At 38.9% G+C, this 67440-nt stretch overlaps 2 protein-coding genes, 1 long non-coding RNA gene and 1 other non-coding gene across 18 annotated transcripts; 3 read left to right on the top strand and 1 right to left on the bottom strand.

Moving 5' to 3' along the window:
* The first annotated feature begins 8530 nt into the window (after nucleotides 1–8530).
* TRNAR-UCU (transfer RNA arginine (anticodon UCU)) lies at nucleotides 8531–8603 on the top strand. The gene has a single exon. It is a non-coding gene; the product is annotated as a tRNA-Arg (tRNA).
* Nucleotides 8604–9882: 1279 nt separating this feature from the next.
* LOC103720426 (calmodulin-binding protein 60 B-like) lies at nucleotides 9883–36076 on the bottom strand. 14 transcript variants are annotated; one of them, XM_088707717.2, is made up of 12 exons: nucleotides 35246–36076; nucleotides 34128–35040; nucleotides 31009–31075; nucleotides 26115–26258; nucleotides 21270–21391; nucleotides 17976–18051; nucleotides 14507–14565; nucleotides 12925–13418; nucleotides 12669–12829; nucleotides 12379–12582; nucleotides 11217–11454; nucleotides 9883–10874 (listed from the first exon to the last, which is right to left on the bottom strand). In XM_088707717.2, exons 5-12 carry the CDS (start codon nucleotides 21356–21358, stop codon nucleotides 10270–10272), a joined length of 1926 nt encoding a protein of 641 aa, XP_088563843.2. In that variant the 5' UTR covers nucleotides 21359–21391; nucleotides 26115–26258; nucleotides 31009–31075; nucleotides 34128–35040; nucleotides 35246–36076; the 3' UTR covers nucleotides 9883–10269. The 14 variants fall into 14 exon arrangements, with proteins under 14 accessions (XP_088563843.2, XP_089782411.1, XP_089782412.1 ...); XM_089926285.1 differs by having other exon boundaries at nucleotides 34939–35040; nucleotides 35246–36061; XM_089926286.1 differs by lacking the exon at nucleotides 34128–35040 and having other exon boundaries at nucleotides 35662–36073.
* Nucleotides 36077–39612: 3536 nt separating this feature from the next.
* LOC103720427 (kinase superfamily with octicosapeptide/Phox/Bem1p domain-containing protein) lies at nucleotides 39613–48629 on the top strand. Of its 2 annotated transcripts, none has more exons than XM_008810117.6 (10): nucleotides 39613–39975; nucleotides 40311–42912; nucleotides 42995–43105; nucleotides 43192–43344; nucleotides 44474–44637; nucleotides 44784–44931; nucleotides 45242–45364; nucleotides 45541–45628; nucleotides 47819–48262; nucleotides 48361–48629. In XM_008810117.6, the coding sequence occupies exons 2-9, from the start codon at nucleotides 40459–40461 to the stop codon at nucleotides 47983–47985; spliced, it is 3408 nt and encodes a 1135-aa protein (XP_008808339.4). In that variant the 5' UTR covers nucleotides 39613–39975; nucleotides 40311–40458; the 3' UTR covers nucleotides 47986–48262; nucleotides 48361–48629. The 2 variants fall into 2 exon arrangements, with proteins under 2 accessions (XP_008808339.4, XP_026665544.4); XM_026809743.4 differs by having other exon boundaries at nucleotides 39671–39975; nucleotides 40471–42912.
* Nucleotides 48630–49378: 749 nt separating this feature from the next.
* LOC149751671 (uncharacterized) lies at nucleotides 49379–51620 on the top strand. The gene is made up of 2 exons (XR_016397861.1): nucleotides 49379–50932; nucleotides 51246–51620. It is a non-coding gene; the product is annotated as an uncharacterized LOC149751671 (long non-coding RNA).
* The last annotated feature ends 15820 nt before the right edge of the window (nucleotides 51621–67440 follow it).

The following is a 67440-nucleotide window of genomic DNA, read 5'->3' as shown; positions in this document are numbered from 1 at the left end:
ATAAGATTAGGGCTTGGCAATGAATCTCAACACTCCCCTTCATCGTAAAGTTTATGCTGACAATGTTAAATTTAATGATTTTGTGAAATGTTGTAGTAGCCATTGTCATTGTTATCGTAGTAACAGCAATATGTAATGATTTATCAAACCAACAATTAAATAATGCAACTTTTGTATAAGCTCGAACAATAATTCATTCATCGGCTCATTTCTATCGCTGCATATGTTGAAATTAATGATGTCCTCCAACCCTTTCTATCAGTATAGACTCCATGGTCACTATATCGAGATTCTATCAAGCATCCAGCTTATCCCATCGAACATCAAGTTTCCAATTGCAATTACTACTCACCAGAGCATTAGCTATTACCTGCAAATAAGTAAAATCAACAATAAAATTTTGATCACATTCACATGCCTCCAATTGAGTAGCTCCATTTATCTATAAATAGATAGTTTTTTACATAGAATCAAATCCTCATGTGCAAAGTTTTTTTACTGTTCGAATTTTGAAATAACTTCAAAATTTACTAGTGTACTAAAAACCTTGTCAAATACTAAGATGCAAAATGAATCATCTACACAAAGTATATTTTCTTGTTGCTTGATCTTCAAAGCTACTTCAGAATTAGTTAGTTATTCATCCTCATGTAGGGATGGCAAAATATGATCTGATCCGCCACCCCGACCCGTGTTCGACCTGCCATAAACAGATTTGGGTTTGGCCTAAACAGGTTCGGATCATAAATAGGTTGACCCGTTTAACCTGTTTGTTAATTGGGTCGGATACGGATTTTAGATGTCCGATCCGTATAACTCGTATAACCTGTTTAATTGTTGGGCTGATAGAAGACAAGGCCCAGGGCCTGCCCAACTCTTCGCCACATGCCCGCATGCCCACTGCCGCATCTCCACCTCGGGCCCTCGGCCCGATTTCATTTTCACCGTGAGGGCATGATCGCTGATTCGCTTCCCTCAGTGTCCCTCTCCTGTCTCCCCTCTCCTCTCCAGCTCTCCTCCAGATTCTTTGCTTGGCGCCGCCCAAGCTCTCTTCGCCTGGCTCATCATCATCGAGCCCCCCGATTCAAGACCCTCGCAGCCTCGCTCAGGTCCTCGTAAAGTTAGGGATGCATGTCAAGGGAGTGGAGAGAGGAAGAGATGGGAAAGAAGGCCATGGCTCCGACGGCGGTGGCAGCCGACCTTGCTCTCGAAACACTTTCTTGCCGAACTTGATCTTTCCATCTCCGATGTCGTCGATCTCGGCCTCACCCTCTCCACTGAGATCCAAGAATCGCCGCCCCTGACCTCGTCACCGTTGACTTCAGAGGTGCCCTCTCAATCGATATGCCTCACTCTCTTTATCCTTCCCCCACCCCACAAACCCAACCACCAAACCCTCCTCCGGCGTCGCCACCACCAGTCCATTCCCTTCAAGCCTTAAGCCCTGAGCCAGGCCTGATCTATCGAAGCAGGCACCTCTATCTCTCTCCATCGAACCCTCCCATCTTTCTCCCTCTCTCCATCGAACCCTCTAACCTCTCTCTCTCAGTTTCTCTCCGTCGAATCCCCCATCTTTCTCTCTCTCTCTCTCGCCAGAAGCAACCCCACGGCCACGGTCCCCACCCTCCCATCTCTCTCTCTCCGTTGAAGTCGAACCCCCTACCTCTCTCTCTCTCCGTCGAACCCCCCACCTCTCTCTCTCAGTCTCTCTCCGTCGAACCCCCCATCTCTCTCTCTCTCCAGAAGCAACCCCACGGCAACGGTCCCCACCCTCCCATCTCTCTCTCTCTCCATCGAAGTCGAACCCCCCACCTCTCTCTCTCTCTCTCTCGCCAGAAGCAACCCATGGCCACGGTCCCCACCCTCCCATCTCCCTCTCTCCATTTGGTTAAATGGGTCAGAAAAGCAAACCCGATCTGTTTAATCGACCTATTTATTAAACAGGTTAAATGGATCGGATCAGGTTACCGGTTTAATAAATAGGTCGGATTCAGGTTATAATTTCTGACCTATTTAATAAACAGGTTGGATTCAGATTTATACTTTTTTGACTTGTTTAACATCTGACCCGATCCGTTTATGTCCGACCCGATCCGATTGCCACCCTTATCCTCATGGCTAGCTAAGTCACTGCAAGAAACATCTACATCTTGGACAGTTTCAGCAAAAGGCTATTCTATATGATTTGACTTCTCAATGTAGATCTCTACAATCCGATCAACTATAACATTCTTTAACTCTTTTTGAGTAGTTTCAAAATCAATTGATTTTGCATTCACAATCTCTTCTAAACTTATACAGCAGCTATCCCAAATAGCTCCTCTTGCTCCAGATTTTCTTTTTGAACTGAGTGATCCTTGAGTTGATCAACCTTGCCATACTTTAGATTTTCTTTTAAACTTTATTCATCCTCCAACTGATTAAGCTCTTTTTTACTTCAAATCTTCATCTTTAAACCATTTTAGCTCTTTTTTTTGGATTTTTAGGAAAGTTTGAACCAAAACCCACTATTCAAGCAACTTTTATTTAAGATATCTTATCTTACTGGAACTTGAGTGGACGATTGCAAGAGTACGCATACTTTCTTCAGTTTTTCTATATCATGGATATAATGATAATTCTCTCTATCCATCAAAATTTGGAGAATCCACATCACCTTTCTAAATTTCATATTCTGTTTTCTTCTTGCAAGCTCATTGTTGATAGTATTTGTTGACATCATCTTTGACTCATTCAAAATATCCCACAAATCTTGTCCTATCTAATTAGCTTCCAAGTTAGATAATAAATGTCGTTCAACCTGCAGAGAAAAGCAGTAGCAGAAAAAACAACCATGTTGATGTTGGTGAAATAGGCCATCACGATCCTGATATCGAATTATAATAAAATCACGTACAACGAATTATTGAAAGGTCTAGAACCATGTTAAACAATTATCTTAAAAAAATAAACAATCAAGTTTCCACTCTAAAACTATGCTCCAAAAAATTTAATCGAAGCCGCACACAGTTTAACCATACTCCAACCTCGCTCTGACTCCTTGCTCTAATATTATTTAGAACTATGTACTTCTCTATGTAAATCAAACATGCTGGCTTAGGATTCAAAATAATCATCAATTAAATCGAGCAACGGTTGTGGAAGAAAAAAATTGGTAGGAAAAAATAAATTTATCCAAAAAAATAAAAACAAAAAATAATGAGTTTAGCTACCACTCTTAAAACACCTGGCATCACCAAAAAAAAAATATCACAATTTTTTTCACATCACCCTCTCTCCCTCTTAGTAAAACCGTACTCCTCTAACTAAAAGATAAAATATCACCATTTTCCACCAAAGGACAAAAACATCAATATCCCACTTTAATTAGAACATAAACTCAAATACATTAAGTCTAGGACTCAACTTAACTTACCGTGGAACTAAATCCTTTATTAGAACAAATTACTGGCTAAGCAAAAATCCTAATAAAATTAGGACTTTGCAATGAATCTCACCACTTTATGACCCGACTGAGAAAAATGTGGCTATGTTCTAGTCGGCAACCTTTCAATGCAAGAGAATCTCTGAGTGCCTTTGGACTTTTAATGTTTGCTAATATAATGAAATATTCTGATCTCATCATCTTCTAGACATCACTCTCAGTTTGCTCTTTTTAATGTCAAGACAAGAACCTCAGTGCCAGAGCTTGGATCTTGTACGGGTACCGGTGAAAGGTATTGGCTTAAATTTCAACATGGGAGTGCCTTGCTCGAGTAGGTGTCTTGCTTGTGTAGATGCTGATGAATCCCATGCATCCCGAACAAATCCACATGCATTGCATCTTTCCACAACGATTGAGATCGAAAGGAATCAAATTGAGATGGAAAAAAGCTTAGAGCTAGAAAGTTCCGAACAACGATTGAGGAGATTTTTATGACGTAGAGTCTTGGAATTTGATTTCTCCTTCCAAGCGACGACTAACTACATTTCTGTCCAGCTCAGAATCTAAGAGCTTACAAAGTGCTGAGGTCTTATTTTCACCTCAACTTTATCATGGTTAACATCGATCCAACACTAAAGAGAATCCCTTCCGAGATTATCAGAGCTCCGATGATCTAAATGTCAAAGTTCCGATCTAATCATGCTTTTGGATGACGAATCTTGCAGCTGCGTGTAGTCATGGCTTCCATATATGCTTGCATCCTGCCAAGATTTGACGGCATTAATAGCTTCCCTGGGCGTGGTTGGAGTGGAGACCTAGCTCGAGTGGAGATGCCATGAAAGGATTCTTGATGCCAACAGTTCATACGAGGGCAGGTAAGATGGACAAGTCCAAAACGGCATGAATATGGTCTGATCTTTCTGAAAAGGACCTGATGGAACCAGTGCTCTCATTACTAGAGAAAGATCATGCCAGCTAGAGGGATCTAGTCCTGTAAGCAAGCTACTAAAAGGCCAAACAAGATTAGAGTTATGGACTCGGATGTCTTGTCCTCCATTGCCTACCCAGGATTCGAGAGCACCTCAATCAAGACTTTCCATTACAACAATAAAAGCGGCCCACCCCTCGACATGACCCTAAAGCAAGGAAAGGTTGTTGACCTCAATGGCCTCGTTCGATCATCACCTTACGTTAGACACGAGTAATGCCTTCGCTCCTATTTCCGTTCGGGATGTAGTCTGAATCCTCTCCGGCTGTACTGCGGTCAATGATCGGCAGAACGAGACGATCGCCTCTGCGGTGCGAAATAGTCGGCATCGTCTGCGGTTCATGTTTCACACCACAAAGACCAGTGCATGTTTGAATGGACGACATGTCTGTCCATCTTGGAAATGGATGGATTGCTGTTGGATGTCTCAAACCACCTATGGATACGATGCCAAAACGTGCCTTCTAAAATGCATAAGAATGCACCACGGAGAATCCGAAAACTGGTATAGACTCAACCACAGAGAATCTAAGCATGGATTTCTCTCTTTCAATCCTCATCCAGAGAGAATCTTAAACTTCAAGAGAGGTAATAGGTGCATTATTTTATATATATGGCCCCCTAGAATCACAAGAGTTGGCACCAGACTCAGCGGCATGCATGATGCACCATCATCCCATTATATTAATTGAATTGCACTAGAACCATTATTGAGTACGTATTTAATGATTATAATAGTCATTATTTGTTGTTTTAAAGAAAAATGGCAGCTACTCGATCAACTTAAAAACTATTTTTTAAATGCTGATTTGATTTTTTTAAAAAAAACTTTGTTTTAAGCCATGATAAAAAAAAACAACAATTATTATTTCTTTTACATAATCTTGATTATTCACCACACTAAAATAACAATCAAATAATGATCATAATTACTTAAACACCAGTTAATAATATGTGTAACATAACCAATCCCCTGCAAAACTATTAATGTAATTGTTATAATTATAAACATGATCCAAATTGTGTGGTGTCGCAACATTTCCCATCATATGCTGCAAATCATGCAAATAGGGCATAGCCCCATGCAGCTCCCCCATTTTCAATCCAACGAGGCAGGAGTAAGGAAGAAGTTTAACTTTCAATAATAGCCCGTAACCCCCGCGCATGAACTGTACCTATACTATTGTGCCACGTCAGATGGACAACTGATGCGGAGTAAATGTAATCCCAGGGGTGGCATGCATATCAGTACTCGTCCTTTATGTACGTCGGATAGGTTACTGATGAGTTTGGATCTCGACACGTAGACAGACACTATGTGAATTATAACAAAATATGTAGAAATTAGAAGTTGATCGGTTTGTAACTTTATTCTAGGCAGCTTAGGTCGGATTTGGACGTTTCCCTGCTCCATTTGCACCTACATGCTATGCGATGGATCACGTAAGCTGAAGCCTGGTTTCGATTCCTCGACATTGCGTCACGTCTAGTCTATCATGTCTCCACTTGCAGCTCATGCCTGCGGATTGGGCTTCCATTTGTTTTTTAGTGGCTTCGCGAGCAGCTCAAGGTTTGCGTTAAAAACTTACAAGGTTGTACGAATTATTTAAGTTTGATTTCCAATTTGACCAGACTCGCTTGAAGTAAAATGTCGAGAGCCTCCTCTCCTTTATTATTATTTTTTTCTTTATCTTAAGGCATCCTTGGTCGAGTCTAGCCCAAATCTTTTTGGATTCTGAACGGAGATTAAGCCCGAAAAATTTATACTGGATCGGGCGAAGCTTGACCCGTACCTGAATCCAAGCCCGGCTTGAAGCCCAAATGGGCTCGACCAAAAAGCCTGACACCGAAGAGGTCAGCAAGGATGGTGGTGCCGTACCGCCATGGCGGAGGGCATGGAAGCTGAGGAGGAAGATGAAAGGAAGGCGGACTTATGAGAAAGGAGTGAAGGGAGGGGGAGGCGAGGGTTAGCGTAAGGATTCTGAGAGAGAGGAGGGCGGAGGTAGCGAAGGAAAGAAGAAGGCGAAGGAGACAGGGTGTAGACGAGAAAGGAAAAGGGAAATTTTTATATGGCTGGATGTACTCAAGTTAAAGTTATATGAACTGCCGTTTTTACCAAAAAAAAAAAAAAAAAACGGAAAAGGGAAAAGGGGAGAGCAGATGAAATAGAGAAGGAAGTAGAGGGAGCGTGGGGGAAGAGGAGGGAGGTTAGATACAAGTCTACAACCTTCCTACAGCCCATGGGTAGGGGTCGAGATCTTTGAGCTAGAGTGGGCTCCGGCTTTGGGTCAGGCATCAGACAGGCCACAGCTTGACAAAATCCAACCTGAAACTCATTCAAGCCTCAGATTTCACGTCCAAGACAGGCCGGATCTTTTGTGGCCCTAACCTTGTTTGAGACAACAAAAGCCGTAAAACCACAAACTACATGCAGAGGAGCATTAGAAAGCAGTAATGGAGGTTATGCGAGCAAATATGTTTGACAAGAAATAGATGTCATTCATTGGCTGTCATAAGAGGATCGTTCCATGGAACCTTAAATTTGTGATAATTATGTTGCATTGCTAATTCAAACCTTTGCTTACTACTCTGCTATCAATTTACACACACAAAAAAAAAGGAAACTACAATTATAAACTATCTTATTTACAGGGGGTTCACAATTTAAAACTCACAATACTTTCAATGCAATTCAAGAAGATCAAATCGATTTTAACAATGGATCTTTACGTTATGAACTTAGACAATTGTCCAAGGTTGTCACAAGCGGCAGCTTTGGTGCCTGGAGCTTTCATGGCCTTCAGCTGAGGAAGCCATCAAGTGTCTACATTGGCGCCTAGGAAGCAGCTGGCCATCAAGTGCCTACATTGAGGGCCACATTAGTCTCGAGCAAGCACCCTGTTCATTGATTTGTTGAAGCAGTAAATTCTTTTAACTGTTTCTCTCTTTAAGAACAAAGTATTTACTTATAAAGAGAAAAAGAAGTTGGGTCCATTTATAACATGTTCCCTTGGATACAAACTGATGTTCGAACATTTTATGTTTCTAAGAAGCCTTATAGACTTTCAAACACTTAATAGGAAAACTATAAGTAAAACTAAAGTAAATATCATGATTTCATTGGTGCATAACTTTGAGTACTTTACAACCTTACTGTCTATCAATATGATGTTCTTTGATGCCTTTTTTGTAAACGAGGTATGAATTATGAGAAGTTTATAATTCTACTTATTTATATGATTCTTTTACTCAGGTGCCTTCTTGGTCATCTAGTTGTTCCATCTAGGCCTTCAAAAAAGTAACATCCAAGGACCGCCAAGTCGATTTGACAACATTGCAACTGTTATGCTCTTTCCTATGTCAAATATTCGTCAAATTAAATAAACTAAACGCAAGTAAAGAACTCCATAATCATGTCCTTGTTCATACAAAATTCAAACTAGGACCAGAAGCTTCAAGATGGTTAAAGGATTTACACTTTTGTTGCACTAATGATGAAACCACATTGACAAGATCACCTTATGCAGCAGGCACTTGACCTTCCTAGTGCTTAGAAATGCACCATCCAAAATAATAAACATAGAAAATCTGGTCGCTAAACAGAAAGGTATTACTACCGGGATAAATGCATTCATAAATATAAATTCTCACATAACATGATATACTTTTAAGCACACGAAGATCCAAACGAAAGCATTGATCTATCCAAATAAACAATGAAAGTGGCAAATAACAATTATTATCTCTTTCCTTCAAAAAAAAAAAAAAAGAGAAGCAAATCATTATTTCTGTATTTAAGGTTTATTCTAATAGAGTAACAGATATTAAGATGTTCTAACTTTTGTTCTTTTAGAAATGGATATAGACGATCAAAAGAGGGGTTAAAGAACTGATTTTTATGCATAAAGGAACCCAGAATTTTTCATATTACAGATAAAAAGCTCGAAGGCCAAGAGCCATTGAAATAAGAGGCGAAAGGGTGGAGATGGAGACGGGAAGATACTCCAGCGTTCTCTCGGGGGACAAGAGGGGTATTGCAGGGGGAGGAATCTCGAGGGGAAAGGCGAGGAAGAGAGAAAAAGGATTTATTACAGTAATATTTCAACTTGCATCAACTGGCGCCCGTGGCCTAATGGATAAGGCGTCTGACTTCTAATCAGGCGATTGTGGGTTCGAGTCCCACCGGGCGTGCTTCATATGTTTTTACCATCTCCTTTCTTTGCTCTCCTTTTTTTTTCTTTTTTTTTTGTTTTTGTTTTTTGTTTTTTATTATTTTATTTTTGTTTTTCTATTATGATGTTCCTGTCTCATTTCACTTATCATTTTCATAATATGGCACTCGAGGGTTTTTTTATTAATTATATCTATTTTTGTTTTTCTCTTACGATCTTCATATCTCACTTCATTTATCAAGTTCATGATATGACTTGCTACCATTTTACTTGATAAAAAAAAATTACTCATGGCTTATAGCAGTTCAACAGGAAAACCAAAGAACCAAATTTAAGATCCAGCTTGATTTCCATAAGATTGAACTGCATTTGCCGCGAAGCGATCCACCGTAATGGATCTGCCAAGTTTAACTTTCTTAACCAATTAGTAGTATCTAACTTGTACAATTATTTTGATAAAATATATTTTCATTTTAGCATATATATAAAACTAATTTCATGTATTTTATTTTTAAAATGTTTTTGGTTTGACCAGCAACACTGTTAGACAAAGCTCCCTCAACATGATCACAGGGACTTGAAAATTGCAATCACAAAAGATGCCCTTTATCCGCTCTACAATTCTTTCACTCAAGTTACAGTGTTATTTTGATTAATAACCACGGACATACGCCGCCTGCGGACATTTAAAGTATCAAAATTTCATTTGCATTGTAATACAATAAGTATTTAAGTGTCACATAAAATGCATCATTTGCATCATAATGAAAGTCAAAAATTAATTAAAAAAAAAATCTAGCAAAATTTTGACTCTCCAGCTTTAGCATTTAATGGGCTACGACACTTGAAACATACAAGGTGCGACATACCGGTAGTCATTTAAGGTGATTCTTGAGAAAGGATGCTTTATGTCACTTACCAAGTGAACGATAATTATAACTTAAAATATGCAAACATCGGTAAAGAACAAATATCACTATTTAATAGAATGTGCATTGGAAAGCTTTGATGAGTCCCACAAACGCTTGGAACTTCTCCAACAAATTTTGCCAAGGCTGCAGGATAGGTCAAACAAGAAGTGCTCTTTCTTTTCCCCAGGATAAGTTGATGTACATGTTATATAACCTTCATAGACTTCTCCATTCACATTGTCTTCATAAACTTCTTAAGCATATTAAGGTCACCACAACGTTAAGTAACTCTTAGACCTGCTAGGAAATTACTGAAGGCTTCACCTGGTATCCCTGGAATTATGCAAGCAGCTGGATTTTCTACCATCAGGCTAAGCAGCACATGTATACTCCCCGAAAATTGTGCCATAGTTATTCAACACAATACAGAGTTACATTCTGAAGGTATTAAATCAAAACAATATTATGGTGAACATATATTGGTGGCATTACATAAGAGTCAACAGTCTTGAGTAAACTAGTGCACAGTTTCTAAAGATCTTTCAGAGCACATGGGCAGACATCATAATAACAGAAGAGCTAAACAAGAACCTTACTTTACTGTACAGCCAAGAATCATGTACAAGCACTCGCTGGCCGAGACAAGGAGTCACATAACCAGAGCTTGAGGTCTGCATCATCATTCCCTGGTATACAGTTAACCCATTTCATGTCGGTAGCTAATTCCGCAAGCTATGGCACAAGACCAAGACGACTATGTCATGACTCCATTTGCTAATCTTCCAGCTCAACAATCTGAGCTCTCCTTTCAGCTGCTTTCTTCCTGATGAAGATGCCCCATCTCATAGCTGCTTTGATCTTAAGCCACCCAACAACAGCTCTACCAGATGAACGGTTACGATCCTCGTCGAAGTTAAAGTTCGGGCAAGGAGAAGGAATGTAGGATGGAAAACCATATCCATCTTCTGGTACACTGGAGGATGCCCCACCCATGCTGAAAACACGAAGCAATTGTTGCATTTCTTCATTCTCTAGTATTTCATGGCTTCTCATGCGGATCTCTTCCTCCGAGAGATTAAAATCTTCAACAGCCTGGACATCCCGTTGACGAGACCAGTCATCATAAGAATTCAGGTTTGTTGACAGTATTGACTGGCCCAATGGCTGAAATCCGAGGGTTGCCTGTTGAGGTGGGCCCAGTGCTAGCCCAGTGCTATGATTTCTTGTAATTTGAGTTTGCTGAGAAGATCCATTGAGCAGACTTTGTGGGGCAAATGAACTGCTTTCATACTGCATATGGATATTTGAATCCACATGTTGGGGATGAGCAGAGTATCTGTTCACTTGGTTCCCATTGTACCCAGCAGAAGCAGCATCTCCTGGACAAAATATACAATAGTCAGCAAACTGAACCTTGGAGTAACATGCAGCGTTCTAACTCTGCAGAGTGGGTTAGTTTAACTTATGTCTTGGAATATCCAAAGCAAAAAGTTCTCCATTATATTTATTAGTGAAGCATGTGCGGAAGTCTGCATTAAGTTTCATTTTTCAGGCAAACATTTTATCAGCTGCAATTACAATTCAAACAATGATCATCATGGTTACCGCACAGACAAGGGGTTATTCTGAGGAATTAGGAAGTCACTCCCAACCTAAGTTAAAAGTTGAGCTAAGCAATTCACCTAATTGTTGGATTTATAAGTTTAAAAAAAATTCATTACCTCCAGCAACCACTCCCCTATCCACTGCAGGATGCTCAGCTGGAACTGTAGTTGACATATGCTGCTGACAAGCTTCTTGATCATATAAAGCAGTATGGGTTTTTGAAGCTGATGGCTGTCCGCTTCGTGTAGCAGTTGTCTTCTTGCTCTGCCTGAAGCTTAAAAGAGACTTGCCATCATATTCTATAACGTGCATCCAATTATCATATGCCTTCTTCACCAATGTATCTGCAAAGACCTGAAAGACAGTATAGAGTATTTACCACTTTTCTCAGCATTATTTTTTTGTTTATATCATTTGATAGCAGAATCTACTACACTTAACAAAAATAAAAACCAGTTAAACTAGATAGGTTTTTTTCTTATAAATGGACTGGATAAAGAATTTAACTGAGCACACAGCAGCTGACACTACGTAGTATATTCATGTTTGAGGATGGTCTAAAATTTTCATTGTTTCTTGATGTTGGTGTATGCATGCATGAATGCATGTATATGTGTGAGTATAATTATGTATATATATATATATATGCACTTTAAATCGGGTCTGTAATCTTCAAGAAATAAAATAAGGTATTTTAGCAGTGAAAAACAATGTTATCAAATCCTGGTGCCAACTACACCAGGATAAATGCACTTAACCATATTTGGCATTTATCCATACACAAAAACAAAGCAGCTAAACATACAAAGGACATAGTTATCTAATAGCCACTCAACTATGTTAATGCCTGTAGCTCCTATATAATGTTGATGCTTCTAGTTCCAATGCCTTGCTAGCAAAATCTATGAAGAATCTTGGAACTCTGCCAAGCAGTAATATGCTCATGCTATAACAATTTTACTAAATCTTAAGCAAATAAAGGAGTCACTTTGGAAAGTGAAATATTACAATTTTACAAGCACAGCATGCAGTATCTAAGCAAATAGTTACCCACTGTTTTTTGGCACATGGGCATGACATCATCGTATGCTTCATTCATTGCACGTATTTTTAGTATTTTAGTGGTACACCATAGCATAACTATCGGTTCAGCTGAGAGGTCATATGAATTACACTTCCATGTTAAAAACTTAAACTCATGAAAACGTATTATAGATAATCCATAAATAGTACCATGCAGGATCTGTTAAAAACAAAAGTATTGCAAATAAAACCGACCTTCTGGCTGTCAGTCAGACATTCAGCTGAATAAAACTGTCCTCCAGCAATCAGGCCACTAAATTCATAAATGTTATTGAAGACTGCACCAACATTCCTTGTTTCATCAGTATAGTATACATAATACTTTCCACTCAAGACACAAGTCTTGGCATGCTCCACAACGCTATCCCACATCTTATTTGACATGCTACTTCCAAGTATCTACAGTTGCAGAAAAAAAAAATCATTAAACAACAACCAATAACAAAGTAAGATTCTACTTCAACAACCCATGTACGAAATCTTACATTCCGTAATCTTTGTGGATCCCTTACAACAAGCCGGAGAAAATCTTCAACCGAAAAGATTCCGCTCTTATTTAACTTTTTGTGGAATGCCCCATCCTTTCCAATCTTTTCCAATCTCCAAACCTCATCTGTTAGTTCAGGTGGGTAGTGTTTCTTGTATACTGTAAAGAATGGAAAGTAATGACATTTTAAAATGGAATTCTGATATATGTACAGAGAAAAGATACTAAATTGCAAAGGTTTGCTGTAAACCTACATTCCCCTCGATGATCCTTAACAGTAAAAGCTTCTGTTTTTGCCTCACGAATACGAATACCTTCACAGAAGCCTGATGCAACCTTCAGACCGAGCCTAAATTTTCTACTTCGTATCCAGCTAGAATTATCAGTAAAGATAAGCTCCCCAAGAGTCCCCACACCTTCTTTCAAAGTTACCTGGAGCTCACCAGTCAAAAGTGGTCTCTTTCCTTCACGCTCTTTGACTATGTAATTTTCAAATTCTTCTTCAGTCCAGTTATCATCATCTTCAATGTTAAAATCACCCTCAAGCACAATCACATCCAGTTTTGCTGATGACTCGGGCCCTGACGTTACAACAAGGCCAGTATTTGCGTCAATCAACACAACATGAATTGCAGCTCCCTGCTCTCCTTCAACCTTTGCTCCCGTAAAAAGTGGTAGAGACAACCTTGATCTAAAATGCAGCCGCAGGTTTCTTCCATCAGGCCCTTCTATACGCTTTGGAGAATATCTGCATTTCTTAAAGAATTAGAATAATCCTCACAGGTAAAATTTCTATAACAGTAAATATTTTTTACATATATGTGTAATCAAATTAGCAAACTGAAATAGGATAGTTAAAAACCAGTGATTATAGCATGAGATAAGAATAGTGTAATAAACTACGGAGATTAAGTTGGCCCAAGATTGTTAAAGAAAAAAATGATGATGAAGAAAATACTTCACTTTGGTGTACTGTAAATGTGCACGGAAATTCATAGGTGCCACTTCACTAGGGGCTTCCTGGCCTCAAGTAGCAGGCTGTGATACTGTACTGGTGGACTATCTGACTGAATGATGCTGGGCTAAGGAACAGAGTATAAATAAAACTCCTATTCTCATATTTATCAAAGTAAAAAACCAATCCACATAAGCAGTCACCATGAAAGTAACACAGGATACAAAATGTATCCAAAAATTTCATTTTTGTCCCATTTGGCAAATTCTCCCCTCTCTCCTTCTATGAAGTAAGGGGAAATGGAAACTAAAATGGCAGGAGATGAAGGCTAAAGCAAAAGTTTATGCTATATGCACAACCCAAGAACCATGTTCCCCAAGGTTATCAACTAGATACAATGCATACTTGACAAGAAAGCAATGTTCATGGCATAATATCTTTTACAATTAACCTTTACATAGATATACACACAAACAGACACATGCTTATAAGAAGGCCATGATCATGACATAACATCTCTTATACTTACCTTCTCAATATACGTATGTCACAGACCAATACACAAATCTGCATGCAATTGCACATACATAGAGATTTAAAGTAAAATATGGTGATTGTAGATACTATCCAATTCAAATATTGAACAAATATATCTTGTAGTGAAATTTCACTTATCCTCTAGATTACAAGTAACCTCTGCCATTCCTCATATCACTGTTAATCATATTAATGGTATCATGAAATCCCTTCTCACAATTCTTCCAAATGGCAACAACACGAATTGCGAAATAGTATGGTCTAGAAAATAACACGTAAAAAAGCAAGTTCATGTTAACCACATATCAGAGAGACTGAAGCAAGTAATCATCATGATCTCGCACCTTCCCTCAAGCCTAGCAGGACCCAGCTTTGCTAATGCACGTTCCACTTCTTCACTAACCTAATTAAAGCACATAGTGGCAAAAAGAATCAATCAGGCAAGCAACCCAAACAATCAATACAAAAATCAATTGGAAGGCCAAAAAATTAACAACGCACTCGTTAAAATACTAAATTGTCCAAAAAAGGAAAAGAATTAGTCGATTCCAAGTGCAGCTCTCTAATTGAGCCTACTGAACTACAGTATCAGCTTATGATTAGCATGGAATGTAAATCAAGCAGGAATCAAAAGAAGTAATCTGCTTTTATCAAACATGGGTTTTCCAGTCCGATACACAACAAGAAGTATCGCCAAGGATAACACAATACACATCTAACATTTCTTCCAATATAAAAAATTAAGAAAAGGAATCTTCTGCCATGATATGTTAACTTAATAAAGAATGTAAAAAGATTAAGAATACAAAATACAGACCTCAACAATTAACAATATTAATAATGATTCTGCATTAAAAGGTTAAAAAGGATTCTTCTCAAACTTGGCAAGACAAATAACAAGTTCCATAAATGATATATCTACATCTAATATAGCAATGAAGAAAATTATCAGTTTACATGCGCATTCTTGGAATTCTAATATTTTGTTTGATTTTACATGAATTAGCTTCCTTGCTTCTCATGTTCCTACCTTTTCCACTATTCAATTATCAAGAATGTAAAGATGGTCATTCAATTTTCATACACTTGAGTTCTAGCAATTACACTTTCTTTATTTTGTGTCATCTCTCTAACTCCATCCCTCACCTTGACAGCCTCTCATCATTGGCAATCATAATCTCATTTGACCCCCTCCTCCCAAGGTTTCCATTAGCTATAGAAGATTTGGAGGTGAAAAGCCTAGAGGCCTTAGGTAGACTAGCAATGGCTTAGGTCAAGTTCAGGTGGACTCAATTTAGGACATAACATAGGAAACCTTGAAGCATACCTGACATGACTCCGCCTACAGACAAGCTCGGTCCAAGCTGAGTCTAGCATAACTTGGCCTCGACCCGATCTTCCAAGTCATGGTTTTAGACTCAGATCCAACACATTAGCTAACTAAGTAGGGCGAATCGAAAATATTTTAGACCCATCAAGTCATTTGATCCAAACCTGGGTCAAAACTCAACCCTCTGACTTTTCTTTCAGGTCATGGTTTTAAACTTGGATCAAGTCATTTTGGACCTATTTGAGATGCAGTTAGCGCATGGACTGGGCCGGGGCAGCTCAAATAGGAAAATATATTACTGAAACCCCACTCAATTTTCCAAATGCAATGCCAACACTTAGGTCCCAAAAAATTCAAACAAGGATGAGCCTAACCGAGTGAAATCATAGATTGACTTGATCAATTTGCAAAAATCGATTCAACCAAACATCACTTCAAGACCCTTCGCCCATACCTCGCCATAGGCTAACCAAAATGTCCTGAATCAACTAGCCCAGCACTTGCGACTTGCTTGTGTTAAACATATAACGGCGCCACTGAACCCATGACGACTAGTTGTAGCAGGAAACTTAAGTTTAAGTAGATGACTGCAAGATTGGTGTAAGCCCGCACTGGCTTGCCACGATGCAGAGCATTTCAACGAACGGTTGACCAGACACGTCCCTCCATTGGAACAGGAGCTACCCTACTCCCCCAAAAAAATGCTAAAACGGGGGCATGACGGCTGCAGTAGGATCAGCCGGAGATCAGCTTACGACTTTATTAACCATCTGCAACTCAATTATGGGTTGAACTAAACAAATAAAAAAGAAACCAACCTTTCTTAAATACTTTATCCAAGGTCATCATCCAGCCTAAACCAACTTGGCTTGACACAAATAAAACTAAACCTGCATGATCCAAAGAAATCCTTTAACCAAAGGCATATACCTAGAACAAAGCGAAGAAACCTTGATTCAATCCAAGTCCAAACAAGTTAGGTGTCACCCATAATTTTTGAGCACTGGGATGCTGATCAAGGAGATAACTAAGCAGCTTCCAAATTCCTTGAAACTTTTTTATATGTATCATCATGGTATTATTTCAACCATCCATTTATTCTAAAAATTTGACAAATCTCAACATTTTCACTTTAAAAATTATGGAATTTCTGGAGCTGCAATCAGAAAGTCTCTTGTTTGTCATCTTTAATTACATCTTTATTTTCATGCATTCCAATTAAAAAAGTAAAATATATAATTAAACTGCCATCTTCCTTTGATTATTGTCATGTATCATTAAAAGCCAAGGGCACTCAATGATATATTATATATCATTTTAGTTGCTAAATGTATACGCATACAGACATGAATGCATTTATGTTAGTGCATAATTATAACCACCAAAGAAAGCATATTCCAAAAAAAATCACAATGCCCATGCCACAAGCACATCTGAAAGCGGACCAAAAGTCAAAATTTGATATTCCAGAGTTTGAAAACAATGAACGTAGTAATAACAACATCCTCCCACTAAGTAGACCCTTAGTTTCCTTTTGTTGACCACTATAAGAAAACTTATAGCCATTAATGTGCAATCCATCTTAGAAATGCATCTTTTTGAATAACATAACAATGGAATTTTTTCATTGTGTCATTGTTCAAGATTAAATTGTTAATTTTACCAAATATAGAGATATGATTTCATTAACCATGCATGGGTGAACAGTGAAAATGTCATAGGACACCCATCATTCCCAATGTGAAATGGCTATTTACATAATAACAATTAATTAACAGCCATATATAGATGTTCATAGAATATATATATATATATATATATATATATATATATATATATATATATAACATAATAGGGGTCCTCTTAGACCATTATAATAGCCATTTAGTATTGGTAATACTCGTTAGTTTAAACATGTGTGCATGCAGTAAGATTATGACCCCTTTTTTCGAACTTGATGCAAAGTGAAGCATAAGATACACATTTTCCAATTACCAGTATCATGGACATAGTTCAGATTTGTAATTGAATGTGAAACATAATATTTTCTTGCCATGTATTAGTTTTATTAGTCATGATCTGTAGTATCAAAGTTACACTTACAGAAACATGTAGGCAAATTCACATGGTATATCTTGTTTATTGTTTAGATCAAAAAGTTTGTATGGTTCAAATAATGATTAAAAGACCGCTGCCCCTATGATTTATACTGTGACCAGAAATAAAACCTAGAACAATTCTTGTGTGCATTCAACTATGGTATGCAGTATCTTAAGACAAAATATACATATCAAAAAAATATAAAGGTAATGTGGAGAAGAAATGTAAACCTCATCAAACTAATAATTTCATTCATGGTTTGTATTGTTCTGTGCCCATAATGAATTGATATTTTACAGATACGACCAATAACTGAAATTTGTTCATAAAATGTGTGAATTATAAAGAAAACACTGCCAGTCAGGATATATGATTTAGCTTACAACTCTGCGAAGAATTGGCTCCAGTGATGAACATAGTTTTTGCAGGCTATCCACCTTGAGTGCTTCAACAATCACACTGCACAAGTAGCATTTCAAATAAACAAGACATGTGTGAAGTGGTGATTTCTTCTTTGGTTGGGGGATAAGATAAGCTCAGTAAATATATGCTCTGAAATACAAAAGCAGAAAGAGAGCACAATCAAACTGAGGGATACAGCTAGAAAGTTTAAAATATTTTCAGATGATGATAAAATATAGAACAAGGCCTAAAAGACAAGGAAAATTCCATGAGCTTCCTTCAGCATCCTATATATAGCCAATGATCACTGATCTCTCATGCACATTATTATTTTCTGTTTGATCTCCGTGACCCTCCTAATAACTCACATGTCACTCGCACCTATCTCGGTATGTCAACCCCAAATAGACAGGATTAACTTTTATTTTAAGAGGGGGGCGCGGGGGGGGGGGGGGGGGGGGGGGGGGGGGGGGGGGGGCCTCTTGCTCCCAAGTGAACTCATCATCTCATTTGTTACAATTATGATGAAAATGAAAGTGGCGACCATGAAGTGGAACAATCTATATGATAGAGAAAACAACAAACTCTTATAAAACTCCTGTATAAGAAGGGCAACAATTTCTAAAATAAGTCGTGCACCTGCATCAAGGACATCATTTAGCATAACCATTAAAAAACATGATTTATTATATCCATCATGTACAATGATTGTTGCCAATTTCTTGCATTTTCGCCCAAGGCAACTTCATGAGAAAATCAGTTTATTTAACAATATTGTGGTCAAGATCCTAGGTAGTAGGTATATGTACACAGGATAATGGCTGTCCTCCATGCACAACAGGTTTCTTACACTAATGAAAATTAGGATGGAAAAAACATCTGAAACCATGAACAAAAGAGTAGTTTGTGTGAAGCATGAAGAAATGTACTTTCATGCAGCCACATGTAAAACATGTGCACGCAACTTGGCATAATTACTCAATCACACAATCAACACACAGCATGCACATATCATCCTTTGGACTTGTAAGCAAGCATAACACGCTATGCATACACACAGCCCACAAAGACAGCAAACTAAAACTAAATTTGACTTGCAAGTTCCTCTATGTTATTAATTAACATCAAAAAATTATCTTCAAAAAGACATCTTAAAGGGTACAGCATTTTCCAACAACTTTGAACTTCCTAACTCAATATAAGTAGATGGAAAATTGAATTAAATTTTTTATTTCAATTCCTTTTGCTTAATTTTGCAGCAAGATATAGAGTGAGTAGGAGTAGAAGACTAAGTGAGAGAATTGTGTTCTCTTTTCCCCTTTTTTGTGTATGACAGGAACATAACTTTTTTATATTTCTCTTTTTATATATTTTGTCATTGCCAATTAATGTTAGCTCAGGACATTAGCATTGATCTCCATTCTATGGAGCTGTTTTAAAGAGCTTTAGGGTTCAAACCAGCACTCCCAGGGCATAAAAATATATATATTTGCATCAGCTGGGGGGGGTGGGTGGGTTAGCTATGCTACTGGTTCCCATCCCAAGTCTAAAAGCGTTTTCGGCTTAGGCATGTTTCTATTTTGATTTTTATCCTATATATTTATTCTAAACCATTTTGGGTTGACAAAAAGTACAAGTATTCCCAGATGGGCCAAGTTGCCCTGTGCTTGTTATATTTGGGACACCGGTCTCGCCCGAGGACATAGTTACATTTATGCTCCATTGGCTACCAAAATGCTTCAGTGAACTAATGCAAACAAGCCAAATATCAAGGCCTCTAGCATCGTTCTTGAATGTGATGGCTTGAAAGCCAAGGGCTAGGAGAACAAAGACAATGTTGAGAAAGAAGAGGATAAGAGTGGCAAGCAAAACAGCCTCTTTGCCTTCCCCCCTTCAAAAAACTCCAGGCCTTCTCCTTGTTGGCACCACCAATCAGCTTGCAAACCTCCCTAACTTTGACTTCTCATAGAGCCATGTCTTTAAGCCACCATGGCAATCTTTGGCTTTTTGCTCACCATCCTAATGTCCTCATCAATTTCCTTAGCACCAGCTTCATTCTCCCAATCCCAACTTCCAAACCATTACATCAACAACAATGTCAAAGTCTCAATATCCAGCTCATTTGCAATGATTCGATTCCAAATTCTGGTGGCTAGTGGAGTGTAAATGTAACCTTGTTCTCTAGCATGACTTGTACCCTAAATATAAGGCACCTCGGCGAAACCAAGGTGCTCTACTCTCATTTTGCACAAACCTGAAATGGTTCTAGACTAAACATTGTACCATTAACAAAACAATAATGAACCTAAACACTAAATGATCTTAGACTTGAGCTGGGAAATGATATCGTAGGTAAACCACACCAGCTGACCCTAAATATATGACAAGCTTTTCTGAGAAATACAGTGGGATGGCTGGTTTGAATTCTGGAGCTCTATAAAAGAGCCCTTTGGAGATGGATGCTGATTGACTAAGCTAAGACTAACTGGCTATGACAAAATATTAAAAAAATAATATGCATATTGAGAAATTAAATTCTCATCATATAAAGAAAACGTGATACAGAATATTCTCTTGCTCTCAATCTCTTACTCACCATGCCTTGCCACAATATTAAAATGGAATTGAAATGAAAAATATTTTAGTTTTACTTTATTTTCAACTATTTCAATTTTAATTTTCATATGGAATTCCCTTGGGAGACTTTTCTTATTAATGATACTGACCTGATTTCAATTACGAATCCCTAGACAGATGAAACATAGATTTAAATTTATTTTGTCTAGGACTATGAATGACCAGAGGCAAAGCCTCGAACAACAAGCTTCCACTTTAGCTTATAATGGCCATCAGCAATCCAGCAAAGAAATTAGGTTAGCACCATGCAAACACAGTATACGAAAAATATCGAAGATAGCCATACAAACATGCTGTAATAAATAAATAAATAAATAAATAAATAAATAAATAATCTCCACCTTCAAAAATCTCCAAGAATGATCCATTGACCTAAAGTACAAAACGACTGACTATTTCATAATAATTACATTCTAGTTCTCCTCTCATCTAGCTTCCTTCACAGAAATCGCTAACTCTTTCAAAGTAATAAGAAGAAAAAAAAAGAGCAAAGAATTCAAGAAAATAGACTAGCAATTAACTCCAAACAGTATGAAATAATTCAAGAAGCAAAACGTAATCAAATCACTAAAGAGATCATCCACCACATGTATGCTGATCCCGGAATCCCCCTCAGAAAAGATCACGGTTTCTCTTACCTCGCGAGTGCCGGAACCTTCGGCCGCTTCGACTCAGGATGCGGTTCGTCCCCGTCGTCCAGATCCAGCCTGCGCTTCTCCCTCGTCATGGTCCCCGACCGCTCCAGATGCCGAGCAGGCCTCTGCATTAAGAGATCCTTAAAACCCTAACTCTCGCAGATCCGAACCGATGCTCCAGATCAAAACGACCCCAGAACCAAAATCATATAAGCGATCGAGAATTCGAACACCAGATTCCGATTCTTACTGCCTAGACGGATCACAAACCCTAAAAGGATCGGTCGTTCTAGCACGAACAAGAAGCAAAGAAATGAACGGAAAGGGAAAATAACGGAAGGAAGAGTAGAGGGGGAAGAGAGGATAATTACGTGCGCGTTTGTTCTTCTTTAGAGGAGGAATGGGGAATCCTAAAAAAAATGGAGCTTCAGACTGGTCGCGGACTTTGAGGGATACTATGTGTGCGGGTCGGCTTGCGCGATGTTGGTGTGCTTATCTAATCGCCATGTCCTCTTTTTATTTATGACGGCATATTGTACGAAAGCGGCAGAAAAGTAATCATGGTTCAGAATAAAAAGAGGTCGTCATCAGACTCCGACCCACGCTGCCCTCCAACGCCGGCTGAACCGGCATCGAACTGCATCGCGCTGAACCATCGTAGAAATTAGCGGTCATGATTAGATGCATACATGACCGCATTGGAACAGGCAGCGTAGAGAATGGTCGCTCGTCCTTTACCTGGCTGAATCATAACGTAAGGATATGGATCATATCCAAACGGGAAGTTAAATCCTGCCATATTTTTATTCATGCAACTGGATTATCATTTATATGGGATTCAAATTCAACCAGATTGACCATCTTTCTTTATAAAAAATTGTAATGGCGGTTAACAGGTGAAGAAGAAATTAGCATTATGTCATTTGAGCAATGTGTGATTGATATGAACAAGTATGGTGGCTACTGACATTGACACTATAATTAGGGTCTTGCAAGTGAGTGTTAGGTTTCAATGCACGTTTTAGCATAATTTAGAGCATAAGGGCTGTCCTAAATCTATGCTTCTAGTTGGTTTCATAGCAGCTGTTCAAAAGCAACTTTTTATGTAAAGTAGTTAGTTAGTCATCAGAAAAATTAAAAAAAGAAAAGAAAAGAAAAGAAAAGAATCATCTTAGAGCCCTTAGTTTCTGCTCTTCCTAAAATAGAAGTATTTCTAGTGTGATGGAAGGGGAAAAGAAATCATTTTAAAATAATATAAATATTGGACGGTTATTTAATAATTCAGTTTATAAATGTTTATGAAACCATTCAGAATTTGTCTGTGATTTTGTGCATTATTCAACGATGGGTACCGGTTATTTTAGCAACTTACAAGACGCAAATGGGCACTCCTTAACAGTGCTTATCAATGATATTTTGAGATCGGAAGACGTCGCATGCGATCATTATTCATTGGCCGCATATGAGCCTCATATACTCTACTATACGAAATAATGATTATCTAGGTTCATCATGTCCATATCTACTAATGGCAAGTCTTTAATAAGTATATAATATACGGAAGAAGATTCCATGTTTCTCGACCTTGATGTAATATTGCAGGGCCAGCACGCAGCGGCATAGTACCTTTGCGAAGCACGAGGACGCCGGCCACCCTATCGCGCAAATTTCTAGGCCTCCCCTTTTTAAAAAGATATCCATCTAGGCATCCTTTCTTTGTCACTTTCTGCTTGTTCTTCCTATTAATTTTTTCTTGTTATTCATTTTTTTTCCATAATCACATGCCATCAGTGTGTTTATTAATTTTTTCGTACCCGGTTGCCAAACTCGTTGAGTCTCCTGGTAAGGGCCATGGATGAAGACAAATGTTACTTGTAACATCCAGAGGCTTAAGATAACCTGGATCCTATATTTATTAAGGGGTTTTTTTTGGTATACTAAACAATATCTTCATATTTAAGGAGTAGGAATTTATACTATTGATCATATCACCATCATTTTACTTTTCTTTTTCTTTTAGGAGGGAGATGGGTGAAGGCCCTGGCAAGTTTAACAACAAAAGTCAAAATATTATATTTGATGAACTAATTGTAACTCTTCCTTAAGTTTTTCCTAAGGGTAGTAAAAATTAACCCAACCAGAAAACCTGGCCGATCCAATCCTATTTGATTGAGTTCGGATCAAGGGATTTTTAGTCAGAGTAGGATATGGTTCAAATTTTCTGACTTGGACTTTAAATATATTGGATACATGTCAGAGATATGACTCGATTCAAGTTATAAAAGTAGAGTTCTAATTGGATCAAAATATTTAGGTTATATATTGGGTTATAAAAAACAATTTCCTAAGTGATTAATCTTTTTCTTGATACTAGTTATTTAATTCATTTTGAAAATTGACCCGTAAGAATCGGACTTGATAAGTTACATTAGGTCTGTTAAAGATCAAGTCTTACCAGATGGTGCTACCGGCGATTCAGTGGATGGTTGGCGATGGACAATCCATCGATGTTCTGGAGGATAGGTGGTTGGCGGAGCTACAGCTGTGTAGGATGCCGACGATGGTTGACTCTATGAGACTGGCTGGGCTCAGAGTCCGCGATATGATGGTTCCTGAAGGGGGTCGGTGGGACGAGGTCTTGATTCGCGAGGTTTTTGGAACATAGCTTGCGGAGAGAGTACTTGCCATGCCAATACCACAGGATGGGCAGGACAGGCTAGTTTGGGCGGCGACTGGGTCTGCCAGGGTGAGGTCGGTAGATATCCAGGTTTTGGTGAGAGGTGAGATGGCCAGACATCGTGATGCGAGCTGGATTTGGAGGTTGCGGGCTCACCCACGAGTGGCACTATTCATTTGAAAGGTGGTCTAGGACTGCCTGCCGACGAGGAGCATATTGGCTAGGAGAGGGGTCAGGATCTCTCCGCTCTGTGTGAACTGCCCTGATTCGGTGGAGACTGTCAGTCATGTTTTGTTTGAGTGCCCTCGGGCAGCCCAAATCTGGAGGAGAGCATCATTTCTCCTTTCGGAATCCAATTTTATAGTAGAAGACTTTCTTCAGCAGGTGAGAGCCACTGTGCAATCACCGAGCACTGTTGGGTGGGACATTGCTGTGGTTTACCTAGCTTATCATATTTGGTTGGACAGAAACACCAGAGTCTTTGAGGGTAGAAGAGGCCCCCTGAGGTTTGTTGTTGAGTGGGCTCTCCATCAGGTAGTGAAGGTCATTGAGTCATTTGAATTGGATTCATTGGTGATGGCTAGGGATATCTAGGACCCCCCCCCCCCCCCCCCCCCCGGCTACTATAGCGTCCAGATTTGTTCTTGTCTCTTGGGAGCCCTTACCCTTGGCTATCTTAAGATGAATTTCAATGGAAGTATGCCTGCCAATGGAGATTGGGCAGGAGTGACTTTTGTAATCAAAGACCCCAACGCCAGGCTGATTGCTGCAGGAGGATATCTTTCTTTTGAGGCCTCGGTATTCGCGAGGGGGAGGGGGAGGGCTCACGGCTGCATGGACAGGGCTATCCCATGCGAGATACGTGCTGGAGGTGGATGAGATCATTCTGGAGAGGGATTCTGCTGTCTTGATTGATCGCCTTCAGGTGGAGAGGCGGGAGGTGGTGAAACACCCGCTTTTGTGCGACATGTGATGGATGCTATAAAATGCCGGGCTATTTAGGTCAAGCACGTCTTCGGGAGGCGAACCAAGCTGCTGATTGGATTGCCTCCTTCGTTGCTCAGCATTCAAGAGAGTTTCTATGGATCCATCAGACTTTAGTTTCTACTACTTTTACTAGTATTCTTATTAGTGATGTAGCTGACTGTGCTCATGTGAGAGCAGTTTGAGCAGTTGAACCACCAAAAAAAAAAATATCAAATCTAATAAAATATATTAGATTAGGATCAAATGGATGATGCAAAATAACCAGTAGATCGGTATGGACCGAGAGGTACTGACCTAATGTTGAATCAACTTGTATGGATCAAGGTTTTGTATGCAAAAATAACCAGCGGATCCGCCCATCTCATTACACCTGTAATTTCTTCATCAGTTCAACCAACCGAAGGTGAGGAGGTTATTAATGCTCCTAGCCAGTAAGATGATTTTGAGGCCGTGTTTGATGGCAGAATAAATTTCAGGAAATAAAGAAAAGGTTATCCAGGTACTATAGAAGGGATAATAGGATTATTCTGTAGGGTACAATCTTTTTCGCATTTGATTGGAGGGATATGTACCAGAGATATAAGTATTGAGATAAGGGCCAGTAACTGAATTATATCATGTGGATAAATCTGACTCCCATTTTTTGTGTATTTAGAAAGTGAATAGAGGCGAGAAAGTAATTGGAGGAGTAATACGGTAACTGGACGAAATAAGTTTCCAACCAAGATGAACCTATCCGAGCAATATGCTAATTACCTGAGTAGGACAGATATCTCCTAAAACAGAACGGAGGCAATAAAAGACTGTTCCAGCAATCTCTACTTGGCAAAATAAGTGGAGGAAATGAGAGGATATCCTCCACTCATTCCGCTACCAAACACTGCATAGTATCCGGTAAACTATAACCAATCCCAGGTAACAATCCATCTACAAGCAAGTAGCAACCCAAGGTATTTTTTTTTATAAAAAAAACTTTGTGGAGGGGAAGAAAAGGTGGAACATGAATATTATATTCCTGGAATACCCTGTCACTGGACACGCTAGGCCGGACAGATGATTTATGATTCTTATAAAGTTTTAAGAACAAAACGGGTTGGAGGACTCGCTCAAAAACAAGCTGCTTGGACAAAAAGCAAGTTGTCGTCCAATAGAATAAAACAGGGCAGACAAGACGAAGAACGTACCTCAGCCTCAGAAGGAGGGTGTTTCTTTCGGAGCAACTTCTCATGCAATTCCGGGGTCAGTCACCAAAAAGCAATCTATTTTGAGGAACAAATGAGCTTTGCCTATCACGAACGCACCAATATATTGCACAGGAACTATTTGATCTGCAGGGTAGAGGGAGTGTTTCAAAAGCGAAGCAAAACCAAGATTTTACGGTCTCTTGCTGCGTATCCCACTTCAAATATGACCAAGCGTTAGCTAAATTGCTTCCAAGAAGTGCAGCAACACTTTCACATGTGACATACAAAAAAATACTAATAAGCAAAAAAAGAAGGTGCATGTTTCAGGGACAACAGCCTGCTTAGATCCCACATTTTTTTAAAAAAAAAATATGCCGACTATCAGTGGCTAGCGCAATCTGAACATGGACAGTGATTTCGAGCCCATGCGTGTGATGTCATGCATTATGCATACCACGCTCAGATAAGCATGGTATACAGGATGCACGCCGTTGACATGAGGACCCGGCATCACAGTGCGAACGCACTATGGAATGCGCTCAACATGAATTCCTCCTCTATAGGATTTGTGGCGTTCAATGTGGTGCTGGGCGAGAAACAGATGAAGCAAAAGAGAAAACTAAGCCCGCCAACTCCGAAGATCTTGACAAGGATCACTTGCATCATTTGAAAATAAAACATAGGAAGCTTATGCAAGAGCAAGATTTATTGTTTTGGTGCCACACTAGCACAATATCAGCACGATACAATACAAATTTTTTTCGACAAACCGAGTATTGGTACGCCACCTATAACAGATACCGGTACCAAACCGGTATGGTACAATATGCCCTGTACCGTCCGATTTGGGCCGGTACAGCAAATCCTGCGCAAGAGTATTCTGAAAGACTTGTTTCTAACCCAACTTTCTACCATAGCTTGTATTGATTTGGTGATCTGTCCAAGCCTATCAGCAAAGCAGCCATGTCAGCCGAGAAGACCTTGAAAACCACATTTGATCTATCCTGCTCCCCATCGACATATAGTGTCTCACCGAGGTCGTGTGCTAAAGAATATCCATTCGTTATCATTTTTGCATAATGATAATTTACTGTGATGCTAGAATATGATATAAAAAGAAAGTAGTGGGTAATACTATCTAGGTAACAGCATGGCTGTTGCTAAATTAAATAATGTGAGAGACCCACAAATTTCCTATAATTTGAACACTTAGATTGACCCGAAAGGCCAAAGTCGTCAGCAGCAGAACATATAGTTGTTGACTCAGTCTTTGTATGAGAGAATGAATCCTACCTCCTACTTAGCAGTGAAACATATAGTTGCAGATCCAGTACTTCTACTGCTTAGGACCAGTTTGGGTACAAAGAATTTATAACTTTAGAATAAAATTTATCATGGGATCCAGATTTTGATCCTACAGGACTCCATATAAAATCTCAGGGAGGTTGAAAATCCTGCAGATATCAAGCTTGTTAGCCCATCTCATATCTTTTAAGGTCCTGCCCAAAGCCCAACACAAATCTCAGCCTTTAGGTTGCAGGAAGGAAAAAAAAAAAGACCCATGGAGCTCTCTCTCTCTCTCTCTCTCTCTCTCTCTCTCTCTCTCTGGATTTGTGCTCCGAGGTGTTTGGTTGATAGAGCCATGCTTGAACAAGCCGTCCAATTCACGAATCTTGCAGGATTTTTAACCTAATCTTATAGGAATATCCAAACATACCCTTATTGGAAGAAAAATCCAAACATACCCTTATTGGAAGAAAAATCCTGTATTACTGATCTTATCCTATATTTGGATCAAGGAAAAATAAAATAAGGAAGGAAGGGGTGAAAGGTCGACTTGTTATGGAAGAACTCAGTAAGTTCGAATCTATAGCAGGAGATGCGGGCCTCGTCGATGACGAAGGTGGAGTCCCTGGCTAGGGCAAGGTGGCAGGGGATGTAGCAGTGACTGAAGAGGGAAATGAGGAGGGAGGCGCAACAAAGGGCAAAGCAAGTGGGATGGAGGGGGTGCTTAAGGTCGGCAAGGCAGGGGCCCTAGGAGCAAGGTCAGAAGGCATGGCAGGCGATCTGAATAGAGATGGCGGTGATGGGGAGGTTGAGGGTAGCACAGAGGCAGAGGTTGGAGCACCAATCTGGGAAGCCATAGTGGTAGAGAGGCCAAAGGAGAGGACGATGTGGAGAACTGATGAGAAGGCAAAGCCAAACTCAATCTCAATGCTGCATACTCGGCATCAAATAAGTCCAAATAGATAAGATGCCTGACGAGCAGAAATGGGAGATGAGGACCTCGGCAAGGTGAGAGAGTGGCTGTTGCAAGCGGAATCGGGGGCGGAGGGGAGTTGGCTTTGGTGTGGTGGGGAGGTGCCCGAGGTTGACAACATGGACCGGGGCAAGCCCGCCATCCACCAGTCCACGTCATCTATGGTGGCCGAAGCTATGGCTATGGGGAGCAGGGAAGGGAAGAGAAAGAGGGTCTTCTTAAATTTTGGGGCTGAGAAGTGAAACCTGATGACCATACAATTAAAAATGTCTTCTTGACCACTTTATTTTTATCCTACAAGATAAGCTTGTTCCTGCAAGTTAGCTATCTATAGGATTAGTCACCCAAACACCTATTTCTAACCTATGCTGAATTTTTATCCCTAGGATTGTTAAATCCTATAGGATTAGCCTAGATCTTGCTCTATCCAAACAAGCCTGTAGTTTCAGCAACTGATTATAAATCATACTACCAGCCTTGTGAGTAATAAACCCCTTTGAGACATTTAGCACATGGACAGCAGGACAAGATTGGTTAGAAGACATGAGGTCCCTATCCTTTTATTTTCTTTCAATTATTTATTCATTTATTAGCTATGGATTAGTTCACAAATTCTCTTTTCTCTCCTGATTTATGGGCCAGACAAAATGATCCAGGATGGCCTATGCCATCAACGGACCAAACCCAAACCTCTGGTTGAACCCGAGTTGAGATTCTCTCTCCTCTCGCTCTTTCTCTCTCTAGACATGCTCATGGATCCTAGTGTAAGCCTTGCTTTTTTTGTTGCTCGGATCCAAGTTGATCCAGTTTGAAGATCCTGAACCGCTCCGGTTTCCAGGCGGTAGATCAGCCCATTACTTCAACCCCAGCTACATCTTTTGAAATTTGGTCACTATTGATCTTCACCTGACCAGTTGAGTTCACATTGTTCAGACCGACCCAAGTAGTAATGCACTGGCACCTGACTGATCTGATTTGGGCATGAGGCTGTATCCCCAATAGTATTTTAATTTTGACTTTGCTTGGCTTTTAGGATATTGATAAAAATTAATTGTATTTTAATGATATTAAAGCAGGCAAACCTGACCTGTCTAATTGGAGTGGAATTTTGAAGTAATAAGAGGTAAATAACCTAATGCTTCAAAGGGTGTTTTCTGAATTTTTAGTAAAATAATAGTTGATTAAATTTAATTATGATATATGTTTTATACTTAGTTAAACAGGTCAGGCATGTTAACGTTATGGTAGTAATTATTGTAAAATATATTATGTATTATATTATAAAATCTGAAAATATGACTGGGCAAATTATGAAAAATTTGTTTTATATGTATGTATTCTCAACACGACTATGATCTGGCCCCGGTAATGAGGATTATTCGTTGGCCTTGTCGACTTGTAATATGAGAAACTAGTTTCGACACCGCACCACCGGTGATTAGAATAATGATATTTGGACACCGTACCACCGGTAGTTAAGAATAGTAGTGTTTGGCACTTTGTACATTCTGACCCATGCCACTGGATTATGTGGTCATAGCCTGATGTTGGATTTCTAGTATCAATTTATAAAAATAATAATAAATTTTAAAAGAGATATATGTATTATTCGAGAATTGATTTATTTTTCAGTCAATATCTTGCTTCTTAGCTAACTATCTGGCATGGGGTCAGGATATTATGTTACTTACTGAGCCAGTGTAGCTCATTATCATACTTTCTTTTTTTCAGATCCAAATGCATAATTGCTTAGAACTTGGAAAAGTGCACTAGATCTTCCAAAGATACTTTTAGTTATTGGAGTTCTAGTCGAACTATTTAGACTAGATAGAATATTTTATTTAATTTAAGTAAATAGTTAGCATATATTGACTTATGTGACCTTGGAACTATTGTAAGAATTATGTGAATAAATTCTTGATTAAATAACTTTTCAAGAATTATTATTGCTTTGATATAATCAATAGCCTTGCATGCGTATATGGTCTGCTATACAGGCATGCAGCGTCTGTTACGCTCTGGGTTCGGAGCGTGACACATACACTGGAGGAACTCAAGGAAACACTAGGGTGCAACACAGCTAATTGGTGAGATCTCAAAAGTGCGGAGCCTTTGCTCAGAAAAATCATAATATTAATAAATGTTATTGTTCCTTTTTTTTTGGATCTTGACAACTTCCATACAGAAAATTCAGATTTCAGGAATATGAATAAATTGTTATAGAACTCAGAAAAAATTATAGATTTTGAGTACAAGAATAATCAAGATCAATGTCAGCCTCTATGAAGACTAGCAAAATCTAACAAGCTTGAAGTCCAAAACGAAACATGCTATACCATTTCAGTTTGAAACTTAAGTTTTTAACACAGATATCACATTGCTGTAGAATGACATTGCAGAATTCATCGGAAGTGTAAAAAAAAGGTTCAATTGCTCTGAAACCAATAAAAGAAAATACTATATAAGTTAGGCAGCTCAAAATAAGAAAAACCATAGAATCAGCTTCTATACTAATATAAAAAGGCATTCTTATGAGCGAAGCAATGGATATCTTATGAAGGTGGGTAAGCTTGTAGTTAACTTGCACTATAGTTTTTTCTTTATATATAAAAAGAACTTGTTTAGGAACATTACCTGATATCCATAGGATGCATGCCGTGGCCAAACAAAATTATATTCTCACAGCCGAATTTGTAATCCCCTGGCAATAGGTATTCAGTTAACAGACCCACTCAAAAAAGCTCAAGAGTACGACATAAAGCTATAGCTTTGTAAAGAATCAGCATGAGTAACTCAGTGAGAAAAATGAACAGCTATACTAAATGGCATTAAGGTATCCAGACAAAGATCAAGTACAAGATGTAGATAATGATGAAATGAACCAGGATTATAGATCAAGCTAAACCAAACCTATAAAGGAGGGATCAAGCCAGTGGATCACAAAATCTCATATGACAAATAAACAATGAAAATATAAATGAGGGAAGAAAAAAGCAACATACAGATCAGCTATACTACATAGCCATAAAAGAGCTAGGGAGCCAGCACTTCAGAGGTTCTTGCCTGATGAGGGTACATTGCACGGTGCTTATGTGGCATATTATAGGCAAAAGCCATTGTGGCATATTATTGGCAAAAGTATTGATAATCAGAACATGGCAAATTCCATCACGGTGCAGATTTCCCCCAAGAACAGGACCTTGCTTCTAGGCTTTTAAATTAGTGACCAATACCAGAGCAAGTTATGACCAATAGCGCTAGGACTTAAGATCGTGTACCTTTGATACCAAAGGCAAATAAGAAACATCCAAGATAAACCAGAATGAAAGGACTGTAAATATAACAAAAGCTAATAAAATCATCAAATTTATTAGCCAAGCTAATAAAATATAGATGCAGGCTTTCGAACCTGTCATACTAAGCAATATAAGCTAACTAAATTTTTAAAATATTCATATTCCAAAACTATAAAACCATAAGCAGAAAAATACAGTTATTGTATATAGAAGCATAAACAAAACCTTATTTTTGAACTTTGCACCATAAAGAAAAGAGCTGCACTAGAAGTCAACAAAATGTAGAGAGATGTTCATATTATGGCACATTCTTGTGATGCACGAAAATAATAGTAGACAAGAATTTAAAGGGAAGAGACATAAATAACGAGGATGTGAGATAAGAAGTTCACAAGAATTGAAAGGGACAAGAAATAACAACTTAAATAGCGAAGATGTGAGATAAGAAACTTCAGATTAGACAGAAAAAAACATGAAAAAAATAGATAAAAGAATACTACAAAGAGGAAAAAAAGAAAATAAATTGAGTTGAGAAACAAAGAAAACATGGTAATAATTTAAGATTCACATAGTTTCAGAGGCAAAGAAACATAACAACAAATCCAAATCAAACAGAAAATACCAGAAACATGTAAATATTGGATACACATCAATATATAAAAAAAAAAAAAAAAATCCCAAATGCAGAAAGTAAAATAAAATGATCAAACGAATAAAAGGACCCACAGCTTAATAAAAGTTCACAAGAATTGAAAGGGACAAGAAATAACAACTTAAATAGCGAAGATGTGAGATAAGAAACTTCAAATTAGACAGAAAAATAAATGAAAAAAGCAGATAAAAGAATACTACAAAGAGGAAAAAAAGAAAATAAATTGATTTAAGAAACAAAGAAAACATGGTAATAATTTAAGATTCACATAGTTTCAGAGGCAAAGAAACATAACAACAAATCCAAATCAAATAGAAAATACCAGAAAAATGTAAATATTGGATACACATCAATATATAAATAATAAAAAAATAAAAATCCCAAATGCAGAAAGCAAAATAAAATGATCAAACGAATAGAGAAAGACCAAGGCTAAATTAAGATTCACAATAAAAGATCAATTGACATGAAATAAAATAATACATACAGCTCAAATAATAGAGACCTCGGACATTGAAGTAGAGCACATAACATAGTGAATAAAAAAAAAAAGAAAACCTAATAAAAAAAACAAAAAACGAAAAATAAATTGATATAGAAATAGACAGAATTAACAAGGAAATCAAGAAGCAAGAAATATGACATCGAATCCAACTCATATAATATAGACCTCAGATATTAAAATTGCACCAACAACAAAATATTAAAAGAATACAAAAAACAGAGAAAACATAAAGAAAGAAAATAAAATGATTAAAGAAATAGAGAAAACCCAAGCACAGCTTAAGATTCGCGGCATTTAAAGGTAAGATAGATAATACCAAATCAAATTTCCACAATGACACCATTAGATATTGAGATAAAGCATAATACACCAAATACTTTGGAAAAATAAAGAAGCAGAATACCAAAACAGAAAAAAGTAAAGGGACAAAATAACACTCAATCTGGCCCTACAAAGACCTGCATATAAAATACAAAGAGACAAAATAAAGAACAAATTTTTGGCAAAATAAATTGCTAATAATGAGGGGAAAAGAACAAATTTTGACGAAATAATCACTAAAAATGGGAACAAGAAGAAAGGAGAGAGAGATGCTCGCCTTGAGGAAGAGATTATCCATGTTATAGTTTCTTGAGAGATCACCTCGATTAAAAGAGATTACCATAATGAATAGATGTAATATAGGAGGCCAGGTATTAAAAAAAGGGTGGATACAATGACCAAACAAAAGGAACTTGAAGTTGGCAAAGCAAAAAATGCTAGAATTCAAAAGTAAACCTGAGCACAATACAAAAATGCTCTTCAAAGGAGCTTCAAATCTGCAATAAGTTCAAAACTAAGACACAGCAGGAGAGTAAATGTTAAATTGGTCTAATTAAAAAAAAAAATCCACTTCAAGGGATTTATCAAAAGCTTGTACAAATATAGTACGTCTTGAACCTTTTCCAACTGTTTCGTAAGAATTCCTTTTCCTCCCTGCAATATGCACAAAAATGAAATAATTTGGCATCTGCAATGATATAAAAGGGGGGTTAACTTGAGAAGTTCCTTGATTTTAGAATTACACTGCTTTCATAGATTTGCATCAAGAGATAGTGATGGAAGATGATTCAAAATCTGAATACTTTGTGGCTATTAGTGGTTTAGTGAGGACGCTAAGTCCTTTTTCCCATGCCTTGTACTATAAGTAGGATGGAAAGAATACTTGAAGTTCGCTACCATGCTTTGAAAAGACCAGCACACCAAAAAATTATGAAATAGGCAAAGAGCAACAGAATAGTTTACATGAAAACATAGTTACCTAGGCACTCAACTCAACTAAGACTTGATCCCAAACTAGTTGGGGTTAGCTACAGGAATTCTTTTCCTCCATCCTGCTCAGTTTAGGACCATAGATTACCTAGGCAATACCAACCATTAGAATGCAGTCAAGGCAGATTATCCAATCATTTAAATTATAACATATTCCTGAATGTGCCATTTGCGCTCTCCCACATGGATTTCAGGTCAAACTCCTTAACACAGGCTTTATCTACATGTAGCTAACTAAATTAGTTGTAAGCTATGACTGCAGCACATAGCAGGATGCTGTGGAGAGAGATGAGACTTTACCTTGAGTCACAGCAGGGTATTATTGCTTCATTATACTGCAATTAAGCCCCATTATTTTGAGTTCAAGGGAAGATATGTTAATAAAAATATTATAATGATGAATCATTGAAAGCCGTTAGCATCAGCTCTATCTAGAGTGACATAAAGTACAGAACTAATAAGATTTAAAATATGAACATAATTATAGTAGTCCATAAACAAATAACAAGCCAATTTTCATTCTAGGCAAAAAGCAAGATCAAACCAGATCCACAAGCATCACCAGTTAACTCTAAACTAGCATGTGCTGATAAAATGCAAATGTTACATGAGAGAGCAACCATAAATGGGAAAGGCATTCAAATCTTCTGTAATCAGGCATTGATAGTTAACAACAGATCAGATGGTCCTGAAGTGCTGGGCATTATGATTATGATGGTGATGTGCGATTTCAAAATAAATCACCATAAATACACTCTGTGTATATGATTTCACAGATAAGATGAAGTGAATCATAGTACCAAGTACATAAAAACAAATAAACTGAGCTTTGCCATGTTCTCAGATCGACATCAAAAACTTCACATCTCAAGAAATTCATCTGAAGATATTGCTTTCAATAACTGCAAAACAAGAAAAACAGGAATTCAATGCATTAATAAGATATAACATGCATAATCACTAAACTTATGATCAATCTGTTTCAACAAAGGAAAAAGGGAAAACACAACCAATCCCGGAACAGGTCATAGGAGAAGATCACCCCTACAAGAATCAATAGATATGAGGACGAGGTAACAGAGAGAGAGGATCGCATCAGCAACGTACCAAAAAGAACTCTTCAAGGTTTCACTGGAGAGAGAGGCTCCGGGATCTGAGTCCCCCACAGAACAGGAAGGATGTGATCTATGGCCCCTCTTTCCTTGTTCTTGGATTCGTTGAAGCAGACTACTGAGTGATACAGACAAATTAACTACTTCACCTTGTTTTTAGGTACAACGGATCATTGACATCCCAAGAAAATCGTTTAGTTTAACAAAACGATTGCTTCCGGCAACTACAAAACTAGGATCACATACAACGCAACAATAAGTTCTCACTTTGCTGAACCTAACATCGCTCCAGTTCAATCAAAGGAAGAAAAGACAGCCATCTCACTATCTCACAACAGATCATGGGAACAGATCCCCTATCTAAGAATCAATAATTAAATATATATTAGAGCGAGATAGCAAGAGAATCACATTAACAACGTATCGAGCAGAAGTATCTCTTCAAATTATGGCTGGCCAGGATCTAGGTTTTGAGTCCACCATGATCCCCATTTCCCTAGAATGCCCTCCTCTTTCCTTGTTCTTGGGTCGTTCGCAGAGAAACAAAGAAGAGGGGCCTCAAAATTCTTGAAGGAGATTATCGTTTCCGGAGGAGAGAGACCCTCCTCTTTCTTGTTCTTGGATCAGATCCTTGACATAGAAACAAAGAAGAGGGACCTCGAAATTTAGGGTTTCCGGACGGGAGAGATCCTCCTCTTTCCTTGTTCTTCATCCTTCGCAGAGACAAAGAAGAGGGTCCTCAAATTATCTCGAAGAGAGAGAGAACGGAGGAAGGAAAAGAAGCAGAGAGAGGAGGGAGACCGGATCGCGCACTTGAATGGCCTGACCACCGAAAGGTGGGCCCCTGGATGCATGTTTATATCGACAGCAAGGCGGTGGAGCTCTTGCGTATCGAATACGCTGGATATGAGATAGCGTAGAAAATACCGAAGATATGTAGGCGTACAACGGTATAAGAAGGCCTCAAGGCTGTGAAGACCAGATGCACCGTCGGCATGAAATCGGCAACGCAGATATACGATGCTCTTGTTTCCAAAATCATAATAGAATCTAGATTCCTAATTCCTCACTTCATTTGCTTACTACTTGGCACGTGCATAGCAAGTGCTCTTGTCGGATGAAGAACTTGCATATAATCTTAGGCTATGGCCAGTAGGGATAGCAATTTATGACTCGACCTGCGAACGATCCATTTTAAGCATATTTAGGTTTGACATAAACGGATTTAGATCGTAAATCAATCAATCTAAACTTGTTTATTAAATAGGTTGTGTTCGAATTTAAACTTTTGGCCCGTTTAACCTATTTTGACACATTTAATAATTGGGTCGGATTATAACAGAACTTGTTTAACATGTTTAAAACCTGTTTAATCTATTTGAAACCTGCTTAACCTGTTTCTAATATGTTTAACCCGACCCGCTTAACCTGTTTAAATCAATTTAATCCGTTTAAAACCCATCTAACCTATTTAACCTGATTAATAAATGAATTATGTGGGTCAGGCCAGGTTACTTGTTCAATAAACAGGTCGGATTTAGATTTGAAATTTTGACTGTTTAATAAATAGGTTGGAGTTTGAGTTGATGAACTTTTTATTCGACTCACATCCAATCCGGCCCGTATCTAATCCAACCCAACTCGATTGCCATCTCTACTAGCTAATGAACCATACAATCCACTCGTAATATGTCTAGGACTCGAACAATTAAAATTATGTTACTATGTCAAAAATTTCACACGCCTCATGCACCTATTCATAGTTTTGCTACAAACCACAACATGTAAAGCCTTACATATCTGTACCCGAAAACAATCCTATAATAATGAGCTGGGTGTACGAAACAGTTTACAATTGTGAACCATGTCCTATTCTAGTGTGAGTGTATAAGGAGGGTCTGGAGGATAGCAGCAATCTCGCCAGAGGTTTGGGGTCGCTCAACGTCCTTTCTACAAGTGCTTAGACAGTGGGTCGTCACCCTGCAGTCTTAGCTGGCAGCCATTGGGGTGACTTACATTGCACATCAGATTTGGCTAGCCAGAATGCCTGAACCTTTGGCAAGAGCTGTCCTTCCCCGGAGTTTGTTATGCGGCGGGCCCAAGAACAGATATAGGAGATCTACCAGGCGGAACTATTGAATGGACCTTTGATAGCTCGAGGCACCTGAGGCTCTGCTTCTGCTCGTATAGCATCTCATACGGTGTATTTCACATAGGAGCTCTCATCTCTAAGTTTCCTCAAGGTCAATTTTGATGGTTACGTGCTGAATGGTGGTAAGAGGGGCGGTGCTGGCTTTGTGATTAGAGGCTTAGATTCTAGGGTAGTTGCGGCTGAAGGTTGCCAAATCTTCAATACCTCGGTTTCGGAGATAGAGCTGAGGGCGACATGGGTTGGGCTTAGTTATGCTCTGCGAGTCCTGAAGTCTAGCATGGTGCTGCTCGAGAGAGACCGACTATGATCATTGGATGGGTTCAGCAGATGGTTGGCCATGCAAACGAGTGTTACCTCCCGGTCCGAGACATTCGAGCTATGATCTGCGGCAGGGTGGCCTTTTAGGCTAAAAAATATCTACAAAGTGGGCAATAGAGCTACGGACTGGGTGGCCTTGTACGTGGCCAACCACTCCGAGGACACCTTTTGGGTTGGAGAGAGTGAGCTGCCTAGTGCGCTTCGAGATATGTTGTATTTTGACTTTTTTGGATGTATTCGTACTAGATCTGTATGATTCATCCATTTTCAGCAATATATATATATATATATATATATATATATATATATCGCTTTTTATGCATGCATCCCAAAAGGTAGCATTTTCTGGTGTATGGTGAAACTTAAAATTATGTCCATAGGTGGCTTTGGAAGGGTAAGCTTTGAATTTCTCCTACATGATCTCTTCAAGAGCTATCTCACTTTCAAAGTACGCAGCGTTAGGTTGAACATGGGTCTTCAACCATAAGTGTGCATTTAGCATGATTGGCATGGCATCAGTTCAAATATTTTCAAGAAACAGTTTTTTAAACTGTATCAGACATCTTCAAGGCGTTTTAAAAAAATCTCTATGTGAAAGAGCATATTGTGGACTATAGGTTAAATCTAGAACCAATCATATTCAAGTCATATTAGATCCAACCAGTGCTATAGATGTTTCCATCATAAATAACAAAATAAAGATATCATAAATGAAAGTTGAATGAGGATAAAAATATTATAGGTGTTTTTGGTTGTCCTTTTTATTAGTCATAACGTCATCAAACACTTAGATTGCTGATATTTGGCTATCCCAAATTCCCAATAATGAATCTAAGTTGTGCGTTATTATTTGCTAATTTATCCAATCTAGATTGGACCGAGCATAAGCCCTAATTAATACAAACCTGGAACTTTTTTTTTTGTTACACAATTTGTAGCTCAACCTCCATGATCATGAATTAAAGTCATGGTTGGTTTGCTTTAACGGACCCATCAAAATTAATGTTTTAGATATGACTTCGATATGCTCTGAACCATCAAAGATGGATATGCCTTGAGATTTACATACTCTTAATGAAGTCTCTAAGTTTACTTATCTCAGTTGACTTTTGTTTGCTGTAAAATCCTATTTAAAATTCAAAGAGCTTTCTTAATGTAAGTATTACGAGCAAGAGGTTCAACTAATATAGGCCTTCTATGACCATGAATTCTGCCCCTATCGAGGGGCAATCCGGTCCCTTAAAAGGTTTTGACATTGCCGTTGTTACTTCATCTGATAATAGTGAATTCAAAATCATTTTGTTTTAATTCTATATGTAAGAAAAATTTAATTGTAATTATAGAATTACTAATGGATCAGGTAATAGTATTACTTTGCTCAAAACATAAGGATAAGATCCTTTTTATAGCTGTTTTGACGTGCAAGTACGGGCTTTGAAATTTGCCTTTGCAAGACGTACTGTACAACGAAACCACCTGAGACTGACCTTAGAAGACAATCTGATTCCGGTGAGGTGGCTCGAGTCAAGACAACAACGAGGAACGCGTCCACACACGTTCCAATCTCTTTCAGGCTCTAGAGGTTTCATTTTCTATAATAAAAAAAATAATGCAGTCCCCGAAGGCCCAAATCCAACGGAACAAAACCAAGCCCCAATAATGAGTCCTCGCCATACACTGTAGCGGATCACCCAAATCCCAGATATCTACCAAGAGACAAGGGCGACCTCTCCGCACTCGTGACGAGAGAAAAAGGGCTCTAATTTCGGGCGACAAATGGAGGGGGACGCACTGCGCCTCATTCCGTCGCCCGATGTGATGACGCCATTAGTCCGTTAAAAAGCGCGCCCACGGAGAGATAAATCGGATTCCCTGCGCTCGCTTCACGGAATGACGCCACGTGCTACCAACCTGGCATCGATGCGCTTCAACGGAGGCGGCCTCCCCGCCCCACGCCTTAGAGCGAGCGAGCGAGCGAGCGAGCGAGCGAGAGAGCGCGAGAAAAAGGAGGGACGGGCAATGGCGGTCCTCTCCCAATACCAATGGCATAATCCCCAAATATCCCATATTCTTTGATACTCCCGAACTCGCTCTGCCACTCCTATTCTGTCCTCCTCCTCCTCTCCGTCGATCCCTTCTCTGGAAACCGAGAAGAGAAGCACTGGAAGAACAAGAGGAGAAGAAGAAGACGACGACGACGAAAAAGAGGGACATCCGATCCGGAATTCCCTGATACCAGATCTTTGGGTAGAGAGGTAAAAGGATCTTTTAATGGTTTCCAGTTCTATTCTGTCTACGTTTCTTGGATTGAAACCCCATCCATCAGTAGCGTGAAACAAAGAATTTGGATGCCGCCGTTACAAGATCATTGCAAATTTTTGATTTTGTTTTGTTTTTGTTTTTATGGGAACACAATCAGTATGAAAAACGATGAATTACTATTATAGGTAAGCCTGATTAAGATATCGGAAGGCGTGCCTTTTAGTCTCTGTTTCTATTCCGTCTGTCTTTCTTGTTTGAATGGGAACCCCAATCCTCCTTGGTTGAAGAAACCTGACATAATCTTGTTTATTGCCGGATCTTTGTAAAGGTCGGTGCTTTTAATGCTTTCCGGTTTGAACCCCGTCTGGGTTCATCTGGCGGTGCCCTAATAAGTAGGAAAGGCGAAATATTGGAGGATTTTGTTGGGGGCGGCGATGGGGATAGCCTCTTGGCGATCTTTCCTCTGACGGCCCCTCATGTGCAATCAGGGATTGAAGCACCGTCAGTCTGAGATCCCTTTGTCCGCCGCTGCTGCTCATTTCTCTCCGATCCCGGGCGAGATGGAATCTGCCACTGCTACCGCCGCCGTCCCCCTTGATGAGCCCCCACGCGTCAAGTTCCTCTGCAGCTTCGGTGGGAGCATCCTCCCCCGCCCGCTTGACGGGCGGCTCCGCTATGTTGGTGGTGAGACCAGGATCGTGACCGTCCCCCGAGACATCTCCTATGAGGACCTTTTGGCTCGGATGCGGGAGCTCTTCGAGGGGGTCGTGGTCATCAAGTACCAGCAGCCTGATGAGGACCTTGATGCTTTGGTCTCGGTTGTGAACGATGACGATGTGATGAATATGATGGAGGAGTACGACAAGCTCGGTGCCACCGGCGATGGGTTCACTCGGCTCCGGATCTTCCTCTTCTCGCAGCACCCTGATCAAGATGCGGCCTCTATTGTGCATTTCGATGCTGACGAGCGAGAGACGGAGAGGAGGTATGTCGATGCCCTTAACAGCCTTAGTGACACTAAATCTCCGTCGCCACCTGATATCTCCGAGCAGTTCTTTGGGCCCCCGACCATTGAAGGGGGAATTCACAATCAGCTCAGCTTACATCATCTCAAGATTCCTCACCCCTCTCACGGGCAGTGGAATGGCGAAGTGGATGGTCCATGGAGCCCTGCCTACTTCTCCCCAGGGTGCCATGCTGCCCATGACCCTAGGGAATTCCCACCTTCACCCTCGTCTGCAAGATTCCACCTTGGGCCTGGAGAATTTAATGAAAGGGTTTCGGATGAGTTTGTTAGGCAGTCACCCGGACACCAACTCCTTCAGTACGATCACCACTCTCCACACTCAATGGAGAACGTGGTGTGGCTCCCCCCAGGAGCCATCATCCAAGAAAAGGCTGGATTTCCAAGTAATTTAGGCCATTCTCACAATGTTATGGAGGGAAGTAGTATCTGTGAGCATTGCCGCATGGCTTTTCAGAGGAATCAAGGTTCTGTGTTGGATGCTCGGTATCTTGACTCTCGCTGGAAGCATGGGCAGCCTCACGTGGAGCAATCAAACGTGGGGAATGAATATGTTGGTCATTTTTCTAATTCATGTGCTGAGTGCTACCATGGCAGGGAGGCATATATGTTAAACCAAGATGTGAAACTGGACCAAGGTAGATATGTGCAAGAGCAGAATGAGCGCCACCGCCCTTTCTATAACGAGCCTCATGGTCATGACAAGGGTTATGTTTTACACCACCATCAGGTTAATCATCGACTCGAGGATCCGAGAGTGCATCTCTCAGGAACTGGTCGGGTAAGTGAGCACTATGTTGTTGATGGGAATGTCATGAATGTTCCTTTTGCACACGGAAATGTTTATAATGAACATACAGTTCCATCTAACTGCATCAACCATGATGACACCCGTTACCTTCGACCTGGCACCGAACTTGGGAATGAAGTATTTCATGTCCAACAAACAGTTGGAGGTGGTGCTCACACACATATCTCGGGCTTTGAAGATAATGCTGTTCGGTATGGGAATCATCCTTCTCCATATGGTGCAGACAGTCTTTACCAAGTGCCACAAAATTTGGCTCCCATTCAATCTTCAAGGAGAAAAGTACAACCCCCTGTGCGTCCAGGAACATCTTACGAATCACCGGGTTTGATGATGCCAAATGGTGGGATGAATTCGGGTTTCATAAGACGTACACAAGATGGGAGTCCAAGATATCCCTTTGTCGGGGTTGATGATCAAGTTCAGAGTCCTTGGTCTATGCAGAATGATACTAAATCACAGAGAATGTATGGTTTTGATGGATCTGCTGCCCCGGATTACCTTTACTACCATGGTTCTAGGATATCCCTTGCTCCTGATTCTGTTCAAGGTCAACTTGGTACTTTACATGCGGAATCACCTTCAGAAGCAATACCTATTGCACCCACATCTTCATGCCCAGTTAATGGTAAAGTAGTTGCTTCTTCTGCTTCTGACTATCACCATTCCCCTTCAATGGGCTCTGATGTAATTCTAAGAATGCAAGCTGCAGAGGAGAAAAATCAGATTGTAGAAGTGTATGAAACAAAACCTGCAGAGACAACAAAGCAAGCTGGTGCAGAGACAGTAGAAGAACCAGATGAACATATGAATCTGTCACCAAACAATAAACAAAAACTAGAATTTGATTCAAATGAACTGAAGCCTATCGAAGAGGAACACCACACTGCCAGAGTTGGCGATGCTGATGCCTCCAATGAAAATGGAAACATTTCAGAGGAAAGATTAATTTTCTTGCCTGAAATGATGGCTTCTGTAAAGAAGTTATATCTGGAGGGTGTTGTAGAAGTGGCTGCTAAAGCCCATGAAGATGCTGGTGCAAATATTACATCTATTCCTAATAATGATGATTCTTCTTCACATGAATTAGCATCTGGGGTGAGTTAGCTTTTGAACATTTTATGCATTGGTTGCACCTTGAGTGACATTGGCCTAACACTAATCCTTTTTTGATCTGCAGAATTTCAATGCGTGCTTGGAGGCAGAATCAGATGGAGATGGTGAAAATCAGAAAATTTCTAAAATCGAACCTACAACAGCTGAAGCTGAAGCTTTGGCTAGAGGATTACAGGTCTCTTTATGGTTAATATGTTGATGGATGCTAAATATGCCAGATACTTCTTTATATTTTCTGAAATCTGATTACTATGTGTGTAGACAATAAAAAATGATGATTTGGAAGAAATTAGAGAGCTTGGTTCAGGCACATATGGGGCTGTTTACCATGGAAAATGGAAAGGCTCCGATGTTGCTATTAAAAGAATAAAGGCTAGCTGCTTTGCTGGGAGGCCATCTGAGAGAGAACGTTTGGTAGTTTTGCTCCTCTCATCTTTTATATCAAGTGTTATAGCAATTTCAGTACAATTACATGTCTTATGAATGTTTCAATTCTGACCAGATGTTATGTGGCATGGATATACTATTATTATTATTATTATATGAACAACAGAAGCATCTTTCATTTTAACATATTGTTAGAAATCGTGATATAGTCTGGAGATCTTGTTGATTTCTCAGATGTACTTCTATATTCTTTCAAGAAACTTGAATTGTTCTGCTGTTTGTTATGCCAGTAAGGAGGTCAATTTTTTATTCTGTATAAAGTAAATTTTCAACAAACGCTTGCTGGTGTTCCTCTCATAAGTCATAGCAGAGCCTAAAAATACACTAGGAATCTGTAAAGGTCCTTACCGGTTCCTATTTGAGAGAAGGCTTTTACATCCCCTGTGACTTGTTGAATGGTGCTCTATCCAAAACCTGACACTATGTGTACTGTGTATGAAAAGAATTTTCTCAGATTTCTAGTGAGTGGCATTGTATGTAGCAGTTGCTTGTTGAACATAAATTAAAAGTTCTTTGTGAAATTTAAAAACATCACTATTAATGGTAACAATGAGGCAAAGAAATTATATGTTTTAACTATTTTTTGATTATGGAATTAGATTTACTTTGATTTAGATTATTTGAATAGCTAAAAGTGATGCATTTTTAATATTAGACATGTTTGAATTTTATGGACACAAATGAACTAAGAATCTTCAGATATAGGCATGCCATCATGCACAATATAGCTGAAATGCTTGCAACATCATGTTATTACCTCCAGAAAACAACTGAACATTTATGTGACTATGAAGAAAAAATTATGATTATACAAAAGAAATCGTAGCTTTCAGATTTTGGAATTGAATAAACACAACGCAGTTTGTAGTGTCATGAATTTTGTACGATGCAGATGGGTACTAATTGCTATTAGGTTGATAGATATAATTGTGCAGAGGTGTTTAGAAATACTCTTGCAGGTCCCAGAAATGGTAAATATAATACAATATGGTACATATGTGTGGGCATACATTGTTCATATACGTATGCATATGCAAATTCAAGAACATTCAGAGCGTGTGTAATCTGAAACTTCTGTTTTGTGCTGCTTCTACAGATTGCAGATTTCTGGAAGGAGGCTCTGACACTGAGTTCACTGCATCATCCCAATGTTGTTTCTTTTTACGGTGTAGTTCGTGATGGCCCCAATGGAAGTTTGGCAACTGTCACAGAGTTCATGGTAAATGGATCTCTTAAACAATTTCTGCAAAAGAAAGACAGGTATAACTTTTGGATAATCATTGCATAATAATTCAAGGTTCAAGCCTTTTAGGATGTTGTGTATGATCATGAGATTTGGGATTTTGTGTGTTGAGCAACATTCATGGTTTAATAGCTCTAATTTTCGTGTGTGTGTTTTTGAGCAGGACAATTGATCGGCGTAAAAGACTAATTATAGCCATGGACGTTGCATTTGGGATGGAATATTTGCATGGAAAGAATATAGTTCATTTTGATCTGAAGTGCGAGAACTTACTTGTAAACATGAGAGATCCACAACGACCTGTCTGTAAGGTATGATAGTCTCTTTCTTTTGTTACTCTCTAAGAAGTATTTATATGATTATAAAGTCATGCCATACCTATTGGAGCATGTTAAGGAATAAATTTAACTGAAGCTGTGTTCTTTAGATGTGATCCGATGCCTAGGGCTTGATTTTTTTTTATCTTTGCGATATCATATGCCTTATGCCATTTTATTGACTGATGGATTATCTGTAGCCATTTGTAGCCAGCATTCATTTGTATTCAGATGTGTTGGTTCTTGTATTTGTTTGTTAGCTGGATCATAAACTGTATCTAAGATTTTTTAACTCTCTTTTCAGATTGGAGATCTGGGCTTATCAAAGGTCAAGCAACATACCTTAGTGTCAGGGGGGGTTCGCGGAACTTTGCCATGGATGGCACCGGAACTGTTGAGTGGGAAAAGTCATATGGTATCTGAAAAAGTAAGATTATTTTCCCAGAGGCAACACCTCCCATTAGTGGTCCCTGCAACCTTTTTGTCATCTAGGCTTGTTAATTTCTGTTCTTTTATGCTTTTCTGAGCAATATAATTATTTCTTTGCAAAGTATGATACATGTAGTGTTTTCTTATTATATTCTTTTTTGGGGGATTCTGTAGATTGACGTTTATTCATTTGGGATTGTCATGTGGGAGCTGCTTACTGGGGAAGAGCCTTATGCAAATAAGCACTGCGCTTTCATAATTGGTATGTATGTAATGTTGATTTTTGCAATTGCATGGAGTCTTTAATTCAGAATTCTGATCAATCATTAGATTTTTATGATCTTTGTCTTTACAAAACACACTAAAACTGTTAATATACTTATGCTCATATTTATTTCTACAAGATTAGGAATATGAGCATAAGTCTCATATTTATTTCTACAAGATTAGGAATATACAAGATTAAAAATAAATATGCTTCTACATAGAAGCATAAGTATCCTTAGCTAATCAATTTTTATATTCCTACTAATCAAAACTTGTAGGAGGAATATAAAAATTGATTAGTAGTATTCCTGTGAGAGGGGAGCACATGTTGCTGAGATGTACCTATCAAGGAGTCGTCAACTATACTGTATTGGTTTCAAAGTGAATAGAGCAAGTAAATGTGTCCTAAGACTGCTTCTATTTAGCAAGTAGGGCAAGAATTAGTGGCCATTTTGAGTTGAAAGAAGTGTCAAAGGGTTCTTTAGGTTTTTTCTCAGATCAAAAGGGCCACTAATGCCTGTTCTTTATAGTTGAGGTGGGTGGGGATGATGGAGAAAATTAAGATGAGCTGTAAGTGTTGCTCGTATAGAAATCATCAAACAAGTGCAAGGTGGAGGAGCTGAAATAAGAAGACAAGAAGGTGGGTTAAAAGATCTTTGTAGAGTAAATGGAGCTGAAATAAGAAGACAAGAAGGTGGTTATGAGTTCTTTGGCACAACTCACCATAAGAAAACTATTTGAAATGGCAATTGTTGGTGATACTAGGAGATCCAAACAGGGAATTGCAATTCCTATGATGCCTCTTACTGAGGTTCACGTCTGGGGTTTCTAGCAACTCTTTTGGCTGCCATCAGTGGTCAGCCCCCTGGTTTCTGAAAATAATCTAAGTATATAATTGCAATTATGTCAAGGCTTGCACTTCGACAATGTTATCAACTCCGGCGAGGCTGATGACCTTAGTCAAACCTCAGAAGCATATGCAGAAGACGGAAAAGATTTTCCAAGCACTTTGATAGCTTAATTAAATCATTGGGAACATCAGCCGTAACACTTCCACAATGCATGCATATGGCTGCAGAGCAGCAAAGTATGGATCAATCCTCTCCCAAGGCATTTATGTTCATGAAAACCCGGAATGCTTGAAAACACTTCACTTATTACCAGTGCTTTGTCATCCCCTTGGCCTGTTTTTTATTACTTTGAGGAGAAACAATCTACGTCTTGTAAAGTCAGGGAAAGAATTTAGTCAATGGGCCTTGTGGCTATATGGGTGTGCAGTCATTTTAAGTTTGATGATGAAGACTAAGTAATACAAAAGAAATCAATTTTGTAAGTTCTGATATTTGACTTAATGGTGTTGTTTATAAATGCAATCTTTAGGGATAGTATTCACGTAGTTCTTTGGTCTTGATTGTCAATAAAAAGGTTCACATTTATAATGATTTTTTGGATGCAGTTTATGATACTGGATTATGCACAGCTACTATGGTAATTACAATTATTACTGAAATATTTATACATATTGGATGTTCAAGTTTGTGTTTAGTTGTATTTACTTTCCACTGGCCTCATGGGCTAGTGATGCATAGGCCCTATCTGAGATCCTCATAAAGCAGGTTTCCTTTAAGGTATTGATTACATAAGGATTATGTTTTCTCTGGCTTGTGAGCACAAAATTTGTCTGTTCACAAAGGCATATAGAACTTACAAAATCTGCCTCGTGCAACTCCTTATTCAAATAATAGTACACAGAGGTCAAGTTTGTTGATATTGGAATATATTGCTAAATTCCCTCCTTTGGTTATATTATCTGGATGTGAGTTGTTGCTTCATTAAGATGCTAAATTAAGTTTACCTTGGTGAATCCTGAAGCTCAATTTTTTTTTGTGTTTTATTTGTGTCTCATTAACAATGCCAGAAAGAAAAATGTTTTGATGTAAATGGTATAATAATTAACTCACTCTACATGAAATGGATTATTTTCAATATGAGAGGCTTTGTGAGCTTCAGGCATTACATGATAAAACTCATCTGAAATTTTTTAAGTACTTCCTTTTTTTTCTCAGAGGAGGACAATCTCATATGTTTATGTTATGATTTAGAATTTGATTACGTTATTTCAGTGTGTTTTAAGTGCAGTCACCTAGTTATTATTTAAGATACTTTAATCATAATTCTGTTCTAGGGGGGATTGTGAACAATACCTTGCGCCCTCAAATCCCGACATGGTGTGACCCTGAGTGGAAAACTTTGATGGAAAGTTGTTGGTCCTCTGATCCAGCAGAGAGGCCATCATTCTCTGAGATTTCACAGAAGTTGAGGAAGATGGCTGCAGCAATTAATGTGAAGTGAAAGGGTCAATACTACATGCAGAAATGCTTATTCTTCTTTTCTGACAATGTATACCCTTTTAATTGTTGAGAGAGAAAACATAGACACCTCAGTATTAAGTGCCTACTGTTCCATAAACATACAGGCTTTTGCAGGAAGATATGCTTGTTAGGCATATGTGAACATTCATGGTGTTGCCAAGCATGCTATTATTCTTCATGTAGTGCAACTATGCTTTCGTACTGTTTGTACAGTAAAATACCTTTTTAGGCAATGGACCTGGAGGCCTGTTAAAGATGTAAGTGATATCTTGGTGCTTTTGCCACAATGTCCTTGTTATTTCATGCTTTCATACAAGGGAGTTCTCTGATTGTAATATATAATTTTTTTCGACAGGACCATATCACATAGAGCTTTTGGGGACCTTTGGCATTTTTTGGGAAATGGGATATGTTATGATCTATATCCTTTGAGTTGGAACTTAGTATGCACTGATGTAAGTAAATTTTGTTGCTTCAAAATTTTCAGCCCATACAGAGATGGTGCTTTATGCTATGTTGTAATTAAGCATCGGGACACAATTTTGTTAACTGTTTGCTGGGCCAATATGTTCATATATATATATATATATAAAGAAAATGAAGAACTGAATCTATGAACATAAATAAGTCATTGCAATATAGTTTCATATGCATCTCTATCTCAGTCAGTTGCATGTCTGACAAACAAAAAAATGTTGTATATTAGTTGATTTTGAAATGATCAGCCTAGTTCGTCAATGGAGTTATGTTGACAAAATTCAGAAGTTATTACTAGTGTGTGTTTTGTCTTGTATCATTTCAACATTTTAGCTTGAGTAAACTCCTTTTCTTTTTGTATGTGGGTTGCTGGTTTTTTTTTTTTTTTTTGGGGGGGGGGGGGGGGGGTGTAAAACTGTGAATCCATGATGATAAGCAATGGAGTTCGAGCAGCAGGATCAAAAGTCTACTCATATCAGGAAATTTCAAGGGAATAAATAATTTTGGAACAGTCTCAACAGGTAGGAAGGCAAATAAGAAACTGAAAATATACGAGGGCAATGCCTCATGCTATGTCTCATTTAGCCTGGCCATGGTGCTAAATATCCAATATCATATCATGCCATTTCTTCTTCCCTGTATACAATAACTCCTGTTAGCAAATCAAATTGCATTCATCATCTTATGTTTCATCTTTAATGTTTCTGGCTGTATAAATAATATTCAAACTGAGATACAATTTCTTGTACATTTCATGCGTATTTGGTTTTGCATGTTTTAGCAACATAATGCTAAATTATTTATTATTATTACTACTATCATTATTTAATAAATCAGTTGATTGCTTCTACTTGAAGGCTTTGATTTCTATGCCTGGCCATTGTTTATGTTGACAATACTGTTCCAGAACTTAGTATGACGTGTAGACAATCTCTAAAATTTCATTAGACATGAAAAAGCAGTATTTTGGCGGAATGCAACACAAATGAATTGGTGACCAAAGGTTTGCATATGATAGCTTGAGTGTGAGCATGGGGATCATCCTGATTAGTATCTGTAGATTGGTCTGCAGTTCAGTGCTGATTGCTAAGGCTCTAGAACGCATATTATAAGACTCCTGCAATCTTGGATTACCTCATTTCGGTGTTCCCGAAAAAAGGATTGCCTCATTCAAAAATCATTGGTCAAATTCATTGTGCTAGGACTGAATTCATTTAGCTGATGTATGAGGTTCACCGTGAGGTAAGTAACTGTTTTTTGTATTTGGAACTTACATCTATAAGATGTGTATTGTTGTTCCCTCGCACCTTTCAAGATTGTTGCTAATACTCATTAGATGCCTCAGCTTTTAACTCCTTTTATTAGGCTATTCAAACGAGTTCAGTTCTTGGCCCTTTTTCCTTACAAGCTGTTTAACCAATGATTTCAGTTCTCTGACATGTTGCTTCATGAGGCTAATGCAGGAGCCATTGGGGTTGCTGAATTTTTAGTGTATTATCTTATCTAACTTTCCCTTAAATTAAGGTCATCGTGAAGGATAAGATGTTTCACTGGGTTCCATGGATATTTCATTTGGCTCCACTAAGCTTTACTTCAATATGGGGAGTTTACATTTCATGCTGGGGCAACTCTCAACAGAGTTTCCTCAAAGTGGATTTGAAGAGCAAGAGCCTGATTTTAACAGCACTAGTTTTACATGACGTGCTTGTCCAAGACATCTGACAGTTATTTGCTTTCATCTGTTAGCAATTTTGCTGATGACCAAACGTGACTTGTTTAACAACAAGTATTGAACATCACAGAATGGTCCTAAATTTGTGACTTCGTTCCTCTTTTCATAAGAGTCCACCATGAGTCGACAGATGGCCGCCGGTCATTTTTTTATTTTTCTATTTTGGCCTCCTTTTTGCTGAGTGTAGGTGTCATTCTCCTTTGATTTACTTCTATTTTGATCGAGGGGGAGGGGGGGGGGGGGGGAGAGAGAGAGAGAACATAGGTAGCAAGGTTCCTAGGTCATATTTCTAGCAGATTTAATGAAGTTAGTACACAGGGATATGGCTCTAGGAGTGTATGTTTAGTGTGTGTTGTCAAAAAAAAAAAAAGAAAAGAGGAAGGGCTAAAAGCATGAAGGCTCCAGCAGCATAACTCTGCCTTTTACGGAGGATATCTTAACATCATGGACTCATTGCGCTTTCTTGTAGATATTTGCTCTGTTAAAGTGTGTATCAAAGGGTTGGCTGGATTTCGTTGCTCCTTTCTTCAGTGACACCTGCAGGATATAAGTTACGCTTGATGAATTTGGGAGTCTCGTCGCACAGCCCTTTATTATGTTCAGGCCCGCTTATGAGAGAAGGCAAGGAACTAGCAGAGAATGTTGGATTTCAGAAGATGTTCTGGGTAATTTCAGAGATTTTTGCAACTTTCTGTCCTGGAAGCAAGGTTGACTGCAGGTAACCCTTATGGTTATCTCATTATCGGGATAGGTTCAGGCTGCAGCAGTACCAAAATGTTATTCTTTTACTGCTTCTGGAGATCTATAGATGATTAAAATATGGCTGTTAAAATACTACCATAAGCAAAAGCCTTGAACGTAGGGTTTCTATTCAATTGATCGAGGGTTGTTATCGGAATAGAAGGATGCAGCAGCATCAGCTTTCCTTCTCTCCTAGTTACTGCCGTTGTGAACCATTTGTTGCCCTGGCAATGTGAGAGGGTGGCCAAGCAGCAAGATGTTCCGGAATTTTATTTTTTCAGTTATTGCAGGTGGAATGCTGCTGGATGCGTTTGGATGAAGTAAGCATGTTGGAATTTGGCGGTCATGTGGGTTGGACCTTGGGTCCAACGTAGGAAAGGAGCTTTTGTATGCACCCTTAAAGGCCTAATTACTGTACTCTGGGATTATTAGCAGCATGATCAAGAAGCAGACGCCCAAAATTTTGGAGATTTGAACTCTTGAACAGCTTATTTCAGGCTCTGCCCATTACATGACTTTCATTGCTTATCCCTGTATCTCCAGAACTATTTGATATATTTCAATAGCTTCTACTTCAGATAACATCAGTTGGACACTGCTTCTAGAGATACTAGTTCTTTTTTTATAACAATACATGGATATCTTATGCACATAGCTTCCTCTGATATCTTGACGCTAGCTAGTGTATTCAATTAGATAAAATTAATGTCACTAGATAAGAGGGGCTGTAGGTTGCTTTTTGGGATGATTGTAATTGTTGCTGTTATGCTTTGCAAGGAAGCCTACATATTTCCGCCACTTTGTCAGACACCCGGAGAATACACTTGTGTTATTATGAGATATCTTTGCACCAGAATAGAAATATGGTTCTCTCTAGTTTTTTCTTTTTCTTTTTGTTTTCTTCATGCTGCCATCATTCCTCGCAGGTTTTTGATTTCAAGATTTTCTGAAATAGGTTCAAAATATATGTTCATTGGGTTGGTCAGCACCCTATCAAAATTTACATGCTCAAGGTTTCAGAGATTTTCAAAACCTACTGTTTATTTCAGGCTCAGCTTACTTGATGAGTTCTAATTATTGTTTAAGCGTGGTACATTTTTACTTGCGTGCTTAGAAGGAAACAAGTAATTGCTATTATGGTAATTCCTAGATGAAGCGAAAGTCTCCAATTTTCTTTTATCTCGTTCTTTTTGAACTACCAAACGTAACTGTTAGATTTGTTCAAATTACACGTGATTATCTTTACCAGGAAAAGGCATCATAACCTGTTATAGTAAGGAAAGCATTGAATTAATTGTCTCTTGGTTTCATGCATTAGATTCTTTGTTGCAGAGATCCTATCAGCTGGAAGCTACTGAATTTTGTAAGCTTTGTCTCTGATTTAGTCTATGGCAGAGTCGGATTATAGTCGGATTAAACTGCTCTGTTGAGTGGCGCTGGGGCATCCCTAGATTGTAGGGCTTAGGTGTGACCTTGAGATGGTAATGGTTGTGTTATGCTATGGTTGGCTAGGCTCAAGTTATCGGGCTTATTGAAGGCTAACCTTGAATTCAAGCTGTACCAATTTTTTCCTACAAAAATATCCTATTTCTGGTAGAGGTGGGCATTCACTCGAACAAAAATCATATCATATGGGGCGGGCACCAAAGATGGAAATGTGGACTTTTTTTTTTGCCACGTTTTCTTTAGTATTGATTTTAAAGAAAAAAAATTCAAAAGTCAGGAACTTCTACTATGGAGTGGTCACTCTCATGATTAAAAAAATCATAGAATGAAAGAAAAGTGTGTACAATATCCTCTTTCTTTCTCATCAAGCCTCTCCATCTGTCATTTTTCTTATTTTTTTCATCCATGAGATCTTCTTTCTTATAAGTTTCGTTCTTTCTCCTTCAAATCCCAATATCTTTTTTAGGATCTTTGCATCAAAAAGTTCATGAAATCTAAGAAATGGTATATATAATTTTTTATATTAGACAAAGATAGAAAATCATGTACTATGAATTGGTACCGATGAACAGTATTTTGAAAATTGTATATCGATTTATATAGATATGCATACTATCTTGCTAGATGACTAATTTGCTTAATGTGTATCATTTGCCATATAGTGTGTATTGATAAAAAAAATATGTTTTGAAAATTGTGTATTGATTTACATGGAGGTGTGAATTAGATTAATGTTGGATGTGTGTCAAAGAAGTTTGCAGTATGTATTAGAAAGTCGATGGGAATGTCTCATCTGGTCATGTAGTGTGTATTAGTGGATATGAAATATTAGAAACTATGTATTAATTATTTTGGAGTTATGTATTGGATAGCTAGATGACTAATTTGTTAAGTATGTATTATCTGATCTTATACTATGTACTAGTGGACTCCATATGCTAAAAATTGTATATTCATTTACATAAGGGTATGTATTGGCTTGTTAGATAGCTAATTTGCTTGGCATGTATAATCGGTTGTATTGATAAAAAGTATTTTCTGAAAATGAGGAAGAAAAAGAATGTTGCATGCATTTTTTTTTTATTTTTTTTTTTAAATCAGGGCCGACGATTCTGTTAGTAGGTGGAGTCTCTAACTTTTGAGTTTCTTCTTTAAGATGTGCATTGGGAGAAATGTGGCAAAATAGGAACTTTGTTCCATATATTCTTCTCCTATATGATTTTTGTTCCATTTACTCCGTTCCTTTGGGTACTCAATCTATTTAGAGTCGTGATGGATACAGATCTTTATTCTAAAACCTACAGCAGATCCAGAAGTATCAAAATTCTTATCTAGAAGTATCAAAATCTACATACTCAAAGTTATAGAGATTTTCAAAACCTACCGTTTTATTTCAGGTACTTATTGGTTGAGCGTGGTACATTTTTACTTATGTGCTTAGCAGGAAACAAGCAATCGCTATTATGGTAATTCCTAGATGAAGGGAAGGCCTCCAATTTTTTTTTATCTCTTCCTTGTTTGAACTACCAAACAATTAGATGTTAGATTTGTTCAAATTATGTGCGATTATCTGTACCAGGAAAAGGCATCATAACCTCTTGATTTACGGTAAGGAGAGCATTGAATTAATTGTCTCAGCTGGAAGCTACTGAATTTTGTAAGCTTTGTCTCTGATTTAGCCTGTAGGGGAGTCAGATATGTTAATAGTGTGGTATTCTGCTTTGTTGAGTAGAGCTTAGGTGCGACCTTGAGGTGTTGATGATTGTATTATGCTGTGGTTGGCTAGGCTCATATTATCAGGCTTATTGGACCCTATGAAAAGATCCTATTTCTGATGGAGGTGGGCACTTACTCCATTCCATTGGGTACTCGATCCATTTAGAGTTATGATGGATACAGATATTTATTCTAAAACCTACAATAGATCCAAAGCAGATGCAGATGGCAATATTTATTTAGAATCTAACTCGGTTATATATAAATTTCGATGACTATAATGATTATGAGGATAATAGAGAAGAAAATATTACGTAATCATCAAACAAGTAATCATCAAAAAAAATTAATCATGTGAAAAATTACAAAGTACACCCTTAGGCTGCATTTGGTATAGCTGTGATTATTTTTAAAAAAGAATTAGATATAAAAATTTTGTTTTCAATTTTTTTCAGATTTGACTTTTTTTCTTTTAAGAAAAAACAGCAGGAGGAGGAGCTCGAGCAAGCTGAGATTGAGGGGGAGGAGTCGCTTGAGAGCTCTCACCAACCTCACTCTCGACAGCGGCTACAATAAGAAGATCAGGGCAGGGAGTCTAAAATTGCGAATATCGTGGATGAAATTGCTCCGCGGGAGACCCAGAAGACTGCGAGTCGCACTCATTTCTAAAACATATCATTGCCTTGAGTTTGGGCTGAATCAGGATCTCCCAAGCTTTGGTTCGCCCAAGTTTTTTTCTCTTCATGGTCTTCATCCTCTCCTCTCCTTGAACATCCCACAGGATTCAATTTCCTGCCCAAACCGGCGCTGGAATCGAACATGCGGAGAGCCATGGCCGCTCCCCCTCCCAAAACCCAATCTATCTAATATTATATAAAATAATAAAAAATATTTTTATTATTTAATTTACATTAAAAAATTATTTTATAATTTTTCTCATCCTGATTTGTTTCCATCAGCTTTGTCTAAGTCAACCTGCTCCTCGTGCCTCAAGAGGGCACAGAACGAATATAAACGCATGGTTCCCAATTGCGGAATAGATACAAATAATGATCTATTTTCCTTATACCCATCCTTTTTTTTTTTCTTTTGCTAAAGATATACCCATCCCTTCGCTATCCCTAGTTCCTGAGGGGTTCGCAATATTGCCGTACATTTGTGCTGTAATGTGTAGAATATGTTAAGAAAAATGTTATGACATCATGCTGTTTAACATTTTCTCTCTTTTTTTTTTTGAGAAGCCACGTTAGCACCGTGGTGAACCCCACATTAACGGCTATATTCCATGGTGGTGACCAGATTCGTTGGAATTGACTTGGACCGGGCTTCTTTCTTGCCCAAGTCTGCCTGAGAAAAAGTTGGACTTCATTGTGGGCCATAGGATCGAACGGTCCGAGCTTGCCGCATAGCATGGCCCCTCGTGTTAATTCGGAGGCCCAGGGGTGTCAATGGGCTGGGCTGGTAGCAGTCCGAAGGTTAAACCGCAGGCTTTTCGGGCCTCCCGGGCCCATTGACAGCCTTACTCCACTGTGGATGGCTTGGGTTCTTGAGGACTCTACCAATAAAAAAGATGGTCAGGGCAACAAGTGGTCTAAGCTGAAGGGCATCTCAACGAGCCATTTCTTCATAGTTTTAGATCTGGAGATATCGATGAGCTCTGTTCTTCATAGTGTTGGAGTAAGGTGGCCGGCACGAAGAGCCGGAGGTTGAAAGCGGTTCTTTGCGACATGGAAAGAAGGCTGGAGATGGTGTCTGAATTTGATGGATGCGAATGGTGCACTCCTTCCTCTCAAAGACATCTCAACCGATCTTTTTATCCAAACCATGTAGTCTTGCGTCTTCTGGAGCAAGACACTCTTCCTTTATTAAGGGCTAGACCTGGAGGTTTTTTCAACAGGAAGTTGTTTAGGTAACTCCACTCCATGGAGTCAGATTTGTAACGAGTGTGGAGTTTAGATTTGCATGCATCTCTTTGGAGGATTCTGAGACTTTTATTCCCTAGTTTTTGGTTTACTTGGCTGTGATCTCAATGGACAGGGGTTGTATCCTCCATGCGAAAGAAGAATTCACCTTCCTTTGCGCGAATCCATCATAGGATTGTGCAATATCCGCTTCGTGATCTCTGCAGACAGATGAATGAAGTCATTCAGAATGCTTTGAGATATTTAGGTGGGGGGGGGGATCCAATGGTCAACATTGTGAAAGAACATCAATCATTCTTCCATGTGAAGAATAAAACCCGAACTCGAGCTCAATTTTTCGGTCTGTCCCTTGCATTGTGCTTTGTTTTAGCATCCAATTATAGTGCTTAAAGTGTCAATTTTGACTCGGCATTGAGTGTTATGACGGTCAATGGTCAAACAACTCAACCTTTCAGCTCAGGTTAGGCTCAGGCCCGGGTCAAATGTATCTATTGAACTTGCTATCAAGGGCCCATGCTAGCAAATTATGGGATCCGACTAGTTTAAATGAGCCGGAGCGAAAACCATTAAGATTAATTGTGCCGAATGATGGTGCCAAATTTTTGGCCTAGGTGGTCTAAGCTCCTTTTGCCCTAGAAATCGGCTGGCGACAGAGAGCAAGCATGGTCCGAGCTTGGGCCAACTAGTCCCCTCCTTAGCTAGATGATTAGTATTCATTGAGATTTTCGCCATCGAATACAGGTTACACTTTTCAGCAAAAAAAAAATACAGGTTGCACAGGTTCTCACCATAATCCTTAGTAGGAGGCCGTAGGTTGTCCTTCTCATCTTCTTTTTTCCATATCCAACCACCCTTCTCAAGGTAGATTTACTGGCTTTCTAATGCATATATATGCATTCAAATGTACATAGGCAAAAGCTCAATCATGGAAAATCAGCCCAACCCCTCCATTATTAAAACAGCCAGCCATTATGTTACGAGTGAGTGCTCATAAGCTCTATGTGGGAGAGATCAAACAAGTCATATTGTTTAAAACCGGGTTCTATATTGCGAGACTAACGTGATTGGCTTCTGATATTATAGGCAACGTGATATTGATTTCATAATGTAGCTACAATTTTGAAAGGGATTTGAGGGTACTGAAGTTGGTGATTACCAACCAACACGATCAGATTAGTTAATTTCTAAATGATGATGATCTCCTTTAATCAAACCTACATTACATATATAATTGCATGTGAAAAACGGCCGAGGATTTAAACAAAAAATAAAAGGAGAGAAATAAAGAAGAGCAACTGGATCGAAAGGGTGGGGGGAGGGGGATGAATATAATTTTAAAAAACAACGTGACATGGCATGGTAGGGACATCACAATATTTTGTGAACTTATGTGCAGATACATGAATTTGGAAGTGCATTCGCACTTGCAGTGATACACATATGGCATGTAAGCATCTCGATGAATGTGTGTGTAGATATAGTGTAGCTTGTATCCACAAGAAATTATACCCTATGCCATATGCACCATATGGCACATTAATCACGCAGTTTTCTCACCTTGGGTCTCATTTATTATGCACTCATTTTGGTGATTGGCTTAATAGAGATGAGCTAATTAGCATGTCCAGTCATATTGGTGCACACGGTGTAAAATATAATTTGCTCATATCCACATCCTTTATTTTGGCTAGAGTAGCCTATCACGACGGATGCAAATGTGTTGGATCTTGTATGTGCATATAGGTAATACAAAAGTTCCTTCTCAACTTCCTATCACCTCAAATGGATCCCCAATCATAGGACATATATTATTTACGCACTTTGAAAATTTTTCTCAATTTTCCTTCATGAAAAAGATTCAAAAAGATTTATGTATTCTACGATTATCCCTACCGTTGAATTGACTTTGATGTTCGTTGCAGCTCCTGTATATAAACAAAGGAAGATCGAAAAGATCCACCAGTAGAGCCAACAAGGTCAAACATCTGGAGTGTTATTAATTGGATCAGTTGCACTGCTCAACTGGTAGACCAATTCAACTGCAGAGCAACACGCATATGGACGGACAAAATAGAAAGGAGAACAATATATATGCATCTATGCATGTTCTTCGTAGTTGGATTGGTCCACCAGCTTAACAATGGCCCGATCCAACTAAAAATATTATACCTGCCGAGATCCTTATATCTCCTCTCAGTGTGTAGTAAACTTTTATGAATTTAATTATTTTGAGGAAGTTAACCATCAATCTGCAATTGTCATGATTTTTTTTTTTTTTTTTGGACAGGAAGGGAATGAGATCTATCCACATCATATACGCAAGTCTAAATTTTTGAAAATGTGCCGCTTACATATTAAATCCAGAATCTTTGATTCCTAAATCAAAAGATATGGTCACAAGGGCAAGTCCCAGTTCCCATCTCCAATGATCATGTTACTTCTAGACCAGAATATTATTCTTGTAGATCAAACCTCACATGATCAATTGAAAATAAGATACCATCAATAAAAATAAGTACATTTTTCTGCAATTTTTTTAACAAAAAACAGGGCTTATAGAGAAGCTTCTCATCGAGGAAAATTGGCATCATTGAAACCATGCTCTTGGAAACCTTGTTCTTGGATTTCTTTGGAGGGACATGACATGGGTTCGAGAGAGAGATGGTTGACAAATTTGTATGGTGCTTCGAGTGGAAGGAACGGACCTGAAGGTAGAACGCTGAGCTCACCATTACTGCTTTCTTCCTCTCGCCACCTTTGTCCCATCTTTGTTGAAATGGTTGGAAGGATTGGTTCTTTATGATATATAAAGGAGAGGAAATAATAGAGAATGCAGCAGAAAGGATACCATCATGTGCTAATTACAAGCATCCCTGTCAAAGAGTTTGGTTTGCTGTCTACGCTGTTTAGTTCTCTCTTCGTTAACTTCAGTATAGTTTTGTAGGCCATGACATTAACTTCAGAATAGTTTTGTCACTTCTCTTCCTCCATTTTCCCATAAAATTAACTTCAAATTCGCATCTCATTTAGCCCTTGTTTAGCCTTATGACCCCCAATTCACTTGATAACATCAATGAAAACAATTGTTATTAAATGACTAATAATTGTTTTAAGGCTATCATACACGATATGTTCGCCATCAAGAAGAATAAGATATGTTTGGATCTTGATAACTCATGGAGGGGGAACTCCCAAACGGATTGCTCAATGATAGGATCTCTTGTTGCCCTAAGTAATGGTTTATGTAAGTTTTAAGTGCAATTTAAGGCTGAAGCCATTCAATTTAATTAGTAAATTGTCCTCTTGATATATGTGCATTATTGTACATGGAGAATTCAATAAGCAAACATCACCTATGATGATCATCGAGAGATGGACAACAACCGGTTAACTTAATAAAATCCCGAAAATTCTTAATGCAAATATATATAGAAAATTTATATTCAAATGTCAAATCATGATGTTAAACTTAATTTATCAAAATGTGCCTGTACTACATTTGAGATGGACATTCACCAAATGCTTCGATTAATTGTAATAGAAGAGCAAAAGGGTCGCTTGCACTTGATTAGCTAATTAAGAACATGACCACAATCAGCAACCAATCCTTAGAAGTTTACGATAGAAACATTTCTTGCATCATTTTTCATCCGTACAAAACTTACAGATAAGTAACTGGTTTAACTACAACTCAGTAAGTGCACGCGGGTACAATGATGCCAATAACATTACTATGCAATGCTAAACCTTTAATTATGTAGATTCAAATACTTAGAGGTGCATCATCAATAATTCGAACGCAGAATTTTATTTCGAAGTACAGGGGTGTGAGCATTAAAACAAGCCCTAGTTTGCCATACAATCCTAAATCTCAAGGTTTTTTTAAAGAAAAAACCTCAAGATAAAGTTTCCAAAATACACTCCTTAATTATAGATTCCATGGCATACATACCTTATTGTACTTTGTATGAGAGCACAAACTTAAACATATAATGATTCAAATGCTACGATCCAATTAGGTCCCTCAAAGCTCTCATTGGTTGCCATTGCCCATTTTCTTTTCCTTCTTTTGTTTTCCCTTTTGCTCATCTCTGTCCCAAGTTCAAAAGCGGTCCTGATGCTGATGTGAGACCCCCTCCCGGGAGATTCCAGACACTAGGCAAGGACAATGAGAAAATACCAACAACCTGCTCCCTTTTCATTGCTTTTTCATACCTAAGTCTCCTTACTTTATATAATGAATTCTATCTTTGTGGGGGGCTAGGGCTCTGTATGTCGGGATGTTTCACTCTGGTAATTATTGGTTAGACCAGATCCATTACTGAATTATAGGCCAATTCAACTACAAAGAAACACGTAGAGAGATGGACAAAAGGAAATAGAACATAATACATGTGTATTTGTATGTGTTGCTTTATGGTTGGACTAATCTATCAGCTCGGTGATGGACTTGGTCCAACCAACTAAAGATTGAGCTAAAAACTAACTGTTTCACTCTTTCTTTTAGAAAGGTGGTGGTGAGGTGTCATGGACCCCTCTTTACGTGAAGGCCCGTCAACTCCGATCTTTTTCGTCGTCGGCCCCACAATAACGTCTTTTTTCTTCCTCCACTCCTTAAAATAATGGGAGGCCCCGCACACTTGTCCAAGAGAGAGTACGGGTGCTCTCCAGGTAGACTTAGTCCCAGACTTACTTTTCTCCTTCCTCTTTCGTCTTTGTTAGAATAATAGAAGTTGTGGCCCTTTGAATTGATGGATGTCTAAAGTTATCATTATAACATTGTTTTTGATCATGGCGTTTGCTTTACGTTTAAAATGGGTCCATGGTGAATTGGGGCAGTTGCTTGTTGACGTTCAATCTAATTAATTATTTTTGAGTAAAACAAAGTTCCTACTGCATAGGGCCTGGCCTCGACGTTAATCCGTACACATTTTTCAGCTACGATGGTAGCCATCCCAATGCAGCTTATTTGGTTTGCGAATATATATATATAACTAATTTATATTTGATTGAGTACCTATTCTTTGTAAAATATATGTTACATTTTTAATAAAAAATAATATATTAAGTGTATTTTTACTAAAAATATTTATTTTAATTTTCAGCTGGTGAAAATTAAACTTTTACATACTCTATATAATTTTTTTTATAAAATATGAAAGATTTATTTTTATAAGAAAATCACTTTTTTATCTTTTTTAAAAATATTCTAATCAAATATGAAATATTTTCTATTTTTTTATTGATCATTTTTTTTTTATCAATCTCTTGGTGCGAACCAATGGAGTCCTTTAATAGAAATTAGAGATTACAATGTAATAGGTGTTGGGAACTTCTAAAATATATTACTTTTTTTTTTTTTGAGGTGGGTTGGGGTGGAGGGAGGGGCATTTAATTTCATTTTTTTTTTTTTTTTTTGGATAGAATGTGAGTACTGGAGAACAAAGCTATTTGCATGAATTCGTTGGAGAAATATGTACTAAGTGTGAAAGCAAATTTGCAAGCTATATATAGAGTGGTTATGTTTGGCTCATGTCCACTTCTCAGCCGGTAGACCAATTCAACCACGAAGCAACATATGTAATCATGGACGAAACAGAAAATAGGACGATATATACGTTTTTGTGCATGTTGCTTAGAGGTAGGCAACGGGCCGTGCCGGGCCGGCCCGGCCCAGGCCCCCCGGGCCCAAAAACTAAACGGGCCGTGCCTGGCACGGCCCGTCCAGCACGGAAGGCCAGCCCGGCCCGGCCCCAGGCCCCTCTATTGGTGGGCCGGGCCGGGCACGGCACGCCACGGGCCGTGCCAGGCACGGCCCGTAACGGGCGCAAACGGGCCGTGCCAGGCACGGCCCGCAACGTCTCCAAACGGGCCGTGCCTGGCACGGCCCGTAACGGCTCCAGACGGGCCGTGCCTGGCACGGCCCGTCTGGAGAGGGGGGAGGAAAATAGCCGTTTCCAACGGCTATTTTCGTGAAAATGACCCTTTTACCCCTCCCAACAGTCCAATAACGGCTGAATTGAGGGGTATTTTGGGAAAAAAATTTTGGGCTTCTATAAATAGCCCATTCCTCCCTCATTCTCACCACACCAAACCTCTCATTCTCTCCTTCTCTACTGCTATTATTTCTCTCTTCTAAAGTGCTCTTCTAGCAATTTAATTTTTAGTTTGTTCAAGTGCTACACAAGAGGAGGTTCCTGTTGAGAAGAGAAGGTCGCTTCTGTTGAGAGCACAAGAGGAAGCTCGGAATCTCGGCTCTGCCTCTGCCCTCCGACCCTCTACTCAATTCCTCCTTGCGGTTAGTTTTTATTTTTTGAATTAATCATAGATATGTCATCTTTTGAGGAAAGTCAGTTTGGCATTCCTGTTTCTGAGGGAGAAGAAACTAATCCCCAACCCCCTGTTCCTAGTTCCTCTAGAACTGGTGAACCGAGTGAAGGTCAAACCTCTTCTCGTAAGAGGACTAGTACTGTATGGAATGAATTTGATAGAGTTATGGTTGAGGGAGTCTGGAAAGCTAAATGTAAAAAATGTGCCAAACTTTATAGTTGTAGTAGTAGTGGGGGAACAGGGCATTTAAAAAGACATCAAGAGAGTCATAGGATGCATGATTCTCATGCTCAAACTCAAAGTACCCTTAATATACAAGGGGGATTACTTGTAGGTAATTTTGCATATAATAATGAAAATCAAAGAAAAGCACTTGTAAAATGGATAGTTAAGGATGAATTACCTTTTAGTTTATGTGAATCTTTTAATTTTGAAGAATATGTTCAATTAAACCTACAACCTGCTTACAAAAGAACTAGTAGGCGTACATTTAGAAGAGTAGCTATGACCAATTTTTTAGCAATGAAACAAAATTTAATTGAAACACTTTCTACTTTAAATGTAAAAATTTCATTAACTTCTGATATTTGGTCAGCATCTGTAGGTAGTAATTGTTTTATTGCCATTACTGCTCATTATATTGATAATGATTGGCAATTAAATAAACGTATTCTTGCTTTTCGTGCTTTTGATTTTCCACATTCTGGGCAACAAATTTCAAATATAATTTATCAAACTGCATGTTCATATAATATTAATGATAAAATTATGTCTATTACTTTTGATAATGCATCTAATAATAATTCTGCTGTTGTATTATTAAAAGACTCATTGCATCCCATATTAGATGGAAATTTACTGCATATTAGATGTGCATGTCATATCTTAAATCTTTCTGTTCAAGCTGGCATGGGCATGATTCAAGATGTGATTTCAAAAATTAGAAATGCAGTTTCTTTTATTCATGCTTCTAGATCAAGACTTCAAGAATTTAAGGAATTATGCATAAATCATGGTAAACGTTTTAAAAAATTTAAACTTGATGTAATTACTCGTTGGAACTCCACATATAGCATGATACATGATGCATACCCATATAAAAATTTATTAAGTGCATATATTAATGATCGTGGATTAGGATTTACATTGACTGAAACTGATTGGAATAAAGAAAAAATTTTGGAAGATTTTTTGCTTAGTTTTTATAATGCTACCAATGTTCTTTCTGGTATTTATTACCCTACTTCATGTTCATTTTTACAACAAGCATATATAATTAGTCAAAAATTTGCAGAACATAGATATGATGATGTTTTAATGCCTATTATTGACCTAATGGAATCTAAATGGAATGAGTATTGGGACAGGATATGTCCTATGCATAACTTAGCTGCTGTATTTGATCCTAGAGTTAAATTAAATAGCGTGCTAATTTTACTTGATGCATACTCTGAAAATATGAATCAAGATGCTGAATCTGCTAAAGATGAGGTAAAAAAACTTCTTTATGATATTTATGCTATATATGATGAAAAAATTCGTGGATCTAGAACACAAATACAAACCTCTATTTCTCCTTCTAGTAGTTCTCGTTCGTCATCTATTTTTTCATTCATTGCACAGAGAAGACACACACATGCTTCAAGTTCCTCTTCATCTTCTTCATCTTTAAGTAGTGAACTAGAATTTTATTTACGAAATGATCTTCATTCTGCATATGATGAAAATCAAATAGAGAATCTAGATGTATTATCTTGGTGGAAGAGTGTTAGAAATCAATATCCTGTTATGTCTGCAATTGCACGCGATATTTTAGCTGTGCCGATGTCCACGGTAGCATCGGAATCCGCTTTTAGTGCAGGTCGGCGTGTTCTTGACGAAAAGAGAAGTAGGATGACGGGCGAAACGGTGGAGATGCTTCTCTGCTTCAAGGATTGGCTGGATGCTGAGGCAAGACTTCAAGATAAAGGTGGACATAATACAACATCCTCTGATGATGATGATACAAACACTACTGAAGACTGAAGAGTGAATACTGATTCACTGAATCACTGATGATTAGTAAGATTTCTTAATTTTTTATAATTGTACATTTTTATTGTATTCTGGAGGTCAGACCAAGGTCCAAACCTCGGCCCTTTTTTAGTTTCTTATTGTATTCTAGAGGTCAGACCAAGGTCCAAACCTCCCTTCATGTACCATTTTGATTTAAATTAATAAACTGGTAGGGGTCTATGCCAAACCCCCCACCATTAAGGTGGCTTTATATTCATAAATCATAAATTCTTAGTGTTCAATATTTATTAATTTATTAAAAAAATTTATGAAGCATTAATTTTTATCGGGCCGAGCCGGGCCCAGGCCCGGACCGTGCCAGGCCCGCGTGCCAGCCCGGCCCAGGCCCTTATGGGCCGTGCCGTGCTGGCCCGCGGGCCGTGCCGTGCTTGGCCCGCGGGCCTAGACCGGGCCGTGCCGGCCCAGGCCCACTGGCCAGAACCCTCTAGCCCAGCACGGCCCTCTCAAAGGGGCCGTGCCAGGCACGGCCCGGCACTGTAGCTGGCGGGCCGTGCCAGGCACGGCCCGCTTCGTGCCGTGCCGTGCCGGGCCGTGGGCGGCCCGGCCCAGTGCCCATCTCTAATTGTTGCTTCATGGTAATTGGACTGGTCCACTAACTCAGTCATGGATCTGGTCCAACTAAAAATTACATTTATATATGACTCTTATTTTAAGAGAGTTGTTCATCATTAGACTCCGAATTTTTCTGAAACAAAATAATATGTGACCACAAATATGGTTCTAGGTGTGCCATGATCATTAAATGATCGAGCAGTTGTCCAACATGAAAGGATGAAACTTTCCTGCATGTGGGATGCATGGGCCAGCAATAGTTAATTAATTATAAATCATAACGCCTTTAATAGTTATACCGAGAAGTTCAAAAGGAGTAAAGAAAGTCTTCACGTTCAGTTTTGGCGAACCGAACAAGTCATATAAGTTCTCAATTATTAAATCTGCAGCTAAATTTCTTTCCCTTATCGCTTGGAAGAAAGGCAACATCACCGAAGATATTCATGCTTTTTAGAATCTTCCAGGCAGCCAAGACTAAGCTTTCTCCCCACCATTTAAGTTCAATTCATATGTTCCCACAATGACAAGCATTTAGTGGAATTTTTTAAGTTCAAATCTTTTTCTGAGGTCTTCTTTTGCATCATTTTGTGGGGAAACCCAAGAAAAGCCAGATCTCTAGCTAAAGCATTCCATTCTCAGTCCAGTGGACTTCGAACACAATTCCATAGGCGCGTACGGCTGCAGGCTCGAAGTATGGACTTTCGCTATGGAAAATTTCTGGAAGATATCGACATTAGTGTCCCTAGCTAATTTTCTTAAATGAGGGGAGACTAATTACACCTATTAAGACCAAATTATTGAGGGAAAAGAGTGATCTAAGTAGCCCAAGCCAAATGTAGCTCAAGATAATCTACTTGGTGAATGGCTTCTCGAGAGAGTGGATCAAGTTTAAGCAGGGGTTGAGACAAGATGACCCCCTTTCTCTGCCACTCTTCAATTTGGTGACTAATTTCCTTGCTAGAATTTTCAAGCAAGTTAAATCTCTAGGAGTCATTGAAGGAATTGGAACCAATCAAAGCTTCAAATGTTTCAAAAACCTCCACTTTACAAATGATACCCTTCTCTTTAGTGCTGCAAAAAGAGAGTATATTGGCGGTCAAAGCTATCTTGCTTGCTTTTGTAAATGCTTTAGGCTTGAAAGTCAACTTTCATAAAAAGTATACTTGTGGGGCCCAACATGGAAAAAGAGGAAGCTTCAAATCTGGCCAACTTGATGAACTCCAAAAAAAGTCTCCCACCCCCGTACTTAATTCGGCTTGCCTCTCCTTGATGAAAAATTACCAAAACATTGTTGAATACCTTTGATCGAGAAAGTTAGCACTAGATTAGCATCTTGGAAAGGGAAGTTATAACTCCCGTGGGGTGGTAGGCTAACCTTAATCAATGGAGGTCTCTCATCTGTGCCTTTCTACTTTATGTCCATTTTCAAGCCTTCAAGATGGGTCATCAATGGAATTGATCCAACGAGAAAGGCCTTCTTGTGGAAGGGGAAAGAAAACGTTATTGGTTTCCATTGCCTTATGAATTGGGATACTATTTGCATATCTAAGGAGGAAGGAGGTCTTGGAATCAAGAATCTCAAGGATATGAACCTTGCTTCACTAGCGAAATGGGCTTGGAAATGTCTCTCTAGTTCTAGTGCCACCTAGTTGAATCAAAATAGACGTGTCTATTTGTTGCTGGTGGTCCAAACCGAGAACGATTGACACGACGGTGTGAACGGGGTTCCGCCTGAGTTGTCTTGGTTGGTGCTGGTTGCGCTCCACCTTCCGCCAAGGAACCTGCAAACAAGCCTTGCACCACCACCAGGGTGGTGATGGCCCTCCGACGGTCAAGTCAGAGGAGATTGGAGGAGGAGAGATGATAATCACAAGTGGGAGAGAGTGCTCTGGGAGGTATTGCTTACCCCCCCCTTCTCCCCCCAGCCGCATATATACCTGGCTGGGAGGTCTCTCAGGGGGGTTTGTCGTCGTGGGGCACGATAGAATGGCCACTGACATGGCCGTTACGGGGCGTCGTGGAGCAGCGCTGGGTACGGTCATGGCAGGGCGTAGTGGAGCTCCGCTTTGTACGGTTGATACAGGAGATCGTGGGCAGCATCGGGTACAGCCGTTGCAGGGAGTAGTGGAGCAGGAGGCCGCGGCGTGCCTCTGGAGAATAGCCTGTCGTTATCAAAAGATCTCCGACTCGGGGTCGGAATGCTGGATCATAGGGCAGCCGACCCGGGGTCGGGCTGCGAAGCCGAGGAGGTCCGACTCGGGGTCGGAGTGCTGGATCATAGGGCAGCCGACCCGGGGTCGGGCTGCGGAGCCGAGGAGGTCCGACTCGGGGTCGGAGTGCTGGATCATAGGGCAGCCGACCCGGGGTCGGGCTGCGAAGCCGAGGAGGTCCGACTCGGGGTCGGAGTGCTGGATCATAGGGCAGCCGACCCGGGGTCGGGCTG

Source organism: Phoenix dactylifera, chromosome 11 (genome assembly GCF_051530095.1).
Source record: "Phoenix dactylifera cultivar Ajwa chromosome 11, Ajwa_hap1_PhDact_Kaust_v1.1, whole genome shotgun sequence".
NCBI lineage: Eukaryota > Viridiplantae > Streptophyta > Magnoliopsida > Arecales > Arecaceae > Phoenix > Phoenix dactylifera.
The sequence above is the reverse complement of the archived record's forward strand: the minus strand, read 5'-3'. Positions and strand labels throughout refer to the sequence as shown.

What these genes read in the sequence shown, in the direction of transcription:
- LOC103720426 (XM_026809740.4), bottom strand. Translation starts at nt 21,397, where the DNA reads ATGCAGAGGCCTGCTCGGCATCTGGAGCGGTCGGGGACCATGACGAGG. An exon ending in CCTGCTAGGCTTGAGGGAAG is followed by an intron (nt 13,419 to 14,506) that starts GTGCGAGATCAT and finishes TAAGAAATGCAG; the next exon opens with ATATTCTCCAAAGCGTATAG. An exon ending in TAAGGATCATCGAGGGGAAT is followed by an intron (nt 12,830 to 12,924) that starts GTAGGTTTACAG and finishes CATTCTTTACAG; the next exon opens with TATACAAGAAACACTACCCA.
- LOC103720427 (XM_008810117.6), top strand. Translation starts at nt 40,459, where the DNA reads ATGTGCAATCAGGGATTGAAGCACCGTCAGTCTGAGATCCCTTTGTCC. An exon ending in CATCTGAGAGAGAACGTTTG is followed by an intron (nt 43,345 to 44,473) that starts GTAGTTTTGCTC and finishes CTGCTTCTACAG; the next exon opens with ATTGCAGATTTCTGGAAGGA. An exon ending in GCACTGCGCTTTCATAATTG is followed by an intron (nt 45,629 to 47,818) that starts GTATGTATGTAA and finishes ATTCTGTTCTAG; the next exon opens with GGGGGATTGTGAACAATACC.